At 36.7% G+C, this 72,089-nt stretch overlaps 1 protein-coding gene across 2 annotated transcripts; it reads left to right on the top strand.

The window, feature by feature from the left end:
• Positions 1-11,780: 11,780 nt before the first annotated feature.
• On the top strand, positions 11,781-53,898 carry Olfm3 (olfactomedin 3). 2 transcript variants are annotated; one of them, XM_035451877.1, is made up of 7 exons: positions 11,781-11,913; positions 16,131-16,146; positions 20,530-20,665; positions 31,260-31,415; positions 37,231-37,450; positions 51,944-52,050; positions 53,221-53,898. In XM_035451877.1, the coding sequence occupies exons 1-7, from the start codon at positions 11,781-11,783 to the stop codon at positions 53,896-53,898; spliced, it is 1,446 nt and encodes a 481-aa protein (XP_035307768.1). The 2 variants fall into 2 exon arrangements, with proteins under 2 accessions (XP_035307768.1, XP_027251358.1); XM_027395557.2 differs by lacking the exon at positions 16,131-16,146 and having other exon boundaries at positions 11,781-11,909; positions 20,519-20,665.
• The last annotated feature ends 18,191 nt before the right edge of the window (positions 53,899-72,089 follow it).

Here is a 72,089-nt window from a genome sequence, read left to right as displayed (position 1 = left end):
GTTGGATATGGTATTGGTGAATATCTTTTCCCATTCTGTGGGATTTGCTTTGGTCAAGGTCTCCTGAGCAAATTGGGAGCATGGGGGAGGGGAGAGGGAGCTAGGAGAATGAGAAAGACAGAATAGGAGGGGTGAGGAGGACATGAGGGAGCAGGAAGGTTGATTTGGGGAAATATAGAGGAGAGCAAGATAAGAGATACCATAATAGAGGGATCCATTGTAGTTTCAGAGAGAAATCAGGCACTAGGGAAATATCTGGAGATCTAGAAGGATGACACCAACTAACAATCTAAGCAACAGAGGAGAGGCTACCTTAAATGCCCTCCCCTGAAAATGAGATTGATGACTAAATTATGTGACACCCTATAGCCTTCATCCAACAACTGATGGAAGTAGAAGCAGACACCCATAGGTAAACACTAAACTGAACGGGAATCCAGTTGCAGAGAAGGATGAGTGATGAGCAATGGGGTCAAGACCAGGCTGGTCTTGACCCATAGAAACCCATAGAAACTGCTGACCTGAACAAGGGGGAGCTCTTGGTCCCTAGATTGATAGCTGGGAAACCAACATGGGACTGAACCAGACCCCAAAAACGTGGGTGTCAGTGCAGAGACATCAGACATCAGTGGGGCCTCTTGTACTTATCCCTAGCATAGGAATGGACTTTGTGAGCCCATTCCACATAAAGAGATGCTTCCTGAGCATAGACACATGGGGGTTGGTCTCAGCCCTATCCCAAAGGATGTAACAGACTCTTAAGACCCCCCCTATGGAAGGCCTTACCCTCTCTGGGGAGCAGAAAGGGTATGGGAGAGGTAGGGTGTTACTTGGGTAGGGACAGGGGAGAAGGGGAGGGAGAGGGAACTGGGATTGTCATGCAAAACAATCTTGTTTCTAATTTAAATAAAAATAAATAAATAAGTAGTAAGAATAAGACATTAAAAAGTGAAAACAACTTTTATTAAAAGAGGCAACCTTTGTGAAAGCTTGACACTGTTGTTCATTGTTCACTTATTTCTCTATGTCACTATCACATTGTGTGGTGATATTTTGTTTATGATCTAACAAATAAAGCTTGCCTGAAGATCAGAGTCCAAGCTAGCCACACTACTTAGCCATAGAGGCCAGGCAGTGGTTGTGCACACCTTGAATCCCAGCACTGGGGAGACAGAGGCAGAAAATCTCTGTTATTTCAAGGCCACCCTGGGCTACATGAAGTTGATCCAGTCTAAAAGAAAAACAGCTCACACAAAGGTGATCCCAGCATCTGGAGTGACACAACTTTAATCCCAATGCTAAAGTGATAGAAACAGGAGTGATACAGCTGAGTAGAGAGATTAATATAAGACCAGAGAAGAAAGGAGCTCATGGCAGTATGAAGCAGCAGTCTGAAGCAAGAAGTCTGTGGAAGCAGTCTGAGGAGCCAGTCTGAGGACCTTTTGGGTTTGAGCATTAGTAGAAGTAAGAATTCTCTAGTGGCTGTCTGCTCTGCTTCTCTGATCTAGCATTAACCACTATATCTGATTCTGGGTTTTTTTATTAACACTGATTAGAATTTGTGCTACAATGCTATTATATGAGGATTCACAAAAGAGATTTGTTTTTAAATCAGGTTACTTGGAAATCCAAGAAGAAATTCAAAGGCAGGCTCACACCGTTGCATCTGTATAGTGTTGTGGTAGCTGACTAGACCAAACTCATTTGATGAACTTTTGCAAAATTGCACAACTCTCAACACCCTTCCAAGAGTAACATGTCTAACTCACTCTAAGTGCAGGTTTTAGAAGTTAATATTGAACTCTGTTTTCTTACCCAGAGTTTCAAATCACAAGGCAACCTTGACTACACATATTGATGAAGGGACAATAATGACAGACACTGTAGCAGAAGCCAATACACAAAACAAACTCAGCAGAGCTCCTGTTGTGTATGCGAATTTGATAAATGCAGCTACAAATGTAATTCCATTTCTCATTTTTATGTTTGGGGTTGTTTGCTACCATCTGACTTTTAAGTTCCTACTAAACACACATTTCAAATCTCCATGAGAGAGATAAGCTTTATGGAACAACTTGTAACAACTTTTCAGAAAATTGCACACTTGAAGATCCAATTTTGTTCTTTCACGCTTACCCTGAAACATTCCCCTTTCTGATCACCAGGCAATTTCCCAAACTCTCAGATTTCTCTTCCTAAACAACTTTTTGAGATGCTTTTGGCAATAATTTAACACTTGATTCTGCCCTGGTGAGTTGCGTGAATTAGGAAAATTTGAAATTAGAATCCAATGAAAATGAGGCAGAGATTAAACCTTACCAGAGAGCCAGTGTCTCCCTGGTGAGAGCTTTGCTCTGTCATGTTATTTAAGGATAAATTCACAAAGAGAAGACTTGCTGCTTTTAATACATTCTGTGCTCAGTGGATAGAATGGCAATAGCTGAACTGCAGTGCTTTCCCCAAAGGAGTCTAATTATTTTCAAAAAGAAAAATTTAAATCTAGCATAGGTTATAATATTGTTATTAAGTTTGCTCTTGTCAGTAAGACATATTTCTATTAACATATCTTCTAGAATGCGACTACATCTTTTAATTCTGGCTTTGCACATCTTTCCGGTGTGGGCTTAGTTATGGTGATTGCCTCTTGGTGCTTTGTTTCTTACTGATAACTTAGTTGTATTAGCACTCACCCTCTATAGGGGATTGCATATGCAAAGTTCATAGAATGATACCCAGCAGGATTAAACTGGAAGCCCCCAAAGAAAAGCTTTTGTAATGGGTGTGTTTCCTGCAGTTTCCAGAATTATGTCCTTAGAAACAAATCATACTAAAAATATAAATATTTTGCACACCCAAAGTTAAATTTTCAAACACTTTAAAATGATAAATCGTTATATTGGCCATTTTCTATACATTTGGTGGCACTTGTTTCCTTATCTCACATAGGATAAAAAAAATTTAAAAAAAGATATGTATGTCCTTTCTTCCTCCATGATGAGCTAAACAAAGACACAATTTATCGAGTTTTCCCTGGAATGCCTATGATAAAACTTGATTTATAGGTTATTACATTCCAGGCCCTGTAGTGAATGCATTTTACGCAACAGTTTATTTTACCCTCATAAATACCAAAAGGGTTAGAAGCTTACTGTCATCTCAAGCTACACTTGGGGAAACTGTGTCTGGAGAGATTTAACAGTGACAGTATGAAGTGAAGAAGTGTGCCACTATTTTATGAAGGGACTTAATTCACCTGAATGCCCTCATCTCCCTGATGGAGAACTTAAGTCCCAGAGCAAGTCAGTGTTCCATTCTGCCTTCCTTTTCCTTCTAGCTTAATTCTGGATTTATATTTTACCCACTTCTTCAATTATGTTTATAAAGTCATAATATTTTTTTTAAAGTCCAGAATATATTCCTTCCTCTCACACCCATTTTTTTCTCCTTTGAAGTAGCAACAGCAGCTGCCAGATGAGGTCCCCTGGGCTTACAGAGCATCAGTCAGCTAGACAGATGAAGGCAAAGATACGAAGACAGAAACTCCTTCTCCAAAGAACCACACTAATGTTTTCTATCTAAAGTCAGTCTTCCCTTACTGAGTGGTTCCAAAATAATACTGAAAATTCAAGGCAGGAAGAGCTGTGGGTGACCTTCCAAAGGCAAAGTATTGCCTATGACTGGTTGTCAAGGCACAGCTTTCCAGGAGCAAAGTGTGGCCTCTGGTTGGTTATTAAGGATGATTTTTAGAATAAAGTGTGGCCTCTGGTTTTCAAGGGAAAATATGAATGAGACCTTGATAATTGAACACATTTTATTTCCAATTTGTTGTACAGTTTTATTCAATATTTTTGCATGCACATTTAAAATTTACATGATATTGTGATATAGAAGATAAAGTACTTTTGTTTGTTTTTAAATAATTGACCATGTCCATGACCTCTACTTCCTTCCATATTTGCTATGGTAGAGGAAACTTGATAGGTCAAGGCAAGAGTTAGAGTATTGCTCTTATACTTACTTATGACTTTAGGAAACTTGAGGCTTATCAATAGAAAACAGAACAAGACTTACTGGTAGTTTTTGTATTGAAAGACAATTGCATGCATTCTAAATCTGTAAACTAGAAGAAGAAAAAACTTATACTTGTTACAAATGTTTGATTCTTTGACCGTTACAAACAGACAACTTACACATCATCAATTCAAAAACCCTTGTAAAGTCCAATACTTAAATATTTTATATTGGTTTGGCTTTGTAATGTTAGACTTTACTGTCAATTGACTCTAAAAATGATCTCTTTTTAACACAAAATGTTAAAGTCCTGATTTATCTTCAGATTCAATAATATTTTATTCAGAATGAACTATATGCCGGATCCTCTCCTGTTCACTGAAAATTCCCCAAGAATTCAAAGAAATATGACGACATCTCTGCACTCATGGAGCCTGATTTAGGGAGGAGCAAACAGACAATAAATAACCAGAAACAAAATACATAGCACTTAACTAGCCCTTATGGACAGAGAGAAAATAGCAAAAGATTGACGCAAACAAGCAGGTGGAATGTGAAGATAGTATGGCAGTAAACACCTGACCTTTGAACAAAAATAAAAATAGCAAGTGAGACAGTAATAGGAAACAATGCATCCTCACAGAGAAAAAGAAGGGAAAACACCATGAAGATAGAAGATGACCTTATCTCTGTGGACCAGCCAGGGAGCAATCAAAGGAAAGCTTTCAAGAAGTAAAATGTCAGCTAATAGATGGAAGAAATCATGTTATACATAACTTACACTTCAAGCTACTTACTACTAATCCAGTGGAAATCTATTGGTTCTTAGCAGAATACCACAATCCAAATTATGTCTTAATGTGATTATTTTGATTAGGAAATTATAAACGAATTAAGTGGTTTCAGGTCATGGTTGATCTTGTAATAACCAAGTGATTTTAATTAGAATGGTAGCCATAGGAACTGTGTAAAATGTTGAATTCTAGGTATGTTTGGAAGGTAGAAACTAGGTTATCAATAAAACTGTCAAGAAATATAGAGGAAAATGTTATAGATAAAATGAAAAAAATAATTTATGTCTTTGTAGGAAATTTAATGCATATATCTAACTCATTGTGGTCACTCTAAATGTCATCACCTTTTCTTCAATATTGCACATTCAGCAACCACCTTCCCTTCCCCCACTAAGTCCTCATCCCAATTTCACATGTTTTTCCTTTGGGATTCACTTGGTTTAAGCAGGGCTGTGTGCATGGGCAGGCATGGGGAACTATCTACTGAAACATTCATGATTTATCACTGGTTACACAACTGTAGAAGGTGAGTTCCCAGCCATGCCAACTAACTGCAAAGAGAAAGGTTGTAGAGATGGATGAATAAGTATGGCATTGCTGTTTTTTGGACAAGCTTTGTTTTGTTCCTTTAGTTTTTGTTTGCTCAGGGTTGGGGAGGGATATGAAGGGCTCATTTATAACGTGCTCAATTAAAGATGCCTATTAAACATAGAAAGTGGAGATGTCAAGTAGATAATTGGAATTGCATGTGTGAATTGATAGGAGAAGTCTTTGAGGAAGAAATAAATTTGAGAGTCATTAGCATATAGATGAAGAAGAATCAGCAAAGGCAATATAAAGAGAAGTCAGAAAGTTGGAAGAAAACTAGGTGAGCTGTGTTCTGGAAGCCAAGCATTCCAAAAGAAGAAGGTAATGTTGATGAAGGTCAAGAAAGTTGAAGTCTGAGCATCAACTGCTACACTTAGCGATGTGGAATCAGAAGCTTGAGATGGGTAGTATTGGTACTGCATTGGTGCTACAAGAGAAAAATGACAACAATGTATCTGATTAGGAAGCCAGAAAGTGAAGATGGTCAATGAAAATAATTATCTCAAGAGAAGACACTAATAAATATAAGAGAGAAAAGAATTACAGGAGAAAAACTAACCTCAAGAATTTGTAAAAGCTGGTCATGAAGTAGTGCAATGGTATAGCACTTGTCTATCATGAATAGGCCCTAGGTTTGATTCTCCTGCACTGAAGAAGTTCATACATAAATTAAGAGATGCAAAATGCTCAGCTGCCTCAAGGGATTAGTCATTAATGAAGAATAAATTACTAACATTGGAAAAAGAGGAAATAATCAAAATTATTTTCTTTGAACAAGATGAAAAGAATGAGATCTGCAGTAGTTACCCAAACAGTGGACCAATACCAGACCATCAACTTTGTCCAGGAACTTCTGAGAAATAAAAATTATTTTGCTCTTGCTACAGATAAGTCATATTCTTCTGTTGGTACCTAGGAATCTAGACCTTAGCAAATGGATGAGAAATTATGACAATAAACTGAAAGGTATTAAATGACTTCATGATTAAGAGGAAAGTTAGCTTAATGGAGGAGCACAGAAACATATCTTTGATAGCTGGAAAAATGTAGATTGAGTAAATGGAGAAAGACAATGACAGGTGGGCAGGTATGGTCAGAAAACCATATGAAATTCTTTTATAACTACTACATGTTCTCAGATTTGGAAGAATCACATCATTTAATCCTTCTACTTGGTGATCAGATATTATGAATATATCTACAGTGGAACTTGGTGCCTCTCAGGAAAGTTTTTTTCTTTTCCTCACCAGCAGTGACTGAAATGCATGACAGTGTACCCTAAAAGCTCAACTCAGATTGTATGCAAAGTTGTACAATGATTCTTTAACAGCACTGTCCACTCAGATGCTCTTTTCAACCAGTCCCAAAGTTATCATTTCATACCGAGTATAAGTTTGCACATATTGAGACACTGTCAAATGCATTCTTTATTCCAGTTTTTTGAAAAGCCATTCCACACAACCCTTCTCCATTTTGTAGATGAGAATGTGGAGATTCAGAGATTCTGTTAATGCCAGCTCACTAGCAAGGGTACATTCCAAAGAAAGATCACCTGTACCTCTCAGTGCTGCAGAACAGGGAAAGCTGCTGTTTTCAGGCTAGGCCTGACGTTGATAGCCCTTTGAATCTTGTCTTTGATTGGATTCTACTTATCTTATTTCAGTTTAAGTTGCTTATTCTTAGTCATTTCTTGAGTCCATTCTAAGTTAGCCCTTACTTTTTAATTAATCAACACATACTTTTAGTACTTGCCTATGTTGTATTAATCAGAAACTGTATTAATCAGACACACACACACACACACACACACACACACACACACAGTAGCACACAATGACCCCCAAATTAGGAAGCATATTTTGAGAATTATAGCAACACTAAACTTTTACATTGCAAATCAAAGTGACAAAGCATGCCAGTGTTATATGATATTAGCTATAAATCTATTCACTTAATATATATTTGCTTATTAATTATTTACTATATAGTTCTCTCATTAAACACTCTCTGAAAATAGCAAGACAGGATACCATTAAAAAACTAATGAATAAACATATTAGTCAATAGGTTTCAGCCTTCCCATAGCATAATTCATGGTTCTAGATTTATAGTTATTGATTTGCTATCAGATTATAAAAAGACAATAAATTTACAGTTAGGTTGCATTTTCTGTGAGATCGTTGGTTTGGGAATTATAATTACTATTTATCTGAAATAAAGGGTATAGTGTTTGTTAATTTTTAATGAAGTTCATAGGTAAAAAATCTAATGAATATATTTAATTGAAGTCAAAATAAAACTCCAAGTAGTTTTAAGACTAATTTGTTAACTGCTGCTTTTTAAACTGTACAGTCTTCATAAAATATACTGGTTTCATGACCTTAATAATTAACTTTTTCCCTTTTAAACTAGAAACAAGCTTGTTTTACCTGTTAATTCCAGTTCCTGCTCCCTTCCCTCCTCCCCTGGTCCCCACCATCCCCCTACCCCATTCCCTTTCTGCTCTCCGGGGTGGGTGAGGCCTTCCATGGGGAATGTTCAATGTTTGTCATATCCTTTGGGATAAGGCCTAGGCCCTCCTCCTTGTGTCTAGGAATAGGATCCCGAAGTATATTTGTATACTAGGGATAAATGCTGATCCATATATTTCCCAGGTCCCATATATTTCCCAGGCCTCTTAACTGACACCCACGTTCAGGGGTTCTGGGTCGATCCTATGCTGGTTTCCCAGCTATCAGTCTGGGGTCCATGAGCTCCCCCTTGTTTAGGTCAGCTGTTTCTGTAGGTTTCTCCAGCCTGCTCTTGACCCCTTTGCTCATCACTCCTCCCTCTCTGCAACTGGATTCCAGGAGTTCGGCCCAGTGTTTAGCTGTGGGTGTCTGCTTCTGCTTCCGTCAGCTACTGGATGAAGGCTCTAGGATGGCATATACGGTAGTCATCAGATCTATTATCAGAGAAGGGCATTTAAGGTAGCCTCCACTATTGCTTAGATTGTTAGTTGGTATCATTCTTGTAGATCGCTGGACATTTCCCTAGTGCCTTTAAACCTATAATGGCTTCCTCTATTGTGATATATCTTTTCTTGCTCTCCTCTATTCTTCCCCAGACCCAATCTTCCTGCTCCCTCCTGTCTTCTCCCCTCTCTTTCTCCTAACTCCCTCTCCCCTTCCACATGCTCCCAATTTGCTCAGATCTTGTGGACCATAAATGTCTCTCTTAGGGTCCTCCATGTTTCCTAGCTTCTCTGGAGGTGTGGATTGTAGGCTGGTAATCCTGTGCTCTATGTCTAAAATCCATATATGAGTGAGTACATACCATGTTTGTCTTTTTGTGACTGGGTTAGCTCCTTCAGAATGGTTTCTTCTAGTTGCATCCATTTGCCTGTGAATTTCAAGATTCCATTGTTTTCCCACTGACTAGTACTCCATTGTGTAAATGGAACACTTAGTGGATAGTTAACTCTTCCTGCACTTCAAATGTGGAAACATCACCATTCTGTAACTCTCTGTAGCACAGATAACTCATACTGGGTGTGGGATAAGGGATTCAATCTTATGCCTAAAGCCATGATGCTCTCTCTCCCTGTCTCTGTCTCGCTGTCTCTCTGTCTCTGTCTCTGTCTCTGTCTCTGTCTCTCTCTCTCTCTCTCTCTCTCTCTCTCTCTCTCTCTCTCATCCTGATGAATGATGCCCATTCTCACATTCAAACCTAGGATTGCTGGTGGACACTTTCCCTTAACATATCACATTTATTCCATACTAAGGGCTACCACAATTCAGAAAAGTCCTTATCAATACCACTAAGAGTTTTTTTCTTCTGGGATCTCACCATATCTTTCCTAAACTATGGTAATTTAATTCTAAGTGACTTTTCCTTGTCTCCCATTCTGATTGTTCTCTCTGTATCTCCTGAATCCTGGAAGTGTCAGTTGTATTTCACCACATGAAATCATATGGCATCATGGCTTTCTAGTATTGTATACCAGATAAAGTTTAGACATATTTGGGTGGCCCTGAATCCGTGGATCTGCCACAGTTCTTGTTTCTAGATGCAGTTCTGGCTATTTATTCCATTGCCACTAACACTGTGCTGCAGAAATTCTAAAAACAGGGGGTTTGTTTTCTTGAAAACAAATTGCTTACTTCTACATAGAAAAATCCCAGCCTCCATCTAGAAATTAACTTTTAAAATGGAAATAACATTAATAGGTTATGAGAGTACTGCCAACTATTTAGGTCTTTGCAAATTGAAGTTATTTTTATTTCCTACAATTAATAGTCATTATAATTTGAGATTTCTCTACTTCTTTGTGGCACTTAAACCTCTTGTAATAACAAATATTTCAGCTTTTTTGCTGTTCATAAGCATGACTAAATCATACACTTGGACTATTGTTCTTTTTCAGTATGTGGGTTCACTTATTTGCATCTCTGGGAAATTGAAAGCAGCACTCCATTTGTGTTTCTTTTCTTATTTTTCCCTTTCTTTGTCATTTGCAAATAACAGCACCATTCTTCTCTGCCATTCAATCCTATATTCTTCTAAAGATGCTATCATTTTGTTGACTGATAGTTCATTAATGAGGACAATTACCATCTGCCACATTGCCTCTTAAATTATCCCATAATTGCATGTATATTAATTTTCAATTGTGGATATTAAGCTTTGCTATAGACACCCTCTCCTTTATTAAAACTGGTTGAGTTCCAGGTGTATTTTCAAAACATTAGGTTTCTAGAGCTACTTTATATTCTTGCATTATAAGACTGCAACACTAATGTAAGAGGCCACATTGCTTCCCTTGACTACTTTGTACATAGACTAATGTGCTTAATCCCTATTGATCTCTCAGACAGAATGATTTTTGAAGGACAAAAAGAAATAGTATCTGGTTTTCTGAGTTTGATTTTTTAAAAAATAAAGACAAAAGGAAATCATTTAGATTAATTTTAAGAAGAAATGAGTATGGCTTAGATTCCAAGCTAATGGATTCAGGGAACATCCGATGGCTCTTAGCATCCACTCCACTTTAAAGTTCCTTGAAGATAAAATATACACACACTATAAATAAGTATCTCTTTCAACTTTATTAAATATTTTATTTGTCCTGTAAACACTTCCAAAATCGACACACACACACACACACACACACAAATAAAAGTCTATATACAACCAATAGGAATAACAATGATGTTTTTCTGTGACTCAGTTCTTTCTGTTTAATCTTAAGTCACCCTTATTACCCTGATGCATTTTTCCATTTTTATTTTAAAATGTATAAATGGATAAAAAATAATACAGTGGCCTCTAATTTGTGTTCCATCCAGAATCCTAGATTTAAATGTAGCCTGTTTGTTATATCTGCAGATAATATGTAATGAAATTCCACATAGTATTTGAATTTCAGAGCTGGAAAGGGCCTCAGCCTGAAACTTACCCCCTGTGTTTTATAGGAAAAGACTAAAATCAAGGAAGATAATGTCACCAGCTAGGCTCTCTGCTGGCAAGTAGGGAACAGCAACCAGCCCCTCACAGTTCCTGCACCCACTTTTAGTAGATCACACATTCTTGCAGGTCACAATATTCAGTACTGCTCCAGGATACCTTACAAAATGAAAATGGAGTTAACTAGGTCTGATGAAGGACTGAGAATCTTCCAAAGGAGAATGGAAAGTATGGGCTCTGGAAAGTAAAACTAGACACTAGGAATTTCTGGAATACAAATTTTTCTTCAAGGCCGGCTCTTCTGTCTGTTAGGGTGTACGGTACCTAGAAGCGACATTCACACAGGCAGTAGCTGTTAATCTTTGGCTGTGGTTTTAAAGTGATGACATTAATTTTAGGTTGCTGTTTGAACAAGTGATCTCGTGTTCGCACTGCATGATCTTCTTGGAAATTACTCACAGACTGTTTTCCTGAAGGCACTTTGGTCTTGCCTAGAGAAATCTGTATAAATTAAGTTTGGCGTTTGGAATGTGCACTTTGGCAGAACCCCATTTAGAGGCTTTTGACTTTGCTATGTATGATAAAGAGAAACTGATTATACACAAAACCCAGAGGACACGACTCTGTTCGTGATAAAAGTACACTGGGGCTGGAAAAGCTCCCCATCGGATGCCCTCCAACCTATGCTCTGAGCATTACCAACCAAGCCCTGGCAAGATATTTTGTTTGTCCAGCAAAGTGTCCTGGAAGGGAGGAGAAAGAAGGCAAGGCACTTGCCATGAGGGTGGGGGAAGGAGTTTTCCAGATCTGCCTGGTGATTAGAGCTGGGCTGTTGATCTCTTTTCATGCTGTAGATGTGGCTGGCTGCAGTCACGCCTCCCGCTGCCAGCCGGGCTCCGGGATCCTAATCAGTCACTATGAAAACTCATTAGCTCCACAGCAATGAGTGCTCCACTGCTGAAGCTTGGCGCTGTGCTCAGTACCATGGCAATGATCTCAAACTGGATGTCCCAAACTCTCCCATCCCTGGTAGGACTGAACACCACGAGGCTGTCGGCTCCAGATACCTTAGTAAGTCTCTCTGTTGGGTTTGGCCATCTTGAGACGTTGAGTGTATTAAAATAGTGTAAATTTCAAAGACTGGGAGTCTGCTGCTTGCTCTATTTATTGGTAGACTTCAAAGGTATAAAATCTGTGTGATAACTTTACTCATGGATATTTATGAAGACTTTAAAGTTACACCAAGAAACGAAGGCAAGATGACTGCTTGTGAATTAGCTATAAAAAGGAAGGCTGGTCTCATTAAATTCTTAAGAATTTTATGTTTTTAACTAAATTTACTTGAGATCTTGAAGGATTCCTTAATATGCTTTGTTTCTGACTATTATATTCCATGTAATATCTAAAAGCTTTGTAATTTTTCCTACAGAATAGACTATAGAGAATATTATTCCTAATCTGTTTTTACCACAGCAGGCTCTTCTTTTGGAATGTAATGCCTATGGCAGTTTGTAATTAATTCAGTCAGAGAATCCAACACCTTTTAGGCATAAATGAATTATAAAACGACCTCAGCAATTTAAAGCCTGCCAAAAAGATATTTAAAAAAACAAAGGAGTGTGAGCCACAGAAAACATACCTGATAAAAACTTCTTCCTGTATTATTTAATATTTACACAGAGATTTTCATGGCATAAATCTGTCTTTTATAGTCTTTATTCATATAAAATTAATAAATACTGATCCTTACCATATTTTAGTAAAGTCTTCTCTGGTATTTAGAAGTTAGTTGTGGTTATCCACAGTCTTAAATATTTTTAAAAAATATATAAATTAGTAGTTTTCAAATTTCAAATGAAAATGTAAAATTTCAAGTAAAAGGCATATTCTAAAAAACTCCTGGTATCAAATAAAACATTCAGAAAAAATATAATATTTGAATTTTCTATCTTGCACATTATTCTAGTGGAACATAACCCTCCATTTTAATAGTCGTTTGCAGTTTCTAATAATAACGTATCAATCAATGTACAATTAACCATGTAGTTACTGAACTAATTACATAATTTGTCAATTTCTCCCAGTATGGAGGCACCAGTGAAGGACTTGGGAATCAGATTTGACCTGCCTTTCCCATCTTTCTTTCCTAGAGTCCCTCACAGTACCTTAATATCTTCTGTGTGAAGAGTCTCTCTATAGTTCGCATAGCAAATCCTGGCAGCAGAGGAGTCAAGGAGATTTACAGTCACATAGACAATGTAATGTGTAATTAATGCATTAATACAACAAAATTTTTGAGTTATTTAATTCTTGCTGAAGCAACTGCTTCCAAGGCCCAGGGCTTTTTATTTTCAAAACACAGTTGTTGAGACCTATCTCCAAATGATATGACAGACTTTGAAGATGCCCCATGGAAGGCCTCACTCTCCCTTGGGGAGCAGAATGATGATGGGTTAGGGGTTTATTGGGGGCAGGGAAGGAGAGGAGGGAGAGGGAACTGGGATTGGCATGTAAAACAAGCTTGTTTTTAATTTAAATTTTTAAAAAGAAAAAAGTTAACATTTTTTAGAAAGATTATTCTTAACAAATAATAAGTTAAAATCAAATTTGGCATAAAAACTGCATGTTGTATATTCTTTTTTATATATAGGCACCAACTCATATGATTTCTACTGTTATTAAATGAACAGAACCAAATTTCCAAGATTCATACTTTTTTCTGTAAGGATTTCAAGTATGTTTTAAGTGCAAAGTGAATGATGACTGGTTGACAATTTATCAGTCAGAATATGAAGCACTGCTATAGATGTGGACATATCCCAATACATCTGTTCTCACTTTAGCTGCTCCTCCTTAACAAACACAAACAAACTTAGAAAAACTTAGAGAATGCTAGAGGTCGCATTATGGTTCATGATCACACATCAGTAAATGGTATTCTGATATTTTCTAAAATGAAGAAATATTAGATTCCAAAACCTTTATTTTATCCCATTTGATTCTTCAAAGAGAACTAGTGTCTATTACCTAATCACTGAAGATGATTGCTCATATCTTACAATCTCCATGGTGAGGAATGAGTGAATCCATACATCTTAATAGAAATATAAAATGTTGATGCTGGAAGATTTTACCAGACCTTTAAAACTACCTGACCTGGCTGTGTTCACACTGTCATTACTCACTTGTTTATTTATGTTGCAAATTAATTCTTAGATGGCACATGAAAAGTATTTTTCTTTCAATGAAAGCCGAAGAAGAAATTCAATGTGTGAAAGGGGTTGAGGTCAAATAACTGGCAACAGGAAACATGCTGGGCTTCCGCCATCTGCTTGCTTCCCACACAATCAAACCCTTGCCCCAGTGAAGATACTCCACAGAAACCTAGAGCCATGGAATTTTATTTTGAGTTCTAAGGGCAAAAACCAAACATCCTCATTCTACAGGTGGGACAGCTGACTCAAAATATGTACATAATCAATGGGATTTCTATAGTAACCATATACAACCAAATCAAAAGGCCACAGTTCTGCCCAGTGTGCCATGTCTTCAGGATCTCATTTGCCATAACCTTCACAGCTTCAAATGTCTATGGTTCACCCTTCCTTGCTCAAACTGTTTCTCATGTTCCTAGACTTTCCTTTATCTGTCTCCTACACAATTGCATCCTCACGTTTTAAAATATGTTTTCTATCTCCATGACCTCACAGAGTAAGAAAAAAGCCATGTAACAGAACTGTATACCTATCATTCTTGAAATTCTTGCTGTAAAGAAGGAAAGAAACTCCAAAGTGGCAATTATAGACATCATGCAAGTAGTGAAGAGGATTTTTGACTAACGACCCCTAACCCCTGCACCCAGATTCCTTTCAGATAATTCCCTAAGGGTTCATTGCTTCTGTTTCCACACAGCTTTCTGTCCACATGATTAATTAGATGAAGGAGACACACTTTTTTTGGTACAGTATGTACAGCTAAATGTAGTGGGTCAGCTATCTTCATCAATTTTTCCCCTCCTATGTTCTACCTCTATGTCAATTAACATGAATGAGATTAAACTGCAACTGGTAGAAATTACACACATAAACAGGCACACACACACACGTTTCAAATATTTTTCAGTTTGCACATCATTGTAACAGAAAGAAAAAAAAACAAAAAGCAGTTATTCAAATGTTATCATGGTTTCTCTTTAATAAACAACAATTTCAAATGACCTGAAAATGAAGAAAGTCAGAGTTTGAAATGTTCAGAGACAACTAAATTGGTTTAAGCAGGTGCCTAGGAAGTGTGTGATTGCATCAAGAGCTAAGGGAGGTTTCAAATTCACAAGATGCTCTCTACCATGAATGAATTAAATACAACTCTTTAAGTCATGAAGGCCATCTTATTTTGCTTCAAATGTTGACATCACTCTTATTTTTCTTGCTTGAGTTTTTTGCTTCTTCTACACACTGGGGTGGTCCCACAGCCTTTAGAGAAGCTGGGAGAGTCCGCCTCAGCTTTCTGCAGGCTCAGGACCCCTCTGGCATTTTTCTCTGATGAAGAGTCACTTCCTCTGGAGGCTGAGCTTCTGAAAAATCCCTCATGCTGTGGATACCATACCAAGAATAACCTGGAAAAGAGCAATTAAAAAAGCAGGGAGTGTTCAGCAGATACTGTTCCCAAATAGCCAGCCTTACTGCTGTGGTTGGAAGAGGACTTGAAGGCACCTGTAGGCATAAACCCTTTGTTTTGATCTTTTCAGACATCTATCTGGCTTCTCCCCATATGCAATTACTCTAATGTATGGTTGCTTTAAGTTTCTATACTGCCCTGAAACACAGTGTCAGTAACTTTCCAAGCAGCTTATCCTAAAATAACAAATATGGTTTTGTAGTTTGGAATGATGATGTCTAATTTTACTAGATATTATTGATTTATTGATTTGGGGGGTGTATTTTTTGCAGTGCTAAACAAGGAGACCAGGGCCTTGCACATGTTAACTTTCCATCACATATCCTATTTTTTTAAATCTGACTGTCTCCCAAAACCTTAGGCAATATCTGTTATGTGATAGGACAACTAATCAAGTGGGAGTTGATTGAAAGCTCAGAATAACAAATCTTGAGAATAACAGAAAATGTGATAGTTGCCTTTTTATAGAAGTCTCATCCAAAGGCAAGAGTGGATTCACTCTTGTTTGAGAGTCTGAATCAAGTAGGGACTAATAAGAAAATTTCCAGAGAGAAAGAATTTCGAGTCATAACCCTCAGTTTTCCACAGTGGGAGAGCTGTACATGAAATGCTGAGTCCTTATCATGCAGAGGTCAACAGGAAGCACAAAAACAAGTACATGAAATTCCACTGGAGAGAAAGACACGACATAAAACTTCTATAGCCTTCCTGACTCCCAACTCTTCTGGATTTGCAAGCGATATAGACAAAGATGGCTAAAAGTTGAGGATGCTTTTGCTGTTTCTATTGTTGGTTTTATTTTCATGGCTGAGAGTTTTTCCATGAATGAAAAAATAGTTATTTATTTCAGTCCCAAAGACTCTTTAAGCAATAGCAAGAAATCTGCTACAAAGTGACATCTTTATTAACACATCCTCCACAGCAGAGCTTCTAGCATGATCTTTCAACCTCTCTCTAATTCCTGTCCTCACATTTTCCCTTTCTTTTCAACCAAAGCCATTAATGTACTCCACCCCATTTCACTCTCCAGATGCATCCTTAAATAGGAATTTTATAGGGGTTTTTCATGACTCAGCGCCACTCTTAAATCTAGGCTTTAATGACAGGATGTTCTTCTACTTTCCATCTGCAGTGTCAGAGCCCACTTTTGGTACTTTGAGCCCTCATTTCTTTTTGCGTTGCCTTTTATTTTTGTGAAGTGCCCACAAATTGAATATGAAATGAAAAATCTAATAATGATCAATTTGCCAAGTTACTTCTGTTCAAAGCTGTGGGATCCTTCCCTTGGCCTTCTAAGCTGTTTTGGCTCTAGGAAATGATTGCAGTTCCTCCGGTGGGAGTAATGCATTTGCATAGCCCTTACCTTGCTGCTTCTTTGGGGTCACAGTGGTCACATGTTTCCACACAAGGTAATGCTCTTGATCTGCTGAATATCAGCTACAGGGGAGAGGCAGGTGGAGTCTGTTTCCTCTCCAGTCCTGCATAGGACTGTAAGTAGATGGGCATAGATGATCTATCTATAGCGGATGAACATAGAGAACTCTGGGCTCAAAGTTGTAGAAAACATGTATATGTTGATGATAATGGTGGCTTGGAAGAAAATTGCTTTAGGTTCTTGATATTGTGGCTTCCTTGTATGTAACATAAAACACTGTCTGTTTCTAAGGACAATTGGTTCCAATGAAATGAACCCAATTACAAGAGAAGGGATGTTACAAGGAAATCCCATTGAAATGCAATGTATTTTTATCTTCTTTTTCTGTTTCTCAGGATATATCCTTCCTGACACAAATCCCTGTGGTTCAGGAGAATTCTCAGGTGGTATCTTTATGTTTATAAAGCATAGATCTGCAATTAAATTATAATCAAAGGACTCAAACCAGATACAACTGTTAAATTATTGTTTTAATTCCCTTATTTAGTGTATCCCTTAAATATTTCATGAGTCTTGTAATATTAAAAACTGCTAAATAGTTCATTTAGCTCTTCTAATTAACACAGAGAGTTCAAAGAAAACTATATCAGTAATGGCTGCTCTGAGTGTAGATGCTTTGGGCCATTGATAATCAAGTGTAATCAATTTACAGGTCCAACTATTGTTCTTCACTATAATATAGATAGATGCTGTATTGGGCTAACAGCATCATGTATTAAGGGAGACAGAGATAACTGGTAGTTCAATATAGTGTTTAAACTTCATGTTCTGTGACCAGACTATACAAGTTCAAACCCAAATTCTACTGATTATTCTCTGCGGGACTGTGTCGTAAGGTTGGTCAGAAAGATATCACCTAGAACTCGAAAGTATCAAGATATTAATGGACAGTAAGTTACACAATCCTCCCCACAGCTGTTAGAGATCCACAAATGATTGATCTTCCTGGTACATGAGTTTCACTGATATTAGAATAATTGTTATTGTAAGTTGGAATTGGAGCATGTCTTTTGTCCTTGGAATCCAAAAATATCTAAATGTGTCCTTCCACCTGAGATCACAGTTGGTTTTATTTTGGTTGTCTTTTCAATGCTAGCTGGGAACCCTAAAAGAGAATGCTCGAAATACTTACAAAGATTCTCCATTTGTCATTGTCCCCAATACAGGGGTTTGCATCTAAATCTATAGAACTGCTGGGCACTTTGGTTTTCTTAACACAAAGAGGAGATTTTGTACTTTGGGTTATTCAAAGTTACTGCAGTCTAGAGGGGCATGACTCTTCAATAATTCTTAAAAGGTGACAAGTATAAATATGGATGGAGACTTTACTGTTATTAAGCAGGGGCTTCCAGGGAACAATACTGAATGAACATCAAACCCTGCTCACCTTTTCCAGTTGTGTTAGCAACAGACAGTGACCACCACATGGCCCTGTGTGACAGGGTGCACAGTTGCTATAGAGAACTAAGCAAGTGTACATCAGTATGAATGCTGACAGCCTTAATAATCAGTGTTTGCACTGCTGTTAAAATATTTTAATATGATCAGTGAGCGGCCCTGCTCATTTGTCCAAAAGCTACATTAATTCTAGAGCCAAGGCTTCATTCTCTGGCATACTTGAGATTTGTATTCAAATGTTACAAGAAGCCCAAAGGGCCTATGTCCAGAGACATTAACCCCAAACCATTGCTCCGTTTAAGCCTTCAATTAAATCATAAAAACTACTGTGCTAACTCATTTCTATTTTCATTCTGTGGATAATGTCTGAATTTTTGTCTTGTAACTAAAACAGATAACCTACTTCTAGCTGATTTATTATTTAATTTTGGTAATATATGATTCTAAGAACATCTTTTTCTTTAACTGGATATACAGGAACAAGAGCTAGAAAAGAGTAGTGATATATAGTAAGAGAGGTTATTAAAAAGTCAATCCACTCAGGAATAAAAAAAAATTAGTGTAGGAAATTATCTCTTAAAAAATCAGTTAGCTATGAAGAGACTAAAAGATAAGTCTGGTGGCATATTCTTTTCATTAAAAAAGCAAAGGTAAGGCTTGTGATATCTTTATGAGCTTCTTAAGTTTATAGTTTATGTCTCTCCCAATATATGTCCACAACATACCCAGTGTGTATGTGTTTTTTTTTTTTTTCTGTATGAGATGACAACAGTCTATGGCAAGAAATGTAGAACATTAGAGTTTGAATCTACACCCCATTCTGTGAAATGAGTAACAGTAGCAGCACTGCCTGCTTCTTTGTTGGTTCTTTTTTTATAGTTGTATCGGGAAGTCAGCAGGGCTAGCTGCCCAGTGGAATTCACCAAGGAATCAATCTTCAGTTAAGGAAATCCTCAAAGCAAACTGCAATTAGAGAGGAAATGTTAATGCTCTGAGGAAGTGGGACAATGGTGCCTGGAAGGCACACCAAGCCATTCTCAAAACTTCTCACACAAAAGAAGAAATCAAGGTGGAAAAATGGAGCTTTCAAGTTTGTTAACAGAGACACCTTCAGTTTATGCAGCTTCAGGTCTAGTCAAGGAAAGACATTTCCACTAACATAGAATGGAGAGGTGTGCTCTGTCTGTGGATATTATTTGAAAATCTACAGAGGTTTGTCTTGATAAAGAAAACAATAGTGAGACAAAACTATCACATTCTTTGCACTTGATAAAATAGATATAAAAAGAAAGATAGGAAATTTTCACATTTATATACAGAATAATTTAATTATCATATGAATAAAAATACTTTATGATGCAGTTCAATGTCTGAAGAATAGATCAGACATACAGAAACCAACATTAGGAAGTGCAAAAGGTACAATTGTCAGTGTACATAGGAAGCAGATTGCAACACAACTAGGATGCTACTTTCTAAGCTAGATGCCCATCATTAAGGGAGTATGATATAGATTTTTTTAGAAAATCATTTTGGGCCTTATTTCAGAATATAAAACATGCATAATAGTATATACTATTAATTACATTCCTCTTGTGAAGGAAAATGTAGCATGTCTAATGTCAAAATAGCAGTAAGATCCAAGGAAGTGGTTAGTCGAAATGCCTAAACATGGAGCTCAAATCTAAAACTGCACAACATATGGTAAGTGATTGAGTTCCAAAGACAGTACAGAGTGAAGAATCTGAGACCACAAACTCCATTGTGACATTTGCAAAGAAGGTAAAACAGAATGAAGGTTCTACCAATGCCAATTTTTCATGTTTTCTCTTCCAACTTCAAAGAATCAATGGCTAGGCAAGTAGCTGTGTAGGGAAACTGATTGCTATACAGAAGTGACAACCTGAATTTGATCTTCAGCACTAACATAGAAAGCAACTATGGGAGAAGCTGAGACTAACAGATTACTGAGGATTGCTGTGCAGCTAGCTTTGAGACATTCCAGAACTGTGAGAGAACCTGTCTCCAACACAAGGTGTAAAGATCCTGAGGACACAAAAAAGCTATTTTAAAAAGATAATGAAATCTCTCCTTACGCCACGCCACTACAAATCTGTCTTCTTACCCTATAGTGAAAGTCTGTCTTGTGTTTGTTGTTGGTTTCCACCAGACTCAGATAAGCCCCAAAGAAGGATGGCAAGTGTACAGCTCAGCTCAGGACCCTGATGGCCGGTGCATTTGTACAGTGGTGGCTCCAGAACAAAACCTGTGTTCCAGAGATGCCAAAAGCAGGCAGCTCCGACAGCTTCTGGAAAAGGTATGTGACTTGTGTTCCTGACTGTATTTTTATTAAAATTTACAATTCTTTAGAAAGTCTATGTCTGGTGAATATCATGTGGTTTCCCTGGTTTTAGCTCTCTTTTAACAGGAGCCTTTCCTGTTCTTTGACAGAGGTATTTCAAGTTTCTGGCTATGTTATTCCATTTCTGTGGCTTTTTAAAACTTTCATAATTGTTCTTTCTTGAGCCAGATTCTCTACCATACTTGTTAACATCCAGCCAGTTTCTCTCTTCCAGATTTCAGGAAGCAGGGAGTGTTCCTCTGATGCTATCAATACAGTCTCAGCTCTAAGTAAGGATCACACAAATCTCTTTGAGTTCACACATTACACTCTTATTAACCATCTTGCTAGGAAGTTAAAATAATGATATGAAGTATGCAAGCTATCTGGACAATGAATAATTCCAAGTGTTTATCATCATTTTCTAAACCATTCCTTTGAACATTAAGCTCTTCAGTTCCATTCATTGGTATTCTCTCCATAATTTACTTATGCTGGATCCGTAACAATCAAATGCAGAATGCCCTTGATTTGTTCCATTTTACAGATGGCATTCAGCTCATGAAAGGTTGTCTATGTGTATTTAGGAGGGAGCAAGCCAGTGAATGGTTCTTTCAATGATCCCCATTCAGACCGGCACTGTGCAGGCTTCTGAATACAGTAGGACAGCTGGGGTGGTCAGAATGATGCAAGGATGACAACATGTTTGAATTTTAAGTATCATGGAGAGAAAGAGATGGATTCAAAAGTATGTGTTGTAGAGGACACCATGCTCTCCACTTCACTCCGTGTTCCATCATTTGTGTGATTGCACATTCCAGACAATAAGAAGTTGCATGGATGAAATTGAGATATCCAGGAGAATGAAAGCACCTAGCGTACTAGTATAAACAAATGTCCACTCTCTTAAGTCAAGTTGCTACAACTTCCTTCTATCTGTCATAAAGTTTCCTCTGTGAGCATCATTTAGAAATACATTGTTTAGTTGCCAGCAAAATTAATTTTGGTAGAAAATGGTTAACACTTTTAAATATATTTTTCTTTTCAATAAAATTGAATCTTTACTCAAAATACTGACATTCTGCACAGTCCTTTTACTTCTACATAGAATTCATAAGAAATATCTTCTTAGATGGAATAACTTCATATTATGTGTTATTATAGTTCAGTACAGCATTACATAAACAAAATCAAATACATAATTTCTTTAAGAACTGCCTAAAAATCCACTGAAATGTGAATGCTTGGAAGTAGATCATTGTATCTATCAAAACAGAAATGTCTGTCAGAAATAGAATGAAATTGTTGTTTCTATTATTACTGTTTTGTTTTATAATTATTTTGGGGGGAATCTCTTGAATTTTATTCCTGAAAAAATAGAAACTGTTGCAAAGCACTTGTCATAAAGGGTTGGATTACTTAAATATCAAGAAGTAAATTGCAAAAGAAGAACAATTAGGACTGTAAAAAAAAAAAACTTCTTGATAGATAAACTGCCTGCTGTACAAGCATGAAGACCTACAGCTCTTGTCCTGGGACTCAAAAATAGGCAGGTCTCTGTAGCAAATTATTACCTCTAGATTTAGTAGAAGATCTCATGTCAAAAATAACATGTGGTGAGAGATGAGAAAGACACTTGATATCAGCTTCTGACCTACACACAAACACGCGCACACACACACACACACACACACACACACACACACACACACACTCATACGAATATGCACAGTCATGAACTCATACATGACACATACTCACAAAAAAAAAGACAAAGAAAAAAATCCAGTACCTTGTCAGTACTGTCAGTACCTTGGCTAAAGGACATGACAAATTTATACGCAGTTGGCTCTGCCAATGCCTTTGGGGATGGCACCTTGTTTATTGTTTAGCTAGTCAAGAGTTGGTCACCTATCTTCACATGAAAGTACTGTCCTTGTTTTCAGAAAAGGCAATCTGTGGCTCTTCAGGAAATCAGTGAGGAAGCCAGGATTAAGCAGAGGGTCCCATGTGGGCAAGTTGTGCCATTGGAAGCCACAAATGAAGCCAACTCCAGTGACCTTCTTCCAGTCAGTTTCACATGGATGCAGATGGAATGCTCCTGACAACTGTTTAAGATTCTTTCTTAGCTAATTTAAGTCTGTGGGCAGTGATGTGTCTGTAGAGACTGAGTACAATGTTGCACATACTTTGGAAGAGGCAGACATGAATAAATGGGGGAACAGTTAAATTGGCACAGTCCCAATGGTATCTATGAGTCCTGAGATGCTGTGCTTGTGTGATGACTCTGCCCATGGAGCCAAAAATCCAGGGGTCCTTTTGGTACAAATTTATTCTTCCATATGTGCCCCATTTTGGTATGATGCAAGAGCAGACAAGTGAAGCAGCTCTTTAGGGGAACCTTCAAATTTCAAATGGCACAGGAAGATGCTTGTATGGAAGAACAACAGATCTCTGCAGCACATGTCTATGTTTTTTTCTTTAATTCTGTGTGTGTTTTATCAGCTGAACCAGACAAGCCTAAATAAGAAAAAACTCCCCAGCACATAGAGTATTGGAAAGTTGTGCTGGTCACCCACCGTCAAATGATGACTCTGTAATAGAAAATGCCATGGCGTTGTAATTGGAAAATGGGCTGGTTTTATTTGTACTCATTAGCCTATGGCTAAAATGCCTGAGCGTGGAGGAATCACTTACAAGCTAATCGGAGAGGAAAGAAGGACTTTCAATTTGAAGCATGCTAACCTGAGGATTATAAACAGCATCCTGGAAGCCAGCTGGAAATCCCCAGGTTAGATGTCCAGCAAAGGTCCCTCCTTGATAAAGAGTGTAAATCTTGAAACAGAGTCAGGTGCAGGGTTCAGTTTCTGCCGAGAAGCAGTAAGTCATTTGCTCTATTACGAGTTGCCAACACAAGGATTTTCTCTAGCCCTGGAACAAATAAGAGAACCCTAGAACAGAATTTCAGTCCTCTGTGCCTGAGGAAAATGGCTCCCAGGGGACACCATATCTACCAAGGACTGCTTCATTTAAGGTCTTGGGAAATATATAGATGTTGTCAGGCTAAAATGCACTGAATTTTCTAGCACCATTTGGAAACATCACAATGTCTTTTAACTCCTTTCAGGCAGGAACAGAGACATTTTCTTAAATCTTTCCATAAAGATTTAACTCTACTAGTGAAAAAACAAATTCCTCTTTTCCAATCAAAACATGTATGCAGACATGCCCAGGCCACAATGTCAATAAATCACTGTAACGATAACTTTTTCTGCCAGCTGCCTGAGTTGTGCCGCCATGTAAGGGCCCCCAAATAACACACAGAGATTTATATTAGTTACAATGCTGCTGGCTAATAACTAGGATTTATTATTTGCCAGCTCTGTCTTAAGTATCAACCATAGCCATTAATTTATATGTGGATTTATAAAATTGATCTACTACAAGAGGCCCCATAGATTTCTGAGGTCTCCTCACTGACACATGGGTCTGTATCAGTCCCATGATGGTTTCCCAGCTATCAGTCTGGGGACCAAGAGTTCCCCCTTGCTCAGGTAAGCTGTTTCTGTGGATTTCACCAGCCTGGTCTTGACACCTTTGCTCATCACTCCTCCTTCTCTGCAACCGGACTCCAGTTCAATCCAGTGTTTAGCTGTGGGTGTCTGCTTCTACTTCCATGAGCTGCTGGATGAAGGCTATAGGATGGCATATAAGTTAGTCATCAATTTCATTATCAGGGGAAGGCATTTAAGATAGCCTCTCCTCTGTTGCTTAGATTGTTACTTGGTGTCATTTTGTAGATCTCCAGACATTTCCCTAGTGCCTGATTTCTCTTTAAACATATCATGTCTCCCTCTATTATGATATCCATTATCTTGCTCTCCTCTATCATTTCCCCAATGCAACCTTCCTGCTCCCTCATGTCCTCCTCACCCCTCTTCTCCTCCCCTTCTCATTTACATAGCTCCCTCTCCCCTCCCCCCATGCACCCAATTTGTTAAGGAGATCTTGTCTCTTTCCCCTTCTCTGGGACCATGTATGTATCTCTTAGAGTCCTCCTCGTTTCCTAGCTTCTCTGGAAATGTGGATTGTAGGCTGGTAACCCTTTACTTTATGTATAAAATTCATATATGAGTGAGTACATACCACATGTGTCTTTTTGTGACTGGGTTACCTCCTTCAGAATGGTTTCTTCAAATTGTATCCATTTGCCTTCGAATTTCAAGATTCCATTGTTTTTTTTTTTCGGCTGAGTAGTACTCCATTATATAAATGTACCACATTTTCTCTATCCATTCTTCAGTTGAGGGGCATCTAGGTTGCTTCTAGGTTTTGACTATGACAAATAATGCTGCTATAAACATTGTTGAACAGATGTCCTTATATGAATGTGCTTCTTTTGGATATATGCCTAAGAATGGAATGGTTCTTGTGGTAGATTGATTCCCATTTTCCTGAGGAATCTCCATACTGATTTCCAAAGTGGCTGTATGAGTATTCCGCTTTCTCCACATCCTCTCCACATCCTCTTTGATTTTAGCCATTGTGATAGGAGTAAGGTGGTATCTCAGAGTTGTTTTGATTTGCATTTCCCTGATGTCTAAGGATGTTGAGCGGTTTCTTATGAGTGTTTCAGCCATTTTAGTTTCCTCTATCGAGAATTGTCTATTGAGTACTGTACCCCACTTTTTAATTGGATTATTTGGTGTTTCAGAGACTATATTCTTGAGTTCTTTTTAAATTTTGGAGATCAGCCCTCTGTCAGATGTGGGCTTTGTAATTGTTTTTATTCATTAAATTTATTAATTTATTTTAGATTCCAACATCAGTTTCCCCTTCCTCCACTCCTCGAATCCCCTCTGCCACCTACTCTTTTCCCCTATATCCACTTCTCATCTGTGTCTGTTCAGAAAGGGGCAGGCTATCCATAGATGTCCACAAAGCATGCCACATCAAGTTGAGGTAGATCTAAGCTCCTCCCCTTTGCTTTGAGGCCAGGTTGTTTCTCTGGGTGCTCTTGTGATCTCGTTGACTCCTGGGCTCATCCAAATTATCCTCCCTCTCTTCAGCAATATTTCCTGTGCTCAACTGATGCTTAGCTGTGGGTTTCTGCATCTGTTTTTGTCAGCAGACTCTCAGATGACAATTGGGGTTGTTACCAATCTACTAGTATAGCAGAATATCGTTAGGTATCATTATGTTGATAATTTTTCTCCAGTAGTGTTTGGTTCTATCCTAGGTCTCTGGGCAATCCAGCCTCTGGATATTAAGCCTGGGATGTGCTTACTCTCACAGTATGGGTCTAAGACTGAACTAGTCATTTGGTTGACTGCTCACAATCTCCATGCCATCCTTACATCCTGTACATCCACCCATCCCATAGGCAGGACAGAATATAGGTCAAAGGTTGCATGGCTGGGCCAGCTTCCCAATTATTCCACTGGAAGTCCTTGGGTCAGAGGAGATAGCTAGTTCAGCATATGCATCCATCATTTCTAGGAGTCTTAGCTAAAGTCATCCTTGCAGATTCCTGGGAGTTTCCCTTGCACTAGGTTTCTACTCAACCCCAAAACACCCTCACTTTCCAGACAGTCCTTTCAGTATGCTCCTCTTCCATCCACCCTCACCCCCACTCCCTCAAGTTCTGATCTAAACCAACATCTAGTCCACTCATGAAATCTCTGCTATTTCCCTTCCCCAAGAGTTCTATGTATGCCCCGTGGGCCTTCCTTGTTACCTAGCCTCTCTGGGTCTGAAGATTATAGGATGATTATGTTTTAGTTTGCAAAGAATATCCTGTTATATAAAAGTGCATACCATGTTTGTTTTTCTAAGTCTAGTTTCCATCACTCAGAATGATTTTTTTTCGAGTTTGATCCATTTACCTCCAAATTTCCTGATGTCATTTAACCGTAAAGTAATACTCCAATATGTAAACATAGTTCAAACAGGTATAACTGCGTCTTGAGGTAGGGTGATTCCCAATTTTCTGAGAAAGCACCATGTTGATTTTCAAAGTGGCTATACATGCTTGCATTCCCACCAGCAGTAGAGGAGTGTTCTCCTTATTCCATATCCTCTTCAGCAAAGCTGCCATTTATGCTTTCTATCTTCACTACATTTGACAATTGTAAGTTGAAATCTCAGAGTCATTTTGATATGCATTTACCTGTTGGTTAAGGATACTGAACATTTCTTTAAGTGTACCTTAGCCGTTTGAGATCGTACTGCTGAGAATTCTGTTTATGTCTGTACCCCATTTTTAAATCGGATTATTTGGTTTTTTGATGTCTACCTAAGATTTTTATATTCATCCAATTCTATACAAGACAATATTCATTTTCTAAATTTGAATAAAAAATCTTTTTCTTTCTGAGTCTTTCAATGTCCCTTAGCCAACAAGCTGCAGAGTTATATCAGGTTGTTTTTTTATATTGTTTTTATATCATTCTTCATGGACCTAGTGGTCTAGACACTTAATTAAGGGATTCTATCTTTGTCAAGTACATTAACAAATATGTATGTTACTGAAAAAATACAACTAATTTAATAACTTTGCTCTTAATGCACTAGAAATAAAGCTGTTGGCCTAAAACTTTGTTAGCTACATGGGTTTTGTATATTCCTACAGGTATCATACATTGCCTTGGTCAATATTTCCTAAAACATGATTCTGACTAGGATGTGGGCAACATTTTCACCAATAAAATCAATCCAGCACACTATGCATAGTACTTTACCTTGAAGATTTCAAAAGCAGTGTAATACCACACTTCCTGTAGCATCCCACAGTCAAGTAACTGCTGTTCTTTTTGTTGAACCAAAGCTAGACAAACATATTGAGCCATAGATTTTATTTTCATTATAAAGTGGTCAGAGTAACATTTGTAACTGGAGTAAAAATACATTTGTGTTCATTGAGAAAGACTTCATGCATTTTATTCATAAAAATATCAGGACAAATAGTTCAAAAAAGGATTATCAGAGATGGGAAAAGGTGACTTTGCCAAACATTATAGAAGTTGTTTAGTAGATTTTCATAGTTGTGACAAATATCTAGAAAAACAACCTTCAAGAGGAAGAATTTATTTTGGCTTGTGGTTTTAGAAGTTTTGTTTCATGGTCATTTGGCCCTCTTGTTCCTTGGCTGTGATAAAGGAGCATGTCATGAATGCAACCATTTGATGGAGTGAATCAGCAGACAGAAAGCAGGGAGAGAGGACACTGAGGCCATTTAGACATAACACTTTCCTTGTTGGCATACACCTAGAAACTTAGCTTCCTCCAGCTAGGCCCTACCTCTTAAATTTCCAGCCTGCCTTTAAATAATGCCATAATCTGAAAACCAAACCTTGTAGGTGCCATCTAGTGTTCAAAATATAACAGAATCCAAAGCAAACATAAATAGTTAAATTGTAGAGTGGCCTCAGAGAGTAGCAGAGTGAAAAGAAGAAAGAGAACTGACAGGTCTTCTTCCTATGAGTCAGTGTCCAGTATCATCAAGAAACATGCTCAAGTGAATCTCCATAAATAGGAGGAAGCCCTTCCTAGGAAGAGCTAAATGCAACTCAGAGTCAAATACTGTCCATTTAGACCCAGAAATAGTCCTGAAATTATTCAAGGTTATATAATATTGGAGGCCACAACAACCAAGTCTCATCAAAAGTTCTCCTAAAATCTGTTTTCCAATAACACAAATTAAGTTGAAATTTTAAATGTGATGTCAGAGTAGAACATAAAATAAGGGACACTGTTCTAACTCTATTCAGAATATCTCCTCTTGCCCATAATCTTCTAATTGTGTGGAACATGGCTAGGCATAGAAAATTCGTAGGAGGATATCAGCCATGCTAATGACAGGTATCTTCACAGACTATTTGATATTTAAATAGGTAGCCAGGTTCTTTAATGCTAATGCTTTTCTTTATTCATGCTTAACTGTAATTGTGGTTAGAAAGTTACATTGAAAGCAATGCTTTTATCCATGATGAAGTCTTCATGAGTCCAATGCTATATCTAATTTCTTACTTCACTAAAAAATTCTATAGGAAGCTTTCTGATTATAATAATAATTTCAAATTAAGAAATATTTGTAGTCATATTCTATTGTGTCTGACAGTTTTAGGGAGAGAAAAATTCTCCCTAAAATAATAAGGTCCTAATTATCATTATACTATTGGAAACCCAAGATAATTTTACTGAGGAAATATTTATTGGACACTTACTCTGTGTCTGGTTCTGGCTAACATCTTAAAAATAAAAGATGTAAAATGCAATCTCTGATGAGGATCACAGACCAAGGGCCTTTTGCTGAGATTGTCCAAGCACACATTGCAAAATGACTTTTAATGTAAGCCAGACTGTGACATGCTTGAAACAGACAGGATGGACATAGGGGAGAATTTCAGATCAAGACAAAAGAAGAAAAAGAAAAGGAAAATTGGCTTATCCGATAAGAGGTAAAGAACTGAGGCAAGCCAGTGCACCAGAACTCACTGGGTTTTCTAAAAACAACAGTTGCTAAGAATGTATCAAATTGGCTCTCTTTATAAATAACTGTGTGTATTAAGCTTAGCAACTTTACCTGGTGTAAAAGTCTATCTCTGAACAAATTATCAATTTATAGCTCACTATTTTTTTCAATTAAACTAGCTTTTTACTAATTATGAAGTAATACGCATTTACTTAAATATGAATGAAAACACATATTCACTACCTCAAACAAAGAAATAATTGCAATCCTATCAGCTTTTTTTGTGCTCATTCCTTGGTGCATTAACCCATGTAAACAAAAATACCATTTAATCAAAATGGCGTTATATACACACTGTATAATACATCTGTGTCCAAAAGTCTTACCTCTTTCAGATATTTAATATCAACACCTAATTATTTTTCTAATTCTTCCATGTACATTTCTTTGTGATTGTTTCTTAGTACATTATATTATCTTTTGCATGTCTCAATATATTTCATTCATGATGAAGGATTTAATTCTGTATCATATTATCTCATGTAGAAACCTGTCTAGATGAACAGTGCATCTCAAGGTTTAAAAGTCTGCTGTAGGAATCACGTGGGAATCTTGATAAATATGCAGACTAATTGGGTGTCTTTGGGATAGTTCTGTAAAGCTGCATTTCTGACAAGCTTCCAGGTGATGACAAAGTTGCTGCTCTGAAGACAGTACTAAAATACCAGAGGTGTAGTGATCTATCTTAGTCTTTAGAATAATTTATACTAATACTATTCTTCACGCAAATGCTTCCCTCTATTAGAGGCTTCCCCTTTGTTTTCAGGTTTTTGCTATCACAAAAATTAGAGCAGCCTTTCTTTCATCTCTGCATTCTTTCTAGGTCACCCATTTCCTACTTCTAAGTACCCTGGGGCTCAATGAACCTGGGTCAGTGCCATCAGCTTAACATGTGTTTTTATCGATAAGGAACTTTATGTTGTTGCTGTTTCCCAAGTCCCTCAAACATAAGGTATGCAATTTATAAAGTATCCCAACAAGGCACTTGTCCTGGTCCAACTCAGTGTCACCTTTCAGAGTACTTTAGAATCTCCATCACGATGTAACTGCATTGAAATCAACATGAGTTGATATCAGGGTTCAGTGAGCTCATATGGAGGGAATCCAGGTTTCTCTGTTCTAGAATAAAGAGCTGAGAAGAGACACCATGATACAGCAGAGGCAGAGCATTGTTTGTTAAGAAAATATGTTTTCAAGGGATGAAGTAAATTGAAGGAAAGAGGGGGAGTTCAGTAGCTATGAGTCTCACTGAACAAAGGATACAGGCTTTTATGCTACACCCTGGGCTTTTTGGAATCATTTGCATTTTGGACTCATTTGCATCTGTATAGGATTTCTTACACACATTCTATTACACTCAGCTCTGCAAAATAGTTCATGCATTGTGTGTGTCCATCACATTTTAAAGCTCCACCCTGGGATGTATGCTAATATTATAACAAACAATACACAAGCTTCAGATAGTCTGAGGATGCTCTGCACCTGCTGGGATGGTGGAACTGAGTGGTGGAGAATGAGGTCACCAGCCTTTCTCTCTGCCAAGTGGTTTCTTTTATATACTTTTGTTATCCTTTATGAATTTTCCATCTCACTCTCCTACTCATTCTTAGACCTCAAAATGGTTGAACTCTAACTCTGTTGGGTCCCTTAATACAACACACTGTTGCTAAGTATCCCTAACATTCAAAGGTAAGAAATAGGTTTACAGACACATTCTATCTCAATGTGTATCTCCTTGGAGGATTATAACCTAATGAAGCCTTGGAATGAAACCAATTTTCCCTTTTTTCCCTAATCTAATATATCCTTGCCTTTGGGGCCATTTCTAATGATACATGTCCAATTTTTATAACATGCATATATATAATTTTCTTTGCTCAATTTTTAATGTTTATTGTAAATAATCTTCTTGAACATGACAGGCAGACATGCATTTGACACTTCTGTTCTTCATGCTAATAACATTTTAATAAATTATTAGAGATTGCATGTATCCATAAGCACAGGATTATGTACAACCAATGACTTGTTTGACAGGTGCAGAATATGTCCCAGTCTATAGAAGTCTTAAACTTGAGAACTCAGAGAGATTTCCAGTATGTCTTAAAAATGGAAACCCAAATGAAAGGGCTGAAGGCCAAGTTTCGGCAGATTGAAGATGATCGGAAGACACTAATGACCAAGCATTTTCAGGTAGGTGTGAGTCCTCCAATCTTGTCAACCAGTGCAATAGTCAGCTAACATCAGTCAGCTAGAAATAACTACACTTGGCCCATGTGTACAAAGTTAAGGACTCAATGGGGAGTCAACTGTCTTGTCAGTAAAAAGTGACTCTTAGCAGCTAAGAACACATAGAAAACTGCTATAAAAAAAACCTGCCCTCACCCCAAGGTATGTGGAGTTTCTGGGTATATTTACAAGTAATCTGCCATGTAAAACAAAGGGGCTATCCCTCAAGAATTAATAATTAACTCATCAAATCTTTTAAAAATGATTTTATGCTCTGCTAAAATGAGAAATGTGGAGGATGTAGTTTTTGAGGATGTGAATTATTAAAGGAAGAAATGATGCCATTGATAAAAGGATTTGTAAAAGGATAGTTTCATAAGTTTATATAAACAATTTCTTTTCAAAGATTATGTGTGTCTTAATACCAATTGTCTAGAAACTAGAAATGGAAAAATGTGTTGAGCATGCTGTGCAGCCTTCATTAATGATATATGACAGTGTGACTTATTTCAAAAACTTCTTCGTTTGATAATGACACTTGAGCATCTATTAAAATAATTTATCTGTCTTAAAAAAGCACAGTTCAGAGTTTTCTAAACCATTAAGGGTGTTCACTTGTAACATCTTTTTCCCCTCTGTCAAATAGAGAGTGGAGTTCAATCCTAGTATAAAAGGAATGACTTGAATTCAAGCTTGAGGTAAAGGATTTTGAGCGTAGTGGAGACATAAAGAGTTCAGTAATATTTTGTTTATGATCTAACAAACAAAGCTTGCCTGAAGATCAGACTGCAAAGCTAGACGCCAGGCAGTGGTGGTACAAACCTTTAATTCCAGCACTCAGGATAAAAAGGCAAATGGATCTCTGTAAGTTCAAGACCACCCTGGGATACATGAGAGTGAATCAGTCTAAAAGAGAAACAGAGCTCACACCTTTAAACCCAGAACCAAAGATGTGGAAACAGGAGTGATATGGCTGGCCAGACAGGAATACAAGATGGAAGGAGACAAGAGAGAGAGACACACAGTCTAGCCAGTCTGAGGAATATTGCAGTAGGAGGAGCAATGGAGTCTGGAGATGCAATCTGAGGACAGTATTGGCCCTTTGGTCTGAAGTAGAGGTAAGTGCTAGTGGCTGCTGCTTTGCTTCTCTGATCTTCAGCTTTAACTGTGCCATCTGTCTCTGGATTTTATTATTCACTCTACAATAGATAGTTAGTCATAGACAAACAGGATCCTTCCAGGTACATTTTAATAATGTAGAAATCATCTTGTTTTAGAATTTTTTTGTAGCCTTTGGAAATTAGGACAGACATCAATACACAATCAGTTTCAAATGAAGAAAAAGAGGAAAGAAAAGCTGAGGATACTGAAAAGAGAGAAAGCTGAAGTTGTTGAATCATGGAACTTGAGATGAAGAGAGACTTAAACAAGATGAGTAGGAGGAGAATGAGTTAGAACAAGTCATAGAAAAGACAATGCACTTGAAGATTATAAAAAATAAAACTTTGAGCTAGATTAACAGGAAAAACATTGGAAAAATGATAAACAGAGAGGAAGATAATGTTTGGGACCAAGGAATTCATATCAACCAGAATGCATTGAGAATATATACTCTGTGAGGCAGGGCCAGGCACTCCTTGGAGGAATGAAACACAAGCTCCTCCTATGAAAGAAAACCTATAGGAAAACATACTGTGCTGAAATGATGCATCAGCATCATTTAAGTGCACACAGAGAAGTGCAATCCATTTGTCCACTGGAGATCTACTGAAGAGTTAGGAGATTTGACAGTGTTCAAGAAAACTGTGTTTGGTATGACCTCCTTTACCCAGATACTAAATTCTAGAGAGGATCTAGAAATTCACAGAGTCTCAATGTCCACTTTCAATGCTTAGAATTAGAGGACAGATGGTCAAGTAACAGTATGAACCTGGTGATGTGGGATATTCTTCTGTATGCTGTGAATATGTGTCTCTTATTGGTTGATGAATAAAGCTATTTCAGCCAGTAGCCAGGCAGAAACTATAGGTGGGGCTCCCAGATTAGGAAATGCTGCAAAGATATATTATATATATATATATATATATATATATATATATATGTGTGTGTGTGTGTGTGTGTGTGTGTGTGTGTGTGTGTGTGTGTTGTGTGTGTATGTGTGTGTGTGTGTGTGTGTGTGTAGAGAGAGAAGAGAGAGAGAGAGAGAGAGAGAGAGAGAGAGAGAGAGAGAGAGAGAGGAGCCACCATGGACAAGGCACATAGCTGCTGAGGGAAGAAGATGGCCAGGCATCACCAGATAGCCAAGACAAGGTGGAGATACATTGATTAAAAGAAATGTGTTGCCGGGCGTTGGTGGCGCACGCCTTTAATCCCAGCACTCGGGAGGCAGAGGCAGGTGGATCTCTGTGAGTTTGAGACCAGCCTGGTCTACAAGAGCTAGTTCCAGGACAGCCTCCAAAGCCACAGAGAAACCCTGTCTCGAAAAACCAAAAAAAAAAAAAAAGAAAGAAAAAAGAAATGTATTAATAGTTAAAAGACAGCTAGCCAATAAGAAGCCTGAGCCATCAGCCAGTTTATAATTAACATAAGCCTCTGTGTGTTTATTTAGGAGTAAATGGCTGCTGGACCTGGCAGAACAGATACCTGCATCTACAACCTGGAGCTGTGTTGTTATCAAAGTAGAAGGTTGTAAAAACTAAGGTGGGAGAGAGAATCAGTCCCAGGAAGGAGAGCAGGAAGAGAGCTGGATCTCATGTTTCATGTCAGGATACAAAGCACAGAGAACATGGTAGAACCAAAGAACCATGTAATCTTTCTGGGTCAGCAGAACTGGGGATATAGATGCAAGAAACAAAGAAATAAAGCTGAAAGAAACCCAAAAATATTTGTCCTAGTGAATAGGTTTTTTTTTTTTTTTTTTTTTTTTTTTTTTTTTTTTTTTTTTTTTTTTTTTGCAAAAGCCATGATGTCAAAAAGAAAATAGCATTTTCAGGAAGTAACATGTGATTGTGATTTTGATTTTCACAGTTCACATAAATGAAGGATATGTTGGAAATGTTGAAATATAAATCAAAGTTTATCAGTAATAAAACAATAACCATTTTTTCTGAACATATATATTCACAGCAAAGTTCAAAACACTTTCATGTATTTATTGATTTAATCATCAGGCCAATTCTGTGAGGCAAGCATTGTTTTCCTGTTTTTATCCCTAGTAAATGAAGTAAACACAAACTATCAGTAAATTTTCTTACATCCGAATGAAGATTCAAATTGAAAAAGCTTCGCTCCAGACCTGTAGGTCTGAATTGATAAACTTGTTCTCTGAATTAAAATTAATATTAACTGAATGTTCAACTCACTTGGTCAATTACTTGCAATAAGAGAATAAGGACTTGATTTCAGATCCCCAGGGTACATGAAAAGGTGGCAGGGTTTGGGGATGCACACCTATATCCTCTGTGTTGGGAAGTAAAAATAGACATATATTGAAGCTTGTTAGCTAGCTAATTTAACCTAGTAGGTGAGTTCTTGATCCATTGAGAGTTCCTATCTTATGAAAAAAATAATATGCAGAGAATGACTGAGAAAGACACTTAACATCAAGGTCTGGCCTCCGTAATGATACACACACACACACACACACACAGTCACAAAATTGCATACCCACATATATACATATACATACATATACAAACATACAATATGCACACCAATAGACATGCCCAAATCCCCACATTTATAAGCTCAATTCCCCTGCACTCAAATCAGAGTAATCATTAGAGGTTCAACACATGCTTGTGAAACTCATTTCTTCACTGAGTTACATCATGCATCACATTTCCCTCTAGGTACTGAGATAACATATGCTAGAAGTAGAACATTCTAAAACCAAGTTTAAGTTGAAAATACTCTGTTAAAAAAAAGACTCTGTTCTCCTGCAAAATGTTTATCTCATGACAAACACTGTTAACTTTTGCTTTTATGACCTTTCAGGAGGAAAGCTAAGCTACCCATTGCAGTAAGACCAATTGCTCTTGGCAGGATACTCTGATTTACTGGGCCTCTAATAAGTGTTCAATGTTTCAAAATTAATAGTCAAAAGTCCAGTACTTTTTGAAATAATTAATAAAACAACCTTTGTAATTCATCAAAGAAAAGATACTTCCAAAACTTTGACATCAGATCGCTCCTTTAAATACACCTACTTATAAATTGAAAAGTTTGTCATTGTGGCTGTTGTTATAATTTGCAGCAAATGGCATGAGCAGAGCTCTTATCATTAAAATTCTAATGAAACAATTGCATCTCTCTTTAGGGGTACCAAAACATACTTAAACTTATTTTAAAGTGAGCCGAAATGAGCAATGTTCTGCAGTTCTTCCTTTTGACTGCAATAGTTATGAGTCTTTTCCATTACAAGATTTTTTATCCTCCAATTTAATTTGTACATGTAGACAAATTCAAAGATGTTCAGATTTATACAGTACATAACCCCCCCACAAGAAACACAAGCCCATTAATCAGGGCAACAACAGAAGTTTCTGCTTCTTGAATGTATTTATAGTAATAACATTTTCTAAGTGTAATTTAAAAATGCGATTTTCAGTTCCTTAAATAATTATACAGTATGGCTTCTGACAGCACCTATGGTTTATTCTCAAATGATCATAAGTTTGGAACTCCTTCAACCAATTACATCATCTGCAATAAATTCACAGTTGAATTAAGCTCCTGCAATACTTTTGTTGTCCACAGCAGCTACCAAGTTAAAGGAAAAGAATTAATGGTGACAGGTGAAGAAGTTGCAGTAATAATGACGTTGTGGCCTGGTCTTGTGATGACTAATAATGGAGGGCATTGATTGACAACATACACTGCTTGGTCCCTTGACAAAAATGAGTGTTTAAATGTTGAACAGCTCCATGTAGCCAGCCCAACTGTTATATAAGCTATGCACCTTGTTCCCTTAAGGAGTTAATTCACTACATGAGTGGGTAAGGGATGCTGTCTTTTGTAATGACTCCTAAATTATCTATGCTATACGATAAATGGAAACAGAGTGTGGCTAATGTTTCAAAATGGAAACAGCAGTATATATCTCCTCAGCGTTTGAGGAATTTTGTATGATTTATCATGCAGTTGAACTTACCGTCTAATGAAGTTGTCCTAAGTAGGATATTCCAAAGGATAAGGAATATCTGAGCACAAATAAAAGATAACAGAGTACAAGGCCATGGCTAGAAATAGTCTTAAGTTCAAGGAAAAAGCTGGTCTAGAATCAGCTTTTCCTGTATGTAGTTCTATAGCATGGATAGCCAGTAGTGGGATAATTCATATTCACTACCTTCTCATAGGATGCTTGATCTCTTTCAATTATAGCCAGTCAATGCATCATTGGAGAAAGGGATCATGTCTCTGTTTCCTAACTATATGATGTATTCTTCTCTTTTTAAAAATTAGCATAATGTAAGATAACACAAAAGACCATAATTGCTATGATAAAAGGTTTTTTTCTAATTAGGATATCGATCAATTTATTTTATAGCAAACATGTAACCTCTTAAAGAGAGGTTTATGTGATAACAAGCTGATATAGGCAAATTTATTACTAGCTGTCACATGGCTACTTGTATTATCAAAGCCTACCTGACATCAATCAAAAAAATTGAAGAACTTTGAAGCTATTTCAATGAGCTCCTTTACATGTCGTAATGAAATGAATGTAGATGCTTTTACTGTTTGAAATTACTTGGGAACATTCTGCTGCTTCCCACAGGAACTGAAAGAGAAAATGGATGAGCTACTGCCCCTGATCCCAGTGTTGGAGCAGTACAAAACAGATGCCAAGCTCATCACACAGTTCAAGGAGGAAATTCGGAATCTGTCCTCAGTGCTCACTGGGATTCAGGAGGAAATCGGTGCCTATGACTATGAAGAACTGCACCAACGGGTCCTCAGCCTGGAGACCAGGCTGCGTGACTGCATGAAAAAGCTAAGTGAGTAGAGCTCTTGGGTTTCTAAAGTAATGAGCTTCATTTTCCTTGAAGACTGTGTCCTTACACTTAAGGAATTCAGAGTGAAGGACCTAGTTAGAGGGAATCAGGCCAGAGCATTACTGAGAACTGTTGTTTAAATTTTTGCAATGCAAAGGCTCTGTGATTTCACATAAGCAGTCTAATGAATATAAGCAGCTACAAATGTTTCTTTTCTTTTTCTTTTCTTTTTTTTTCCAGACAGGGTTTCTCTGTGTAGCTTTGCAGCCTATCCTGGCACTCGCTCTGGAGACCAGGCTGGCCTCGAACTCATAGAGATCTGCTGCCTCTGCCTCCTGAGTGCTGGGATTAAAGGCGTGCGCCACCAACGCCCTGTCAAATGTTTCTTTTATCTTATTTTTGTTCATTTATTTAGTTTTCAGTCCTGGGAATCAAACCCAGAAAAATTTATGTGTTGAGTTTAACTACTATGATATAATTAAACAATAACATCTGTATTCATCTCTCCACATAATAAGGTAGTTGATCTTTTATTTAACTGAGATGTATCAATAAACCTTTGAAAACTCAGCAGTGCCTTAATAGCCCTCACAAATACCCAAATTTATAGTTGTTAAAGCAGTATGGTGCTTAGCTATAGCCATGAATACCATGCCATATGCTTTATTTAATTCCTGGATTCTTTATAAAACTCAATGCAGTTCAAATGCAATATTAATATGGTTTGTGTAAAAATGACAAGAAAATTAGTCTATACACATTTACTACAGATGGAATTGTTTTCTATATGCTTCTTATTGCTTGTTGGTTGAAATTGAAAATATGAAACCCATGAAAAGAAAGAGTAGGCTGTAGTTCTACCATTTCATGAACTCTTTCCAAATATCAGGAGTCATTGTCTCCTAGTCAGCATAATGACTGGAGACTAAATTTAATGGGTTTTTTAATAAAACAAAGTCATTTTGTACTCCTCGCTATTTAGATCAATTAACCATTTAGTATCGTTGAACAATCTAAATTGTAGATGGAAGGTAAATATACATGATGATGACAGATAGATAAAAAGATAGATAGATAGATAGATAGATAGATAGATAGATAGATAGATAGAGAAAGACATAGAAATGGAGATATAGACACTCAGTAGAAGCACAAATGGGTAGATGATACATGGATACATGGATATTGTGTGTGTGTGCGTGTGCATGCGTGCACGCACAGGCGCATGCCTGTCCATGCCCACTCAGGCACAGAGAAACAGAAACTAAAGCATATAATTTCAAGGTCACTGGGTTATGGTTTGATTAAAATATATTTGACTTAGTATCTACATTTCTTGGTATTGGTACAAGCTGGACGAATTCATCTCTGAGAATCCTTGTAACTCCATAATCATTGTTATTTTCTAAACACCAGAATATCAAAACATCAGACAACAGAATTTGGGGAGGGAGGAAGAACAGTAATTAACTAACAACCAAACCATTAACACAAAGGATAGAGGGAAACATATCATGGGTTGAACATTCCAAAAATTCTAAAATTGACTTGCTAAAATGCTCAGAAACACACACACACACACACACACACACGGGGGAGAGAGAGAGAGAGAGAGAGAGAGAGAGAGAGAGAGAGAGAGAGAGAGAGAGAGAGAGAGAGAATTACAATCCAGTATAATGAGCAAGAAGGCTCATCCATCACTAGCATCTTCACTCTTCCCAGAAGCCTCTAAACACACAGCTGATTAGCAGAGGTTAGAAATGAACTGGGGAGTGAGAATCAAATAACAACAATTGTGAATGCATTTCCCTCAAATTTCTTCCCCAGTGGAGTTAGTTTTAAGTAAAATGTCACAAGGCACAGCACATAAATCTGAAGATTGAAAATTAAACCAGGTTCCCTGGTTTCAAGGACACTCCCAAACAGTAAGCAAGGCCCTCAGGGAATCACAAGTCCTGCAGACTACAAAGGCAGTTTATTTCTAAGGAAGAATTAAAGGTTTGCAGGGAGTAGAAACTAGACAAAGCATCCACAGCAATGCACCCTTATGGCCTGAGTGAAGTACAATGATGCTTTTTCCAAAGTATTTCACTTTCTCCTCTGAGAGACTGAATAGAATAAAGTCCCCTGCGCTTAATTAAATCGTATCAGACTTCAGGACATGAAGAATATAATTATATGCTTGTGAAAATTTGTCCAATAAAGCATGGTTAAAACTCTTACACACCCCCTGAGATCACCAACAACTATTTGATGGAGATTATAGCCAGGCTTACCCCTATCCCTACCCCTTCACCACCCCATTCCCTCTTGCTGTTTCTATTTTAGGGCAATGATTTGGTGCCCTCTAGTGAAACAAGGGATGCATCTTTTTTAGTAAATCAGCCATTTGAGGTCAAGGTGATGGGACCGATTTTACTATGGTATGGAGAATTTGTTTCTTACAATGAAAACCATTTTTTATGTGCCAGTAGGCATGCTTATATACTCAACAAATATTTTTTACTCCATGACAAATTCTGGCAATCTGTGGGGTATTTGAAGAGCCAAGAAGTGTAAAAGACCATCTCTCTTAAACATGCTAATCTTTATGCAAAATTGGGTAATTGCAGCAAGATGGGGTGCCTACTGCTTGAAAGGCAATATGCCGACTGTTTTGCATATTGGTTTTAATCTCTGATTCAAAGAAACACCTCAAAATTAATAAACTTCCATAGATATAAAGGTAATGACAGTTTAAGTCCATAAAACAAATTTACTACTGATATTTAACATAAGCTAATTACAAGAGAAAGAGCACCTCATTCAAAGAAGTAATAGTGTCTTCTGCCTATAATGTAATGAAACACTCAATGAGAATATAAGTTTGTTAACTGTGTGTATATATCTAAATATATGCCAAGGCAGGTACTTATTTATATTTCCTCCTTTTGTAAAACTACTTTAAATAGCAAAGAAATTGTTTAGGTAGCCCAGGAAATACAATTTAATGATTAAAACTGCCCTCCATCCAATTCATCCAACTGTTGTGGCCCAGAAGGAAGTGTGAGAGACAGTTATTTCTTCCTTATCCCCTGAAGCTCACTTCTGCCACACAAGTCACCCCATCTTCTTACTCCTCCTTTACACATTTCTCATAACTTTCTACATCCTCATCGTCATCACCCAAGTCCAGAACTTTATTCACCATGTTTCAGTTGGAATCTACAATGGTATCCCCCTTGCTACTGGATTTAACTGAAAGCAGAACTTCTCCATTGTTCTCAGTATTTATTCTAATTTTTTCCAAGCACTAATTGGGGCATGTTACAATTGTATTTGAGGCACTTACCTTTAAAGCTCAATTCAGTCACTTCTGAATGATGTATGTTAGTCACATGGATACTACATCATTCCCCTCTCCCTCCAAGTCCTCAGTATACACCAGTCTTCTGCCCCAAGCTTTGACCACTCTCGTCTTTCATGTCCCATTTGTCTAATTTAACTCCCCCAGACATTGAATTCTTTATTTTCCCCCAACACTCTTCCTACTTAAATACTAAAACCCTAACACTTTCCAGTCATCTCTTTTGGGCACTATCTGACTGCACCTGTAAGAGTTTGCATTCCCATGGCATGGTTCCCCCGTGTGTGTGTGTGTGTGTGTGTGTGTGTGTGTACATGTGTGTGGTTTGTGTGTGTGTGTGTGTGGGGTTACATAGACATAGCGTCTCTCATAAACCAGAAATCTTTTTTAGAAAATGTAGATTACCAAACCACAGTATTTGTTCCCACCTGTTTTGTAATGTGTTGTTACTGGCTTATGTTCACATGGGCAATTTAAATATTTCATGAAAATATACCTAATAGTTTACTCTATAGACACCACAAATCTCGGAGACTGAAAGAATTAAGACTCTGACTTCCTGGTGTGGAAAATTGAGATTTTAAAAAGAAATCTATTGACAATTTTTCAGAATATATCTCTAGATTTAATTCAAATAATCCCTAGTAAGTCCTTTGAAGTCATTTGCTAGACTATGTCACAAACATCCCCAAAGTTTTAAGTTGTATCATAAAACACTGTCTCCCCACTGCATACATTTGAGGCTATTTCTTTCTGAACTTTTGGATTGAGATTATTTTGGCCAGTGTTTTCAATAAATAATCAAGTTTACTATAAATTGATTATAATTAGTCTTCCATATGTTTATATGCTGTTAAATTACACTATATTTAAATCTTTTAAAAACACAACTATATTCCCTGTAGAAAGAACAAATTTCTAAATTATCAGGGCTTTCATTATAATATTGTCCATTTAGTTTAAAGTTTAGATAGAATCCTCTTTTAAGATATATTTTTAATTCAAGTTTTATTAGAAAAGGTAACTAGAAGAATTGAGGTAATTTCTTAAATGATTAAGAAAGCAAAATTTTGTTTCCTGGAAAAATATGAGCTATTAGGCACACATTTAATTGCTGTTATTCCCATGAGAATCTCAGTATCTCAGTGTGACTATCTGAATCCTGTCTCTTAGCAGCATAATCGACAAAAATAGACATAAAGATAACATTTAAATAATATAAGTGAACTTTAAAGGGCGCCCAAAGTATGGTAGAGATAAACTTTCTATAGGACTTTTAATAGACTAAGTATAAAATCAAATCATATGTATTCCTTATTACAGGAGTTCTCCATTGGTTTTCAGAAGAAGGACATAATTTCTGCCCATAGATATATTCCCTGATCTATTTAAATTATATGAATGGATTTGGCCTAAGGATCCAAAGCTAGAAGCTATTAGATTAAACTATAATAAAGCACATTCATATGCTAAAGAACTAAGAAAAAAGGGTAGATGTGTTTTATGCATCAATGATCCAAATAGCTTCTTCATGCTGCATCCTAAATGATACCTTTTCCTCAACTAATGATTGATAATGATGAGTGGAATACTGATGATAGAATAGGAATGCATAAAAGCCATCAGAGAAATAAAATAGCCACCTTCCTCATTAACCTATCCAGTATATTTTCTGAATATGTAGAATGTTACCAATGCTGATACTTCCATGGGTCTCACTCAAGACAGAGAAGAGTAGCCAGGAAAATCAATGAGGCAAGATTCCACCCCCTTTTGCTGCTCTACACCTTTCTAGGGACATTTGTCCCAAAGGTATTTGGGGAAATTATCTTTCTTGACTACCTTCCTTTGTCCTCTAGAAAGTGAGAGTAAAATGAGAAAGACAATGATTCATTTGACAAAAGCTAGTTTGGTGATGTCACGAAACAAAAATGAGTGTTATTGTTTGTTTATTGTTTTTTAAATGTTTCTGTCCCTTTAGAATGTGAAAATGGGTATGTTTTCTTGACACCAAATTGAATCTGGGAAAGCAGCCAGTTTCATAAATATGTGCCGATTAAATTTTCCTGATTTCATTTCACAAGATAAATTTTAGCTTAGGAAATCAATGACCAATTTAAAGGAAATTTCTCCTGGAAAGTAATTAACACAAAGGGCTCTTTCATTGTTGTTAGCTTCCTGGGGATGTCTATTTGATATTAACAGTATGGTGAGGACTATCATATGGCCACAGTGGTGAATTGATATTTACTTATTTTTTGCTTGTTGGATGAACCATGACCATAGATACTACTTTCTCCTCCTCACTATATAACAGCTTCTTGATCCTGAATGAAATTCAATGACTCCTTACCCAATAATATAACAAAATGTCAGACATTAGAGCTTTGATTTTATAAATCAAAGTCCAGTCGAGAAATTAAATATGTTATCTGCTATTATACAACTATTTAAGCATGTAACCTGTCTGAGAGACCAGACTTGATACTGTCTGCCTTGGTGTCCTAAGTACATAGGGAGAGTCTTTGTTTCTTTATTTGTTTTTAATTAATGCACATACACATGAAAGGGTAAATGGAGGCATGATCACTCATGAATACTAAGTATATATGATTATTATCTATTTGTGGACTTCATTTATTTCATTATGATCTTTTACAACATTCATTACTCCCTATCTACCAGATGACTCCTAGATATACACCCAACTTTACTGAATGACAGCAGAAACATAATGTTATGAGCACATTTCCCTGCCCCTCCTTCTCTCTCTCTTTCTTTCCCTCCCTTCTGCTCCCTCCCTCCCTCCCTTCCTACTTCTGTCCTTTCTTCTCTCCCTCCCTCCCTCTTTTTCCTAAAAAGAAACACCTGTTGCTGCCATTTGGTTTATAGTGTTTTTCAAATTAACTCCCATCCAAATTATGATTTATCACTTTCTAGTTAAGTTTTGTGATCATCAATAATTTCTTTCCACTAAATACTATAGATATTTCTTTGAAAGTGTCTTGTTAGCCAACAAATGATATTCTCCACAGGACAGTACCAGTCTTCTGAAGAACTTTTTGCTTGATCTAGTTGGAGCCATGTTAAAGAAAAATAGTTATCCCCTTGGGATAATTTAGACTAACATCAAATGTAAATTTGAGTACTTCACTTCTTTCCAATTGTCTTCCTTCTGACCCTAACAAGGGGCTTTGCCCTATACTGAATGCACAGTACAGAAACAAGAGTATACAAAAGGAATAAAATATCTCTTGTTTTAATTTTTTAACAAAGTATACAGGGAAAATCTTTACACAACCCCCCCATAAAAAGCATTCAAAACTGCAAGTGGGTGTTACCAAACCATATGCACATGTTTCTTTCAACATTTCTAGTTGCTATTCTTTTCTAAGCTCCTTTCAACTTCATGGCTGCTTTCAGCAAATGAATAGCACAACAACAACAACAACAACAGCAACAACAGCAACAACAGCAACAACAACAACACATACACACAATCACACACACACACACACACACACACACACACACACACACACACACATACACACCACAATCATGGGCCAGGGACACAGAAGATTATATAATACTGAAGCTATATATTTAGCTTAGCTTGAAAATAAACTGATTAATGGGAAGTCCAAGATATAGTAAGGTTGCTTACATGGATTTATTAAAGACAATTTAAACAGGCTGAATATACACTAGGAAAACAGATTTAGTACATCGTGTTGAAAGTCTCAAGGTATATTATTAATTCAGTTGCAAGATTGGGCCAAAGTTCAGTTTCTGAAGGCAAGAAGTATTTTCAGAAAAAGCTACTCCCACAGCTGGGAGTTCATAATGCCATACATTTTTTACATATTATTGATAGCTTCTCCCAGAACTCCCATTCTGGGCCTCCTTAATGTTATTTGTAGAGTTCTCTTGAACATGCCTGTCTTTATGTATGCTCCTCATGAAGCTAATACATACTCAAACTTTCACTATTATCGCCATACTCACAAATGTCTAAAATATTTCTCACAGAGGCATCTGCTGTCTCCATGAATATACTTTTCCCCAAGGTACTAAGCCATGCACAGCTTAAAATTATCTTCACTGGAATCCTGATTTTTTTTCTCTTATTCTTCTTCCTCCCTGTCTCTTTATCTGAGTAGATGGCACTAAAGTTTGCCCAAGTGAGAAACCTAATACATTTTCATGCTACACTACATCATTCTTAATTTATTTTGGTTTTCTATCTTCACATCTAAACCAAAGTCTGTTCCCATCAACTTTACCCTTAAAATCTGACATCCAGATACACCCAATTTACTCTGTCTCTGATGCTGCTTCATATCCCTCACTCAAACAATCTGATAACTCATAGGGAATGCTTCTCCTTACTCTTCACTCCCTCTGCAATTGATTATCCATAAAGTAGACAGTTTTCTTTTAAAATTATAGTTCATAGCTGCTTTGATTTCCTAGTGCTCCTGTTTAAACTTCTATGATTATACCTACAAAAATTAATATGAAATGTTAACATTGGTTTTATAGCTTTAATGATATGGATGGTTTTTCTATCAGTCTTAGATCCATACCAGGAACAGATTTAATAGTTAACATGCCTATGGTAACTGTCTGTGTACTAATTAGTATTCTAAATACCGTGTGTTTCTTATTTAATCTTTTCAACTGCACCTCAAAAGATATTTGATTACTACTGTTACCCATGAGACAACAAGAATTTAAGAAGTTGCTCAGGGTCCTAAATGAGTAAGGATATGATCTAGATCCAAGTTTAGGCGGTATTCTTAACCTACAGCCCCATACACACCATTGTAAAATACTAGCTTTCCCCATCTGGCCTTCTGCATGTGCTGACTAAATTCAAACCCTAAATAAACTCGCCCCTTCAATTCATAAGCCAATAGGTGCTGGAGTCCTTTTAAATTATATCTCTGCTTAAATGTCAAGCTAGAAGTCTTTCTAAATAATTCATGCAATTATTTGAGATTAAAAGACTTAAAGACACATGAAAATTTAGCTATACTTTGCTTCAAATGTGCCTTATAGATTAATAATGCAAAATTAGTTAAGTCAAGAAAACTGTCTCCAGATGAAAAATTCTGATGGACTGAGGTCAAACAAGGGAAGACAGAGTCAAACATTGCACGCTGTGAGTCACTAGAAAGATAGGAAAGAGTGAATAGAAGCTGAACATGCAGGATGATGATGGAGAAACAATAACCCAGAGAGGAACCAGAGACAAAGGACAAGTTCCTTGAGTGTCAATGGGATCCTCAGTGGTCAAAGAAAAGATTTGAAGTATCTCTGTTTGAAGGCATAGCTTCCATACTGTCATCTACACACATTAAAAATGATTTACATATAACAAAAACGTCTAAGAAGAGTTACAGTTATAAAATTTTCAAAATCAGGTTGATTTCCTTATGTAACAGAAAATGAATTTTTCTCAGACAATTTATTAAGCTGATTAGAGCATATTCTTGCTCTTAGCTAAAGGCCAAGAAGTACAGACAATATAATTTCTCTTAAAAGATATGTGCAGGAGTAGACAGTGAGAACTTGTGAGAAATATAATTCTAAAAGACCCTGTGAAGGAGTACAGTGTGTAACTCATTATGAATATAACTAATCAACTTATCCTCTTTATCATTTTTAATTATTTAAAATATATCATTTCTCCCTTTCCCTTTCTTCCCTCTAAACCCTCAAATGTCACATCCCTACTAGCCCTCTCATGTTTCCCTGCCTACTTCCTTTCATTGCATCTTTTTCTTTGTCATTATTACACACACACACACACAAATATATATATACATATAAATGTATATATATATATATATATATATTCATAAATATATACATGCGACCAATTGAGTCCATTTTGTGTTTCTTGTATGTGATTTCAGGACGGATCATTTGACATATCCAATTTAGGAGCTCATGCTGGGGAAGACTAATTGTCCCTATCTCAGCAACCATTAGTTATCTGTGGTTATTTGTGGGGTCCCATGAGATTTCCTCTTCCATGTCTGTTGGTTTTTTCATTGTTTAAGTCTCTCCTAGGCAGCTAGGTTAATGATGGGCAAAGTTTCCTTATTCTTTATATAAAGATTGGAGATACAATCTTACAGCAGACTCCCTGGTCCTCTGGCTTTTACAGTCTTTCCATTCCTTTCCCATGATGTTTCCTGAGGGCTAGGTGCAAGAATTTTGTTATACATGTGTTGGGTGGGGCTGGGAACCCCACAATCAGATGTTCTTTGCATTTTTTGTTTGTTTTCTGTAATGGTGTCTTTATGCTGCCAAAGATGCTGCCATGACAAGGGGTTAAAGGGGGACTGACCCGAAGGAATATGAGGAAGTGTTTTGAAAGCAACTAGCAATTAAGCTGATCTAGTACAGTGGCAGTAGTAAGTTCTACTCTAAAATCTATAACCTAACTTCCCCCCCCCCAAGATATTGATCAGGTTTATAGTACCAGACATAATTTCCTTCTTGTTGAGTAGGCTTTGAGTTGAATTAGGGAGCTGTTGGTTAGCAACAAGTTATGCACATTTAGGAATATTTTACCATGTTAGTCTAGTCATTGTGTGATTCATTGGTATTGGTTAGGTAGCACAATTGATTGCTTCTCTCCATCAGCAATTTGCATAACACTTCTGATAATATGAAAACTAGTCCCCAGCAAAGAGGCTTTGGATCACATTTAGCTCAAGTACTCCTAATACTGTGGTCAAGCTACACGGTATCTTCATCAACAGGAACTTAACTTCAAGCTCTAAGAGGCAACAAAGAAAAATAACAACACACTGCAGTGTTTGGAGAGGCTCTTGGTCACCCCAGAACAACAGCTCAAACTGTGGGTTCTCACACCTGGTGCTGTTAGATTTGGCATAGCTTTGTTTGATCTATTTGTGTGTATATGCACATAAACTTATGTATATCATATGTAAATTTAGTTAATATAAAATAATACAAATTCTTACTGCTTCTGAAACAACCTCGATGTTATTCAGTTTCACCCTTTCCTTCAGTACATCTTCCATCTTCTGGAGTCCTCTTTCTCGTTCTGTATGTTCTCCCTCCCCATTTTTTATCTTTTAAAAATGATTCTATTTGTTGAGATAGAAAATACATGAATGAATGATATAATTCATAGTATTCTCATTTTTTGAAGTTTAAAGATGTAAAGACAGAGAAGTTGCTAAGCCAACTGTAAAGTGGAACTGGAAGTTTAAAACATTCAAGTTTGGTCTAAGTCTCATACTCAAAATATTTAAAAAATACAGGCAATCCACAGGTTTCGCTTCTCTAATCTGTGACTCTTTCTTGTTTCTGTCCATTTCCTAGCTATACATGGCACATAAAACCTGGAAATAATCTTACATACAATATATAAATGTAATTTCTTTAACTTTTCAAATTTAGTGTCTATGAGGATTTATATCCACTTCATTTTAAATTACAAATTAGATATCAGACACATGTGGCAAAAAAATAGTGCGCTTAACATTTCTAAAGAGCTTGAAATGGAAAGCAACGGTCTCTTTTAGTTTTTTCTCTCAGAGTTTAACCCATTTAACAGTTTAAATTTAAGGCATTGAATTGGTGAAATCAGCATTTTAAAAATTTATTTTCTACTTTTAAAAATCAATTATAGGCATTGTTTAATGACTTCCTACTCTGTCAGCTGAAAAATTAGATAACATCACCTGCCTGTGTTTCTTATTTATATATGCCTCTAACTAGTATGCTTTATGAAAACTCATGGATTTTGACTTGTGACTTCAAGACAGAGATTTTTCATCTTTATTGTGGAAATCCTTTATAATTCTACTTTTTTAAAAAGATGGAGACAATCACTCTTCCATACTCCATATATTATTACAATTGTATTTCTTAACCATAGAAATTTTGTTTCTTCTGTAATCAGAGAGCAGAGTGTCCAGTAAAGTGTTTAGTAACTTGATTATGAGGTAATTAATTTTAGGCTAAATGTAAATGTTTGCAATATTATGATCATTTTATTCTGTTTCCTGGAAGATAAGTGATGGACTAAGGCATAATTTCTTCTTCTATAAATCCAGTACCATAATATCTGTGGCATTTAATAAAATCTCCTTGAATATATGCCAGTAAGCCAGATGGAATAGTGTATACATTTGGGGACAAAGAGGTATGGGGATCTCAATGTGTTCAAGCCAGCCTGATCTACATAGTGAATTCCAGGACAGACGAGCTACATAGTGAGACACAGTCCCAAGAAGTGAAAACTTAAGTCATTGTCTTCATCTATCCAGATTTTCTTTGAATGTCTCAGTCTTATGCTGGAAACATGCCACAGCAGTTAAAAAATATTTATTACTCATACAGAGGAAACAGGTTCAGTTCTCAACACTTAATTCTGGGTCACAACCATCTGTAACTCCTATTCCTTGGGATTGAATGTCCTGCTCTGGCTTCTGTGGATACTCCACATGTGGGGCATGCATTCATGCAAACACCCAAACACATTAAACATATCTTTTTAGAGAAATAGAAGTCTTTCTAAAGATCAAATCCACTACTCACTTTTTAAAAACGATTAGTTTAACTGGTATTAAAACCTTCAAATTTAACAGTGGAAAAATGATGTTTACACACACACACACACACACACACACACACACACACACACACACACACACACACTGACATATCTCATTATAAATCTCCCATGACCAATCTCCATCATCTGTGCCTTTGAAGAATGTGTGGAAAGTTCTCTACAAGTGGTTCTTTGTATTCTTTCCCTTGTCTTTGGGATTTTAAAAATATTTTATTGCTATACTCCACTGTAATCACATTGAAATCGGAAATTAGAAAATAGAGGAAATAAAGACAGATATTAATCCATTACCTCAAGCCAGAATTATTCTTCACCTTTCAGGGAAAATAAAAAAAAATCACAAGTATTATTTTATGTATAATTAGAGAGGGGTACATCTTTTTATTTCAATCTACAAACAGTGTAAATTTTCGTGGTCTTTTCATCTGTTCACTTACAAATGTTTCTGTGTGGCATTATTAAACATCACTTTCACATACCATATATTCACATCATCTACTCAACTAGGTCCATTCAATATATATTAACATTTCTCTAATTCAGATGGATACTACTTGGCTCATATGTTTTTGTGTGTTGATAACAATTCAAACTGTCTCATTCCAGTTAGGCTTACCCAATCAATATAGGCGATATATATGTATATATTTCCAGTGTTAGATTGAAATAAAAAGGTTATATATATAATATATATATATATATATATAATATATATAAGAAAGAGAGAGAGAGAGAGAGAGAGGTGATAGATGTATGGATGATGGATAAGTAGATGATAGATACATAGATAGATAGATAGACAGATAGATAGATAGATTGATAGATAAGACATGAAAACTCTTGAATCACTAGCCCAGTCTTAATAAACTAGGTTTGAGAATCTGTGAAAAGATAAACTAAACAAAGGTGAGATCACATGTAATCTCAGAAAGTGAAACATGGTTCCAATTCAGGTATCCAAAAATGTTAAGGATTACAGAATGTGTAGTTACTATTGCAATAACAAAGCTATACATGTCCCCATACTTCATCTTCCTAACTAAGCATCTTGATATCCTGCCAATTACAAATAATTCTTATGAGAAACATATAGAAAGAAATATGAGTCAAACTATGTTGCAAGCTAGATTGCTTTTGTTCATGATTTGCCTGGAGCATTTCTTGTTTTCATCCAAAGACATTGACACCAGTATCAATGAACTAGACTTTTATCAATTTTTACACTAGACAAGGAAGTCAAAAAATATTAAATGAAACCCAGAAAAAATAGAAAGAAAATTAATAGACATTAAGTTTATTATTTTTTTAGACCAAAGGAAAATATTTATAGTCAAATTGTTTTTGATAATATGTAAGATAAATTACTTCTAAATTCTTCTATTTAAAAATCCACAAAAATGTTTGTCCCTTGGTTTTGGTTCTGACATTTATGAAGCTTTAGCTATTCCTAAGACTTATTCATAGCCCCAAATGACTACACATATGTGTATAAATATTAGTAAATATACATTTGGTACACACACACACACACACACACACACACACACACACACACACACACACAATATTTTTCATGAAATTCATGTCATTCATTATACATTGGTTTCCTGACACTTTTATTACAAGTTCTTTTCGAGTCTGAAAACCTGAAATTTGAAGGTTTTGTTCTTTCCATGTTCATGGCTACACTACCAAGCCCTTTTATCTATATATTGGGCCCCTCAGTATTCTATATTTTTCAGGGAGTCTGTTATTGGATTTTCACTGTTGTATTACATAAGGATATAGTTCAATGGGAAAATCAGCATCAAGAGTTTTGTCTAGCATATATGCTTTCAATGACCATAAAATATAAGAGAGGAGGAAAGGTGTGGGTAGCTGATAAACAAACACAACTCTTAACAATAGGATCAGACATGTCTGTGACACTTTTGCCTCCTCTTGAACTCTTCCTTGTCCATCCTCCATATGGGGACTTTCACCAGTCCTACTGTATCTCGTTTTGTTCTATTTGGCTTTGAGGCCTGATGTTTTCTGAATTACAATGGAGAGGGAATGACTGGGGAAGGTGGGAACTGGAAAGAGAAGAGGTTGGGGAAACTGGGGTTGGGATGTGTTGTATGAATGAAGAATCTATTTCCAATTAAGAAGGTGTGTGTCTTTCGATGGAAATAAAGTCTTGAAAAAAAGACACAAAGAAGCCAATGTTTCCAAAACTTTTACTCAGAATCAGCCCATATTAATTGATATAATGATAATGACTTTTCTCTTTTATTTCTTTTTAGGTCATATGAACCATTTTTCCTATAGTAATGCACTTTACTTTTATGAAATAACAAGCTATATCTCGTTTAAAGGGCTAAATACATATAGTCACCATAATGCTCTTTCATTCAAAAAATGTGACATTTATTTCATGGAATTACTCTGCATTATATCCCTCCTCCCTTTGCTTCATTCTGAGTTTGTATGTTAGACTCATCGGCTGTATTCAACCAACATGTTTATGTTCCTATAATTCCAGCATGTGGCAAGTTGATGAAGATCACGGGGCCCATCACGGTCAAGACATCTGGAACTCGATTTGGTGCTTGGATGACAGATCCCTTAGCATCTGAAAAACATAATAGAGTATGTTGCTTCTACAAATGCTTTTGCTTATAATTAAGTTTCTCTTACACTATTTTATCCCAGGCCATTCCTTTTTTTCATGATACAGCTTCTGATGTAAAAAGTATTATTTCCTGATATTTTCCAATAGAACTACTAATATATCTAATGTGTATAGCAAACCTATTTTAGTAATATGTTCCTCTCACAATTCTTCAGTGTAGTCTAGTCTAATTGTCATTGAATTCAGTCTTGGCTTATGCTTGAAATGTATGAATCGCTTGCATATCAATTTTCTTGAAAATTCTATAAGAAATATGATCTTTATATCAAAAAGCCTAAGCACTGAGTAGTGAACCAATTAATTATGTAAATCAGTGTATTGCTAGAGATAAGTGTAAAAGGAATTCAACTGAACTTAGTGGAGTGTTTTCATAGGTCGGCAAAACTTGTATTATGCAAGTAAATATAGTAATTCTTCCTATTTATGAATTCATTATAAATTAAGATTCTTATTTATCCAAATGACATATTTTATTAAATTAATGCAATGGTTTCACTAAAATTTACAAGATCATCTAATGAATACCGGTTACTATACGGTTCTGTGGTAACTACAAAGTAACCAAAAGTCTGTCATTTAAAATAAAATAGATAAATTTTTAGGGCAAGGGGCATAATAAAGATAAAGCCTTACAGTTATCATTGATCATGTTGTTGTATCACGAGATTTGCTTTGAAATAACACGTGATAGATTTAGTCAGCAATATGCACCAACTTGCCAAAAATAAAATAAAGAAAAAGCAAATTAATTTGAAGGTAGTAAATTCAGCTCTTTGTTTTCCATACAAATATGCTTTTCTAAAAATTTAATGTATCTGTGTGTTTGCATGTTCATGGACATATACGGAGGTCAGAGGACCACTGTAATTCTTGATTTCTACCATTCCACTTTGGGGGATGGAACTCAGTTTGTTAGCTTGACAGCATCTTTATCTACTGAGCCATTTTACTGGCCCTCCATAAAATACCTTTAAAAGGGCTGGCAATGCTATCACATTTAAATAGATTGGAAAGAACATTTGACATCTAAACTTTGAAACTTTGCCTGTATTTATGTGAGAATTTTTATAAAAGTCCAGAATTTAATCACTTCATTTGTTTCTCTTGCTTTTTCTCCTTGTTTTCAGGTCTGGTATATGGACAGTTACACTAACAATAAAATAGTCCGTGAATACAAGTCCATTGCAGACTTTGTCAGTGGAGCTGAATCAAGGACATACAACCTCCCTTTCAAGTGGGCAGGAACTAACCATGTTGTCTACAATGGCTCACTCTATTTTAACAAGTATCAGAGTAATATCATCATCAAGTACAGCTTTGATTTAGGGAGAGTGCTAGCTCAAAGAAGCCTGGAGTATGCTGGCTTTCACAACGTATACCCCTACACATGGGGTGGATTCTCTGACATCGACCTAATGGCTGATGAAATTGGCCTGTGGGCTGTGTATGCAACTAACCAAAATGCAGGCAATATTGTCATCAGCCAGCTTAATCAAGATACCTTGGAGGTGATGAAGAGCTGGAGTACCGGCTACCCTAAGAGAAGTGCAGGGGAATCCTTCATGATTTGTGGGACTCTGTATGTCACCAACTCCCACCTCACTGGAGCCAAAGTGTATTATTCCTATTCCACAAAAACGTCCACATATGAGTACACGGACATCCCCTTCCATAACCAATACTTCCACATATCCATGCTTGACTACAATGCAAGAGATAGAGCTCTTTATGCCTGGAACAATGGTCACCAGGTCCTGTTCAATGTCACCCTATTCCACATCATTAAGACTGAAGATGACACATAGGCAAATGTCATTTCTTTTTATCTATCTACACTGTCATTTCTGATAAACTCTATAGGACCCTATCGGTGTTTAATTTTTTCCTTGATTGACATGTCATCATTTCTTCAGAGCAAAGCATTTTATTGTATATTTGGAGTTTCAAAAAGTATTTGTCTAAGTTAATGTGTTGGAAATACATCTTAACTCCTACATTTACAGAGCCTATCATGCCCTTGTCATGCAAAGCACTAAAAAGCGTTTAAGTGGCTAGAGTCATAGTTTTGCAAAAGATTAATGGTCTGCCTTGTATTAGAATCAGACTAATTGTGGCTTAAATGCATGAATGTCTTTTTCTTGAACTGTCATTTTTTTTTTACTGTCTCTTGCTCTACATCCAGAAATATTTTCATAGGAATTAAGGTAAAAGGAAAGCACTTTCCCCCATTTATTTCTATAAAAAGATTTGAAGATTTTATTAATATGGAAAATACTATCAGTCATGTTGCTGTAACCACATTCTCTAATGCGGTGCTGTGCAGTCATTTCTAAATTCCTTGCTGACATTTTCTTGGCAATACGTATTTCTATCATTGTAACCATGACCATCTTACAATTGTACTTCTTCACTTCTGTGAAAGTAATATTTTTTATAAAATTTAATCTTAGTAATTATTCAAGTTTTCAAGTGTGGTCAAGAAAGATCTTCTTGGCTTACCCTTTCACATAAGCACTATAAACTTAAAAAAATAAAAAATAAAATCAAGCCAGGTATCCAGAATCTTTGTTTTCTCCCAAGTTCATTCTCCCATTGGCTCTGAATTTGAAATTCATCAATTGAATACATCAATTCAATGTAGTGATACCCAGTTTCCTGGAAGTAGCCCACTTAATTATTTGTAAAATATGTGTCTGTGTTATAAAGACTGCATTTGAGTCTATTCATTTACCATTTAGTGTTATCACACACACACACACACACACACACATATATATATATACATATATATATTTTAACATATTTTACATACAACTTTAAATACTGTCATTTCCTATAATATATGAAGCACATGAAGATTATTAAGGAAAAAAATATGTAATTTTTTCTATATTAAAATTATGAACCCTAGACAGTTATTGGTAAGCTTGTACAAAAGAAAATGATGACAAGAATCTGGGAGTTGTCTTTGGTATCAAATGTATAAAGAATCAATTCAGAAAATAAAATCCTGCCTCACACTACATTCAAAATTTAAAAAAAAAATGAAAAGCAAACATTTGATAGCATTTATGTTACTAATTCCACAGACCATAAAATCAATGCGCTTAAAAGTATCTTCCATATTTTCAAAAGAATTCCCCCTAAGGCAGCTTTATTGAACCTAATAAGGGTGTATTTTAAATTTTTAAAAATACGTTCTAAAATAAGTAATATATAACTTAAAGTTTTACTTTTTGTCTCATACATATAAAACCACATTTTTGAAATAAGCATGTGATAATGAAGACAAAGCACTCTTTAAACAGATAGCGATGTTTATAGTAATTGATTTCAAATTCTGCAAGTGAAGAGTTCTCAAATATCATCATATCAAAATTGGACAAAATAATTAATTAATCTTGAAACTCAAGGTTGGATTGTAGCAGCTATTTTATGTCAGCAAAACATAAGCATGATCTCACAGACACCCTGCATTTTTAAATAATGGTGTCTTTTATTCCCAAACATTTACATAAGTTCCTGTCTACAAATGAGAGTCAGAAAATTTAGGATATTCATATGCCATACTATACATATCACAAAAGTAGTAGTTCATACTTTATATAGCAATCTGTATAAGGTAAAAAAAATCGTGTCAGCTTTAGAAATGAATCAAATTTTAAGTAGACAGATTCTAATAGGAATCACTCATGTTATGTGGTATCACATACATTTAAAATATGGATGACCATGGCTTATTTGTGAGGTGTGCATCTTGTACAGAGCCTTGTTGTTTGTTATGTATGGTTTCATCACCTATCAAATAGATAGTGTATGTGCTGCTAGAACAAGCTAAGATTTTATTGTCACTAAAAGTGGGGTAACATGATCTTAAAATATGACTTGCATTAAATATTTACAGTTTAGGAGCATTTCCTTAATAAATTATGTTCAGTTTTGTGCCTGAAATAAATAAGAACTTAATCACTGTTTCCTTTTTAATATGCAGCAAATAAAGTAATTTTATGAGGAAAATAATGAGTATTTTAAAATGATCCATAGAATCTAAGCAGTGCAGAAATCTAAACTCAAGAAATCCTCATCTGAAGTGAACTATGTAACTGGTATTTTCTAAATTAATCAGATCATTAAAGTACTCTGTGTCATCCAAATAATATGTCCGTGGTCAGGTTGTGTTGGTGTGTTATTTCTATTTGTAGACCTTGAATCACAAGGCTTATTACTTGTATCTAAATTTATTTTTACAAGTTCACACAATGGTAATTCTCCAGTGCATTAACAATGTGTAGAAATAAGAGAAAAAAAGCAGCAGATGTGGTCTATGCAGAGAACATGAGTGATTAGCCATGCTTCATCACAAATTTAGTAGCCTTGCTTGCTATCTCCATTGTAGTTTCATTTCTTTATAATTGAAAGCACTCTTGGTGATAAAAACTAAGAAAATAATAATTTACTATTGATGTCACATGTAATTAAAGAACAAACAAGCACAACCATGTCTTCAGGATTTAAAGTCACTGCCAAATTCTGAGTATAATTTAACAATCAGAGTGATGATTCCTGAAATATAATCACATAAAATTGTGAATGTCTTACCATCAAAACAAAAATAATTTTCTTCTAGAAAGATGTGGTTTACATGGACTAATTCTGAAGTTTGAATCTACTAAAAGAATTTTGATGAGGCTTCTAAGAAGGAGGCAAACTGAATTGAGGCTACTTCTGAAGAAAATGACACTTGCACAAGTCACAGGAGCTGCTGTTTTATATCATGACTTCTTTTTAAAATTCTTTTGTTTATGGATCTGATAAAATCTAGATCTCTAATATTTTTAAGACCAAGCCCCCTGGACACTGCAGCTCTTTTCAGTTTTTGCTTAAACACAAATCATTCTTTGCAGCAAATTAAGCTGAAGAAGCCTGGGAATAAAGTTTGGAAGCGGGTTAATAAAATTCCTTGCCTCTTTAAAAAAAGAAAAGAAAAGAAAAGAAAAGTAGCACTGACCCTTAGCTTTTCAACCACCAACTTTTTGTTTTGGAAATGATATATAAGAATATATTTGGGGAAAAATAAAAAGTATACCTTCATGTTAGAGAAATTATGGAACATATAGCCACTGCAGACTTTTAAAAGTCAACCTTACAGAAATTGGGTAGTTTAAAGAGCACAATCAAAAACTGCATCTTGCTATTTTAAAGAAGTTTAATCACATACTCTTTTTCACACCTACAAATTAAGTTTCTGTGACATTATCAAGCCATACTTAATGTTAAAGTCAATTTATCCATCATTTCATGCATGGACCATAAGAAAGTCTTTACAGTAAGGCAGTCTACTTGCATGACAAGTGTGGAATGTGGATTAAACAAAGATGATATGAAACATCAATCACTGACCTCTTACAGCTAGAAATGGTGACTTTTAAACACCCAGACTCAACTAAACATCCTTCAGTTCAGTAAACTGTATCTTTACTAAAATCAAGATCCTGGAATGTATTCATTTTCTAAAATCAACTTAATGTGATATAAACATTAAAATACCTCTTTAGCATTGTCTACAGTGAATATTTAGGATTAAATAAAATCTGACTTTTTAATGGTTATAATAGAAAATCTACTAGAAAGGAAGAATAAAAGAAAATATAAATGTGTAGAGGTTGGAAAGATGACTCAACAACTCAACAGTAAGAGCACACACTTCTCTTGCAGAACACTTAGCTCTGTTCATCAGCACTAAAGTGTGGTGACTCACAACCTCATATAAATCAATGTCTAGGGAGTCTATCATCTTCGGCATCTTCACTCTCATGCACTTATGCACACACAGACATACACATGAATTTTAAAAATCAGTTTCTGGTGTGACTTCATTGCAAGCTTTACATTACTTTTCTGAGGAATTGTAAATTTGATTTATGAAAGTCTCTTAAATAATGAATAGAATATCATTGGTTTATTGTAGGGGAAAAATGCTGACCACACCCTCTTGGGAGAGGGTCTTGACACAGCTCCATACTATTGTGCTAGACTTTGTTGACTCCTCATGGAATCCCTTACCTGTGAAGAGGAGTAGTCTGGGGGTGGGCTGCAGGGGAAGGTAAGGGGCTGGGGGTGGAGTGGGAGGAAGAAATTTGGTTGAAATGTAAAATGAAAATTCAAAGAATAAATTATTAAAAAATAACCCTATCAAGAAAGGCTGAAATCTATTTTTAAAATGACTAAGATATTACCACAATATATCACTATATTATAATTCAGATGTATAAATACTGTATTCTGTCAAGACTTTCCAAAAATACATAAAAATTCATGAAGTGCAGGGGGAAAAAGGAACTCAGTAAAATGTTAACCATTTTAGTTTAAGTATTATAGAAGTCATCTATAATGAAATAATACATATCCACTCAGTTTTTTGTTGTACAATCCTTGATTTTCTGAAAGAAGCCTGAATTCAGACATATATCATGCACATATATGAAATGAATGAGTAGTTTACATGCATTAAAATTACTAAGTGAATTGCTTATTTACAACCTAATAATAGACACTCTGGAACCAAGACTCATAGCTGTCAACACATGCATAGAATTTTATGTTTTTAAATTCTGGTAGAAATATCCTGCAACAAAAATATGAAAGCTATGTTTTCACTGTGTCAACTACTGTGAAAAAATTTGTCTTCATGATAAAGAGCAGTTAGAATCTTCCAGTGATAGACTCCAATAATGTTTGGAGAGATATATTCTGAAAATTTTTCATTGTAAAGTCATTCAAAGAGTGGAATGTCATCATGAGATATAAGTGAAATACATATTTTTTTCCTTTCTGTCTCTAAAGCTCTGCCAAACAATATTTGTAATGCTTCTTTATGGCACTAGTTTACTTGGAGTTAAATTCCACATCAGAGATCACAGAATTCCCTGGCAAATATATAACACACTTAATGTTCATCTGTGGTTGCATGGTCATTCTTGTAGGTTTAAATTTTCACTGGATTCTCAAGGAAAGGCATGGTCTAAAAGGCAACTACTATGTTAGTTAAATCTACTTCAGTCCCAGGTTCATCAAATATTTGCATATTAAGCACTGACTAAGTACTTATCACTAAGCTATCTGTGATCATTTTTTGGGGGGGGGATTTAAGAAATTCAATCAAATCAGAAAACAAATCAACATTGTAATATTGTCATTGACTTATTTTCTTCATAAAACTCAAGATTTATTTTTTCTTCAAAACTACACAGAAATTTCATTGTATTTGAGCTAAATACAACTATGTTCCTGTAATCTGGTCTTTGAGACAGATTCTTGCCAAATTTGGTAAACGAAGAATTGGTATTTTGACAACAGTCCTACATCTATTTGACAATATTTTCTTATAATTCCAATACAGTCTTTTGGCAGCAGGATTTAACTCTGACTGGAATTGAACAGATGCAGTGAGCTCAGTGAGATTTAAATAAAAAGTCTTTTTCTTAATTAGCTACTGAAGCAATAGAAACAGCAAAAAATAAAGTTTTGAACATTCATATTGGATTAGAAACTATTTTATTGACAGAATTTTCAGAAAACTTAAAAAATAATATGCTTGATGAACATTGTACTTGCATAAAAATTAAAAATAAAATAAGCTAAAAAGGAACAGTACAGTAAAAATTAAGTAAAGCATTGAAGCGCATTATATTTGCCTTGCATTTTCTCAAACAAAGGACTTGGAAAGATATATCTATTGCCTTTATCCAGTATAAATTAAAAGTACGCATTTCCTTTCTTTAATTTTTTTTCAATTTTTTTAGGTAACCCAGTCACAAACATGGTATGTACTCACTCAGTTTTTTCAGTTTGGGAGCTAGGTTCCACCAAATAACTTAAGCTGGTCTATAACTTGTGATCCCTATGCCTTAGCTCTGAGTACTACAGAAAAATAATATTTTAAAATATATTGTTTATTTAGAAACAATCTTATTTTACATATCAATCCCCCCATTCCTTTTCCCTCCCATTCTCCCATGCACCCCACCACCCCCTCAACCTACCCCCACCCATTTCCCAAGGATAGTGAGGTGTTCCATAGGGGATCATCAAATCTGTCACACCATTTGGGGGAGGGCTTAGGCCCTCCTCCATCTATCTGAGCTGAAATAGTATTCCTCCATATGGGATGGGTTCCCAAAGTCCATTTGTGCACTAGGGATAAATAATGTTTCTACTGTTAGAGGTCCTATAGACTGTCTTGGCCTCCTAGCTGGTACCCACATTCCAAGGGTTTGTTTTAGTCCAATACTGGTTCCCCAGCTTTACAACTGGGGTCGATGTGCTCTCACTAGGTCAGGTCAAATGTTTCTGTAGTTTTCTCCAGCACAGTCTTGACTCCTTTACTCATCCCTCCTCCCTCTCTACAACTAGATTCCAGGAGTATGGCTCAGTGCTCAACTGTGGGTGCCTGCTTCTGCTTCCATCAGCTACTGGATGAAAGTACAAGGATGGCAATTAAGGTAGTCAATAGGGGATGGGCATCAAAGGCAGCCTCTCCACTACTTCCTAGATTCTTAGTTGTGGTCATCCTTGTGGATATCTGAACATTTCCCTAGTGCCAAATTTCTCTTTAAACCTATCCTAGTTCCCTCTATTAAGGTATCTCTTTTCTTACTCTCCTTTATTCCTCCCCTGATTCAGTCTTCCTGATCCCTCTTGTTCTCATCCCCCATACTCTTCCCCCCTTCTCTTTTTCCTACCTCCCTCACCTTTCCTCCCATGCTCCCAATTTGCTCAGCAAAATGGCAATATACAAGATTAACTCAAAAAAAAATGGTAGCCCTACTATATACAGATGATAAATGGGCTGAGAAAGAAATCAGAGAAACATTACCATTTACAATAGCCAAAAACAACATAAAATACCTTGGGGTAACTCTAACCAAACAAGGGAAAAACCTGTACAACAAGAACGTTGAGTCTTTAAGAAAGAAATTAATGAAGATACTGGAAAATGGAAAGATCTCCCATGCTCTTAGATAGGTAGGATCAACAAAATAATGGCAACCTTACCAAAAGCAATTGCATTCAATGCAATCCCCATCAAAATCCCAGCACAACTCTTCACAGATCTTGAAAGAACAATACTCAACTTTATGTAGAAAAACAAGAAACCCAGGATAGCCAAAACAACCCTGTACAATAAAGGAACTTCTGGAGACATCACCATCCCTGACTTCAAGCTCTATTACAGAGCTATAGTCCTGAAAACAGCTTGGTATTGGCACAAAAATAGACAGGTAGACCAATGAAATCAAATTGAAGATCCAGATACTAAACCACACACCTATGAACACACGATTTTTGACAGACAAAACTATACATTGGAAAAAAGAAAGCATCTTCAACAAATAGTGCTGGCATAATTGGATGCTGACATGTAGAAGATTGCAGATAGATTCATATCTATCACCATGCACAAACTTAAGTCCAAATGGATCAAAGACCTCAACATAAATCCAGCCACAGTGAACCTCTTAAAAGAGAAATTGGGAGGTACCCTTGAACGAATTGGTACAGGAGACAGCTTCCTGAACATAATACCAGTAGCACAGACACTAAGATCAACAATTAATAAATGGACCTCCTGAAACTGAGAAGCTTTTGTAAGGCAAAGGACACTGTCAGCAAGACAAAATGACAGCCCACAGAATGGGAAAATATATTTACCAACCCCACAACTGACAGAGGGCTGATTTCCAAAATATACAAAAAAAATAATATTCTTATATTATCTTTCTCCGTTATCTATTAACTCTCTTAGTTCTTCTTAGTATATGAATATTATATTGAAATTGAAATTTTTATAGAAAGATAAAATGTCATCACGTCAATCAATGCTGGTTCTAGATATCCATTCTGAACAATTACCTTCCAGGGTTTTGGTTTGTTTGGTTTGGATTGCTTTGTTTTTTGGATTATCCACTACTTTCAAATCTCATTGAGTCAACCCTCAGATCTATATAATTAGATTGAGTCATGCCCTTTGAAGAATGTGTCTTCTGTTTTCTCACCTTTATTCTTCCCCTCTATTATAATATAAGTACTAGTCATCTCTGCTGAAAACCAGTTGCATCTACAATGACTTTATGGATTGCTGCCATACCAACTAAGCCATTATCTGCCAAACCATGTGAAAGAATCTCACACCTCTCTGCACAAATCGTAATCAAGATTGACATTTTATCCTCCAACTCAGCTCCTGTTCATATTTTAACACCCATTCAGAATGCTGTATTATTTCTAAGAGACATACAAAGGTTATTTCTTATTCCTATAGTATCACTATTTGAAATTCCTCTACCAACTCCACTCTAACACCCATACCATACCCCTCCCAACTTCATAGCTTTTTCTCTATGTTTTTATCACCTACTGAATCCAATTAGAGCCACCACTGTGCACATGAGCGCAGGGCTCCATCCATGAAGCATGTAAAATTTACCATGGCCCACACCACTGAAGAAAATTAACTCTACATGCCCCACAGGATTGGTTTTTAGATTACCAAAATTACCATTTCATGGGACTGGAGAGATTTCTCAGTCAGCAATATGATTGCCATATAAGTCTGAGGATCTGTTCAATCCCTTCATCATTTCTAAAAGTACCAGTTGTGCTGGCACCTGCTTACAAACCCAGTGCTGAGGAGACTAAATGAGCAAGATTCCTGGGTCTAGTGTTTTTAGCATGTTCCCATCTAGTTGAAGACCCTGTCTCAAATAGCCAGGTGCATAACACCTGAGGTTAACCTCTAGCCTCTAAGTGCACATGCACACACAGGCACATTTACATGGACAATTGCCACATTGCACACATACAAACAAATATACACACATGAACATAGAAGCAATTACCATACAACACTGCAAAGGTATGTCCCCTTTATGTCAGCCTAGCCACCACATACCAGTTCCAGCCACAGTGATTTAGACAGACTAGTGTCAGGAAAAGTATTAATAACCAGAGGTACAAAACAAAAAAAGGTCATCTAAAACACTGATTTTGTTAATTCAGGGAATATGAGAAATTAAGACAAAATTAATGTATTGAAAATAAAATTCCATTTTATTATTAATGTATGATTTTACATTAAAAATTGCCAAGAAGTCTTAATTTCCTCTTTGAAGTGAGTTGGCCTGTTTCTGGTATGGTGAATTTTATTAAAGGAATAAAACCAACAAACAGAACAGGCAATAGCACAGTAAAAAAAAAGATAAGATCAGGCACTTTCAGGGTGGTATGGCCATAGACAGAACAATAAAAAAGAAAAAACACAAAAAGCAAACACACACAGATACACATACATATACAAACCCAAATCCATAAAAACACATAATCAACCAGAAGTAATAATAATAGCCATTTTTAAAATCAAACCATTGCAGCTTTCTCTACATGCTGCTTTTGCTTCCCCATTTTACATTTTCCCTCTGTGAGAAGGTTCTTAGAAACAGACAGAATCTTAACAAAGAGGCCTATGCTACCAGGCCAAGAGAAGGTGAAGAAGCCACATTGGCCAGTCACATTTTATGGCTTCTTTCTTAGCTGTTTATTCAAAGGCTTCCACTTAAGAAACCCAATGGTCACTAGTCAGTTAATAATTCTAAAATGGAGCATCTGCCAAAGCCTTGTAAGTTACCTCAGTGAATGACATCCCTTTATAGACTACAGGAAACTATTGCAAAAGTTAGAATACTTGTTCAAAAATTAAATCTAAGTGTTTGATGCTATCAGTAGTCTTCAAAGCTGTCTTTTCAAGCTTGAGTTTGTAAGCAAATCCTGGGGTTCTGTCATGAAAGGATATGTGAACTTAATTTGATAGAGATAATAATCCACACTCCTCCCACCTCCAAGGAAAGCAACTTTATTCTTAAATATTTTTTTTAAGTTTCTATTTTAATCTCTTATTCTCCAGAAGCTCTTTGTTGTTTGAAGCAAAGAATGGAAACCACTTAACTATATGGTCCCCAAGGTTTCTTTCAGCTCTAACTTTCAAGTGCCGTGCATTTCTAAAAGATCAATAAAGGCTGTGCCTGAACTGGGATTCAGATGTTTGTATAGCTCAGCCTGAAGGGAAAACACCAGAGGGAAGGGAGAAATGAAAGGTAAAGTTTGCTTACACAGTTTCCAAAAGTTTCCAATCAATTCCTAAGGAATAACCTGTATTATGTTAAAACAAAGGCAAACAATTAGAGTTATTCTACTTACTATCTACCTAAAGTATGCCTGTAGGTCTTCTCCCCCTAACACAGAAACTTACAGTTCCTTTTGGGGCTTTGTAGTTAAGAATATTTGATGCTCTTCCACAGCACCAAGGTCTGATTGCCAGCACCCACAAGACAGTTTACATATGACTCTAATCTAGCTTCAGGGGATCGAACATCTCTGGTCTCCATTGGCACCAAGCACATGTGTGGCGCATATACTCACACAGAGGCAAAACATTCATGGATGGACAAAAAAACAAACAAAAATTTCTACCTAACATTGCATTTATGAACTCAACTTCTACCATTTCAACTACTGTTGAATGTCTAGGAAATCTACTGTCTAAGTGGTGCCTCATGCAAATGCTCAGGAAAGCTAAGGGCAGTATATGTTTAGATGAACAGAGGTCTCGTCTGCTAGATTCCTTAGGCGATAAAGTTCTAGCATCTTATGAGTTTGCGCAGCTCTCCAGCAACCTCAGCACATAAAAAGTCAGCTTCCCTTGACCCCCAGTGATCCTTTAAACCTGTAGCATACCATTCACATGTTTGTGAATGGTCACACTGTGCACATGTCTGTGACTGGTCACACTGTGCTCATGTCTTAAAGGGAAGTTTGGGTTTTGCTATCCATAGGGAACTTTCCTAACTGTACCCAGAGATGTGTAATTTGTTCCCTCTTTGTGTCTGCATTGCCACATTACCTTGTATCTTACTTCTCTCACAGCACTGTTAAAATAACTATTTGTTTACTTACCTCCCACCCTGACACTATGAGTTTCCTATTATCAAAAATAACATCCACATTAGCATATTACTCCCTGAAAACTAAATTTTTTTAAAAAAACATTTTTTTCATTTAAATTAGAAACAGTCTTATTTTACATATTGATCCAAGCTCCCTCTCCCTTCCATCCTCCCATACCCCCCACCGGAACCATCACCCCCTGCCCCCCACAACCCACTCCCCAGGGAGACTGAGGGCTTCCATGGGGAATCATTAAAGTCAGTCACATCATTTGGGGCAGGTCCTAGTCTAACCCCTATAGTAAGAAATTACCAGTACGGAGTCAGGTAGAAATATAAGGGTATTTAATAGGGAAAAGCCTTACTTACAGAGCGAACCAGCCAGCCGGTGGTAGTCTGTACAGCAAGAAGCAAAGAGAAAACGAAACTGAAAATGCAGTCCCCCTACTCACTCTGACCACGCCCTCACAAGCCCTCAGGTACTCTTGTAGCCAGCCCCTAAGAAGGTGTGGCTACAGCTTCCCCTACAATTCCCCTTTTAGTCTAAAAGAGGATTAAAACTTAAGAAGATAACTATCTATTTTAACTAAACCCTAAAGTCATAAACAATAGGAAGCTATTCCTAACTAGGTATATACACTATCCTAAGTGACAACAATGGGGAAAGGGGGCGTAGCATTTTCCAAGTTACTTCCTGCTGAAATGGGACGATGATAGTCATGTGGGGTCCTGTAGAAAGAAAATGTTAGTATCCAGTCCATGTTAGATGGGATTCACTTGATTGAAGATCTCGCTTGAAATCCTCAACTTGATTGAAGTCAGTACCCGAACCTCTGGTCAGAGTGTCAGCTGAAATGGAGCAAGTTGGATCCAGTGCAGTCGAGGAGCTGTGGCCCATTTTCTTTCCAGGGTGTCCAGGGATTGCTGTCAAGCAGGTCTTCATTGGCTGTGTGGGACTCAAACATGAACAGTTAGCAGAGAAATGTTTGCTTGTGTATGTACACATGCTAGGGAATGCAACCATGAGAGCATAACAATTATGAAAGGGTGTACACCTTGAGAGAAAGATCCAAGAAAAGACAAAGACAGTCCCCAAATTCTTCTTTTATTCTGTATTACATCAATTGGCTTCTTGATACAACACAGAAACACTAAAGCTTAGTTAAATAATGTGCTTGGATTTTAGAGGAGGAAAGCCAAATCCACCTCTAAGTCCAGCATTGGTTTAATTGAATAGGGACTAGGAAATAAAGAGAAATAGAGTTTTTTGAGAGACAGCTGTAAAGTTTACCGTATGGCACATTCCTTCTATTTGATGGTTATAGCTACCTTTTCTTCTTAAGTATCTACCCATGCAGTGTCTTTTGCCTTCTGAAGATGAGTTTTCCTGTGAAGATAAAAGCAAAACACTTCCCTTTCCTTTGGGAGGCTTCTATTTAGTTTATAAGATATACCTTAGTAGAATACCTGTCATTTGTCCTTGTCGAGAGGTTTTTCCTTTTCCAGTCGAATCTTGATCAACTTTGATGGTATCCAAAGTGTTTCTTCTCCTGTAGAAACCAATGCAAAACCCCTACCCCAACGTAATACATGTCCTGGTTTCCATGCAGAGGTTAGTACATCTTTGAAGTATACTGGCTGATTGAGTTCAGCAGTTTTTTCCGTAGTCCAGTGTCTTTCTGCAGCTGTTTGTCCTTTTTCATTGGCATTAAGAAAGTTTAGTGTTAATAAAGCATTATGCAACCTATGTTTGGGGGGTTTAGTCTTCCAAGCTTGTTTGTTGAGCATCTCCTTAAGTGTTCTATTAGATCTCTCAACCACTGCTTGTCCTGTAGGATTGTGTGGTATACCAGTAACATGCTTTATGTTATAATATTTGAAAAATTGTTCCAATTTCGTAGAGACATATGCTGGAGCATTGTCAGTTTTTATTTGTGCAGGTATACCCATAACTGCCATCACCTCTAGCAGGTGTATAATAACAGAATCAGCTTTTTCAGAGTTAAGAGCAGTAGCCCATTGGAACCCTGAGAATGTGTCTATGGTATGATGCACATATTTCAAATTTCCAAACTCTGCAAAGTGAAAGACATCCATCTGCCAAACCTCATTTCTCCGAATGCCCTTAGGATTACAACCTGCTGGCAATGGAGTTTGATTATAAAAGGAACAAGTAGGACAGTTTTTCACTATCTCCTTGGCTTGTTGCCAAGTGATAGAGAAGTCCTTTTTCAAACCTTTGCTATTTACATGATGTTTCTTATGAAATTCTGAGGCTTCTAGCACACTTCCAATTAATAAACGATCAATCTCATCATTGCCTTGTGCTAGTGGGCCAGGCAGACCCGTATGGGATCTGATATGTGTAATATACATAGGATTACTTCTGTTTCTGATAGTTTCCTGTAATTGTAAAAACAGAGAAGTTAATTCTGTATTATCAGGAACAAATTCTGCAGTCTCAATATGTAACACGACTCTCTCTGCATACTGAGAATCAGTAACTATATTAAGAGGTTCTGTAAAATCCTTAAGTACCATGAGAATTGCATATAATTCTGCCTTCTGTACAGATGTATATGGACTTTGAACTACTTTACTTACCTCACCTGCTTTATAACCTGCCTTACCTGATTTGTTGGCATCAGTGTAGAAGGTAAGAACTCCAGAAATGGGAGTTTGTCTTACAATACGTGGAAGAATCCAGACTGTCTTTTTTATGAATTTAATTCTGTCAGTTTTGGGATAGTTGTTGCTAATTGTTCCCAAAAAGTCAGTAAGAGCTATTTGCCAATATTCATTATCTTTCCATAAGGAAGAAATTTCTTCATTAGTTAAAGGTACTATAATTTCTGCTGGATCTTTTCCAGTCAGCTGGCGAAGTCTTAATTTACCCTTTAAAATCAAATCAGAAATCTTTTCTATATATGTCTTTAACTTTTTATTCTGTTTATGTGGCAGAAATATCCATTCCAATATAGTGTCTTCCCTCTGCATCAGAATTCCAGAAGGGTATTCTCTGGATGGCAAGATAACCAGAATACAGTCTAAATTAAGGTTTATCCGATCTACATGTGCATTCAATATTCTGTTTTCTACCCATTGTAACTCTTTTTCTGCCTCATCAGATAATATTCTAGGACTGTTTAGGTCCTTATCACCTTTAAGGGCCATTTTTAAATGCTTTAAGTCATGTCCTTCTACACCAATAATTGTCTGTAATTGAGAAATTTCCCCTAATAATTTCTGAAGAGAATTAAGAGTTTGATACCGATCTCTCCTAATTTGTACCTTTTGAGGTCTGATTCTCTGTAAGTCTATCTTGTAACCTAAATAGTTAATAGAATTTCCTCTTTGTATCTTTTCTGGTGCAATCTGTAATCCCCAACGAGGCAGAACTTCCTTCACCATTTCAAACATACGTTCCAAAGTTTCCTTATTAGAATCTGATAAAAGAATATCATCCATGTAATGATAAACAAGAGATTGTGGAAATTTCTTACGAATTACTCCCAAAGGTTGCTGTACAAAGTGTTGACACAAAGTAGGGCTATTTAGCATTCCTTGTGGCAAAACCCTCCATTGATATCTCCTAACTGGCTGTGAATTATTAAGAGTTGGTACAGTAAATGCAAATTTTTCTCTATCATTTTCCTGTAACGGTATTGTGAAAAAACAGTCTTTTAGATCAATGACTATGATAGGCCATCCTTTAGGTATTAAGGAAGGTAATGGCATTCCAGGTTGCAGAGAGCCCATTGGTTGAATTACCTTATTTATAGCTCTCAGGTCTGTCAGCATTCTCCACTTACCTGACTTCTTTTTGATGACAAAGACAGGAGAATTCCAAGGACTGGTAGATTCCTCTATGTGTCCAGCATCTAGCTGTTCCTGTACTAACTTTTCTAAAGCCTCTAGCTTCTCAGAGGTCATAGGCCATTGTCCTACCCAAACTGGTTCATCTGTAAGCCACTTCAATGGCAGGGCCTTTGGCTCCTCTGAAGGTCCATCATTTGTACCTAGTTTCTGTACAGCATGGATGGTTGGTAACCGTTTTCCATAGCGTCTTACCAGATCTTTTTCATAATTTGTATCTGACACTGGAGGAATATTAATCTGAGTATTCCATTGCTGTAAGAGATCACGACCCCAGAGATTTATAGCTATATCTGCCACGTATGGTTTCAGTATCCCTTTCTGTCCTTCCGGTCCAATGCAGACCACTGAGTTAACACTCTGTCGAACTCTAGATAGAGTTCCAATTCCTAAAAATTGTACATTTGCCTCTCTAAGAGGCCATTTCTGAGGCCAAGACTTTTGAGTAATAATAGTTACATCCGCCCCAGTGTCCACTAAGCCAGAAATAACTTTATTATTAATTTTAACTTTTAACTGAGGCCTTTTATCATTAATAGAAGCTTGCCAAAATATGCGTTTCTCATTTTGTCCATTCACACTTGATTCTTCATCACTATTCAAACTACCATCTAGAGCAATATCTTTTTTCACAATATGCAAAGAACTGTCTATTGTTCCTGTGAGAGATTGTCTTCCACTGCTATTGGGAATGACCTGACCTTTCTCGATGTGGGGGCCTTCTTGAGGCCCCCCTCGGGGTTTCCCGACCTTAAGGGGTTTCCTTGTATGTCCCTGGTCGATCTACATTCATTGGTCCAGTGTCTGCCCTTACCACATCTTCTACACAATCCAGAAGGCAGTGGCCTTCCATATGAGGCATTGTTAGAATTCATTTGTCTACAATTTCTCTTAGTATGTCCCATTTTACCACAGTTGAAACATCTAGGTTCCTGGAGCCTTCGTGGTCTCCAGGGGAAGGCTCTTCCTACCCAAGGTTCTGGTTCATAGTAGTAGTAACCTCTAGCCTCTTGGTATCTATGTTGACCTCTGTAAGGTGCTTCTCCTTGCCAAGCCCTTACATCCTCACCTCTAGACCTTTTAATTTCCTGTTGCCGTTTTAAACCTTTGGAGATGGCTTCTCCTACCCAAGCTCCAGTATCTTAAGGGTATTTAATAGGGAAAAGCCTTACTTACAGAGTGAACCAGCCAGCCGGTGGTAGTCTGTACAGCAAGAAGCAAAGAGAAAACGAAACCGAAAATGCAGTTCCCCTACTCACTCTGACCATGCCCTCACAAGCCCTCAGGTACTCTTGTAGCCAGCCCCTAAGAAGGTGTGGCTACAGCTTCCCCTACAAACCCCTGTATATTTAGGCTCAGAGAGTATCCCTCCACGGGGGAATGGACTCCCAAAGTTCATTTTGCATTAGGAATAAACACTGGTTCCACAACTAGAGGCCCCATAGACTGCCCAGGCCTCCTAACTGTCACCCAAGCTCAGGGAGGGGCCCTGCCTGGTTTGGTCCTAGGCTGGTTCCCCAGCTGTCTGGTTGGAAACCATGAGCTCCCACTTGCTCAGGTCAGCTGTTTCTGTTGGTTTCCCCAGAATGGTCTTAACCACTTTGTTCATCACTCCTCCCTCTCTACAACTGAATCCAGGAGTTGAGCTCAGGGCTTAGACATCGATCTCTGCTTCTGCTTCCATCAGCTACTAGATATAGGGTCTTGGATGGCATTTAAGGTAGTCATCAGTCTCATTATAGGGGAAGGGCATTTAAGGTAGCCCCTCCGATATTGCTTAGATTTTTAGTTTGGATAATCCTTATGCTATTTTGTACATTTCCCTAGTGCTATATTTCTCTTTAAAGCTATATTGGCTCCTTCTATTAAGGCATCTCTTTTCTTGCTCTCCTCTATTCATCCCCCAGCTCAATCTTCCTGGTCCCTCATGTTCTGCTCTCCCCTCCTCTTCTGCCCTCCTCTTTCTCCTACTGCCCTTACCTCTCCTCCCTTCCCCCTTCCCCATCCTGAGTGCTCCCAATTTATTCAGGAGCTCTTGTACATTTTCCCTTCTTCGGGAGTCTATGTATGTCTCTCTTAGGGGCCTTCTTGTTCTTTAGCTTCTCTGAAGGTGTGGATTATTAGGTTGGTGATGCTTTGCTCTATATCTAATATTCATACATAAGTGAGTACATATCATGATTTTCTTTCTGTGACTGCATTTCCTTACTCAGGATGGTTTCTTCTAGTTGACTCCATTTGCCTGAGAATTTCAAGATTTCATTATTTTTCTACATTGTATAAATGTGCCATATTTTCTTTATCTATTATTTAGCTGAGAGACATCTAGGTTGCTTCCAGGTTCTGACTATTAAAAATAATGTTGCTAAAAACATAGTTGAACAGATGTTCCGTTGTAAGAATGTGCATCCTTTCTGTAAATGCCTGAGTGGAATTGCTGGATCTTGAGGTAGACTGATTCTCATTTTCCTAAGAAACTGCCATACTGATTTCCAAAGTGGCTGTACAAGTTTGCACTCCCATCAGCAAAGGAGGAGTATTCCTCTTTCTCCACATCCTCTCCTGAATAAACTGGCATTGGTGTTTTTGACTTTAGTCATTCTGACAGGGTTGTTTTGATTTGAATTTCCCTGATGGCTAAGGATGTTGAGCAATTTCCTAAGTGTCTTTCAGTCATTTTAGATTCCTGTATTGAGAATTCTCTATTTAGTTCTGTACCCCACTTTTTAATTGGATTATTTGGTGTTTTGGTGACTAGCTTCTTGAATTCTTCTTATATTTTGGATATCAGCCAACCATCAGATGTGGGGTTGTTGAATATAGTTTCCCATTCTGCCGTTTTGTATTGTTGACTGTGTCCTTTGCCTTTCAGAAGCTTCTCAGTTTAAGGAGGACCCATTTATTAATTGTCAATCTTAGTGTCTGTGCTACTGACATTATGTTCAAGAAGTTGTCTTCTGTACCAATTCATTCAAGCATACCTCCCACTTTCTCTTCTAGGAGATTAAGTGTGGATGGATTTATGTTGAGGTATTTGACCAATTTGGACTTAGATTTTTGTGTTTGATGACAGATATGAATCTATCTACAGTCTTCTGCCTGTCAGCATCAAGTTATGCCAG

This window comes from Cricetulus griseus (genome assembly GCF_003668045.3).
Source record: "Cricetulus griseus strain 17A/GY chromosome 1 unlocalized genomic scaffold, alternate assembly CriGri-PICRH-1.0 chr1_0, whole genome shotgun sequence".
Taxonomy (NCBI): Eukaryota; Metazoa; Chordata; class Mammalia; order Rodentia; family Cricetidae; genus Cricetulus; species Cricetulus griseus.
The sequence above is the reverse complement of the archived record's forward strand: the minus strand, read 5'-3'. Positions and strand labels throughout refer to the sequence as shown.

Coding starts and splice junctions, on each gene's coding strand:
- Olfm3 (XM_035451877.1), top strand. CDS start 11,781: ATGAGTGCTCCACTGCTGAAGCTTGGCGCTGTGCTCAGTACCATGGCA. Junction 37,451..51,943: donor TGACTGCATGAAAAAGCTAA/GTGAGTAGAGCT, acceptor CTATAATTCCAG/CATGTGGCAAGTTGATGAAG. Junction 52,051..53,220: donor CATCTGAAAAACATAATAGA/GTATGTTGCTTC, acceptor CCTTGTTTTCAG/GTCTGGTATATGGACAGTTA.